This window comes from Haliotis asinina, chromosome 7 (assembly GCF_037392515.1).
Source record: "Haliotis asinina isolate JCU_RB_2024 chromosome 7, JCU_Hal_asi_v2, whole genome shotgun sequence".
In the NCBI taxonomy this organism is placed as follows: domain Eukaryota; kingdom Metazoa; phylum Mollusca; class Gastropoda; order Lepetellida; family Haliotidae; genus Haliotis; species Haliotis asinina.
The window spans coordinates 50,311,205-50,368,251 of NC_090286.1; the positions used below are offsets into that span (position 1 = coordinate 50,311,205).

General features: G+C 41.1%; 3 protein-coding genes across 3 annotated transcripts; 1 reads left to right on the forward strand and 2 right to left on the reverse strand.

Moving 5' to 3' along the window:
* Positions 1–5,735: 5,735 nt before the first annotated feature.
* Positions 5,736–12,361, reverse strand: LOC137290659 (MRG/MORF4L-binding protein-like). Its single transcript, XM_067821738.1, has 4 exons — positions 12,253–12,361; positions 9,062–9,183; positions 8,512–8,650; positions 5,736–7,113 (listed from the first exon to the last, which is right to left on the reverse strand). Exons 1-4 carry the CDS (start codon positions 12,332–12,334, stop codon positions 6,677–6,679), a joined length of 780 nt encoding a protein of 259 aa, XP_067677839.1. The 5' UTR covers positions 12,335–12,361; the 3' UTR covers positions 5,736–6,676.
* A 2,769-nt stretch (positions 12,362–15,130) lies between these two features.
* On the forward strand, positions 15,131–47,184 carry LOC137291443 (probable ATP-dependent RNA helicase DDX43). Its single transcript, XM_067822792.1, has 25 exons — positions 15,131–15,541; positions 16,331–16,386; positions 16,964–17,075; positions 18,103–18,183; positions 18,472–18,552; positions 19,933–19,988; positions 20,418–20,529; positions 21,618–21,689; positions 21,833–21,919; positions 22,379–22,460; positions 32,089–32,177; positions 32,622–32,677; positions 32,992–33,045; positions 33,491–33,555; positions 34,255–34,365; positions 34,608–34,749; positions 35,138–35,238; positions 35,989–36,076; positions 40,781–40,840; positions 41,626–41,696; positions 42,349–42,414; positions 43,051–43,158; positions 43,648–43,722; positions 45,381–45,468; positions 46,256–47,184. Exons 1-25 carry the CDS (start codon positions 15,334–15,336, stop codon positions 46,508–46,510), a joined length of 2,376 nt encoding a protein of 791 aa, XP_067678893.1. The 5' UTR covers positions 15,131–15,333; the 3' UTR covers positions 46,511–47,184.
* Positions 47,185–50,196: 3,012 nt separating this feature from the next.
* LOC137291445 (uncharacterized) lies at positions 50,197–56,268 on the reverse strand (the record flags this gene model as incomplete). Its single annotated transcript, XM_067822794.1, has 5 exons — positions 50,197–51,994; positions 53,707–53,896; positions 55,058–55,170; positions 55,723–55,900; positions 56,073–56,268. Coding segments are annotated over 5 exons (777 nt in total), but the record flags the coding sequence as incomplete, so codon positions are not given.
* Between the last annotated feature and the right edge of the window lie 779 nt (positions 56,269–57,047).

Below are 57,047 nucleotides of genomic sequence, written 5' to 3' on the forward strand. Positions count from 1 at the left end.
GAACGCAGGAGTGTAAGGGGCTCTGGATAGAGGTAGTACCTTTGCTGCTCGGCAGCCGTTCCTACCTAGTTAGGAGGACGGACATCACTGGTCCTCATCCAACTCCCGAATCTCTCACGTGCTGACTCCAAGCGTCACACCCCGGTTCACCGCTTCAGCTGGCGGGCTAAACCACGTGAGGGGGTGGTGTTGACACTGCACCACTGGGCGAAGGATCTCCTAGAAGCAGATCACCGGCCAGGGCGGAAGGGGTTCAGAAGAGCTTCAGCGGCTAAGTGCCCGTGGCCAGGGCGAACCTCCGTGGCCAGGCCTGGAGAGGGATAGGCTCGGCCAGGCGTCATTGCCTAAGATTCGATAAATACAGTTGTAAAACATAAAATGGTCATATATACATATCGCTTGGTTTCAGACATGAGCCGTATGTACATTCATTTAACCAGTTAATAAACAATTTTACACTCGTGTGTTATCGGTTATCATTTGTGATGGCATTGCTTATAATGAGACATTATTATTTTGCAGAATATTGCTAATTTCCTGATTGTTCCTGTTTTTTTTTAGCAAAATAGCTGGTTCATTTTGTACATGTTTGGGTTTCTGCAGAAATAGCTGTTAATATATTTTTTTTCTTTCTGGGGTCAAAGTAGAGCAGATAAACAAAACGTGAAATTTATCTCCAATATCGTTGGCATTACAGAGAGTACATAATCTTTCATTCCCGGGGTTTTTAATCCATCGTCCGGTTTCAAGTGGCAGATAATGGTTTGAGGTTTTTAAATTAAGTAGCGCCCTCCGATTATTATGATGTAATAAATTCAGATAGGCTTCATATTTGAATTCAGAGTTTTTAAGGATATCACACATAGCGCCTCTTGAAGAATTTTCTGTGTTTGAAATCCAGGTCTGTATATTGATGTCCTGAAGTCTGTTACTACAAGAGCTTTAAGATGATTGTTATTTGGACATGCCCGTGTAGCCCATATATAGCTCATTCCAATTTTGTCAAAATTGTCCTTAATACAGGCAATCCGTTTATAGCTACATATATTACGGTTGTACCCATTATATAGTAATTTTTAAACTTGGAGGGAAAATTTAGAGGCCTTTCCTGAAACGAGTGTTCCCAAAAAGAGAAGCATTCGCGATTTAATTTCAATTTCCGTCGGGTATCTCCCCAGTTCTCCATAAATCATGAATGAGGGGGTGCTTTTCTTTAATGAGAGAAGTTCCTTTAGAAAGTTTATGTGAATATTTTCTACCCACGAATTATTACCAAAGCCCCACAATTCACAGCCATAAAGGAGAAGAGGGGCAACTAAACAATCGAATAATCGTAACTGACAATCACAAGACAACTTAAGTAATCTGCCTTTGCTTAAAACAAAATACATAGCTTTGGTGGCCTTCTCAGCTAGATTCTTTTTAATTAAGGGGAACGTATTGTTTTCTTGCATTGTGATTCCTAGGTATTTATAAGACGGCACGTACAGTGTTATGTGATTTCCAATTTTGAAACAGGATTTATAATCTTTTTTGATCCACCAAATATAAGTATATTTCTTTTGGATGTGTTTATATTAAGTCTCCATGTTTTACAGCATTTGTCGAAGCAATCAAACATATGTTGTTAATCATTTGGGTCTGACGCTAGTAGAACGGTGTCGTCGGCATACAACAGAACAAATAGATTTATCATAGTTTCTAATCAGTTGTTAAAATCATCTGGATGTCACTCGATTTCTTTACAGTTATCAGTTTTTAGGTCATATTCGAGATCGTTTAGGAATATTGTGAATAGTATTGGTGATAAATTTTCACCTTGACGGACGCCAGATGTACATGGAAAAACTGGTCTTCACTCCATCACATGATACACAAGATTTGATATTTTGGTACATGTTATGAATAACTTTGAAGCATTTTCCGGTTATGTTGTTTGATATCAATTTTTGCCATAGACCTACCCGCCAAACGGTATCAAAGGCTTTCCTGAATTCTATGAAAGCACGATATAATTTTTTTTCTTCTTTTTAGCAGTTCCGAAAGGTGGTAAATTGTAAAAATATGGAATACCTTTTTCTAAATCCAGCTTGTGCTTCAGATAAAATTGTATTACAGTTTAGGAATTTTGTAAGGCGATTTTTTTAAATAGATGTAAATAATTTACCGAGGCAGCTCAAACGTGTAATAGGCATTTCATGTCAGATGAGTCGACTTTCCGTCGTCTTACCTGGCTGAGCGACCTAACGGCCATCTATAGTCTGATCTGTTGTTTTCAGCAGCTATTTGCTTTTAACCTTTGCCCGATTTTACCAGTAAACATGTTTTTTTGTGGATATCCTCTCACGCATCCCACTGAATGCCCAGTTTGGCAAAAGTGAGTTATTTCGACATATCCCATTTGCAGGTGTGTAAATTTGAGGGATACAGAGTAACGGCCGAAAAACATTTTTTTTCTGTTTTCGACAGTACTTTAGATTTGCAAAGCTCTCTTAGCGCAAAGATAATCGTAAATTACTGTTAATGTATGGGACTTTAATGGCACGACTATCAACAGACTGAACATAATAATTGTATATGATATGCGGATCCAGAGGGGGCCGCAGGGGTGCTCACGAACCCCTATATCTGGGGTATGAATACATGTATATTAACACATGCTTATGAACGTGCCAAGCGATTAAAACGATTAAGGAGGCTCAGGTTGTCAGGCTCAGAGACGTCCATCGTGTCATTGACAAGACAGCCCCCATTGGTGCTACAAGATGTTTTCCCTGTGAACTAAATTACATATAGCTGACGGGTGTCGCTGACGAGTGTATGGGTACTCAGAAATTCAGCACATGGGAAAACCATGGTTGTTGCGATGAATGCAAGGAGAGAAACTGATGATTATTTCCGTCGCCAACCTGTCGTCCACAATTTGAATAAATCCAAAATATCCTGTCCTTGAGCAGGACGAAATTATGCATTCAAAGTCAGTCACGAACATTGATATAAAAGGTATGGAATATAGCCCAGAAACTCAAAGGTAGGGGCTCTAAATCTAGCACTAAACATCATAAAGACATGGACCAGTTGCTAGCTAATACTGCTCATGTACGTCTGGACAAAAAAAAACCCCAAAACATTATTCCTCCTGAAAATCACTAAGAAAAGAAAACTTCAAAATTTCAGTTCAGACAACGGAAAAAATGACAATGAAATATTTGGTATTCTATCCATATGCTACTCTCGAACAAACTCACAATACTACTAAGTGTGCTGAAACATATGAGCTCCAAAAACATTTACCAGAATGATTTTTGGAGGCCACTTTAATGTATTGTTGGTTACGTTTTTGACATCAAGCTAGGAAATTCCATTCTTCAAGACGCGATGCTGTAATAAATTGTTACGGTACCTATGTCTAGACGTGATCATACCCACCCTTCAAATCATCACTAAAAGGCCCCGAGGCGGTATTCTGTCTGTCACAATATTTGAATAAAAACATCGAGCGTTTATCAAAAGTGTTAAACAATTCAGTTGATCGGTTTCTGTTGCTGGATGACGTCAAAATGTATGTCGTGGAACATATGCAAACCATTGAAAGACAACTGCAGTTATGTTGAAATAAAATTCACAAGTGGTATTAAGAAAATGGATCCACTTGTGTCCAATTGTATCCACTTGTGTCCAAAACATTAACATTACAAGGGCCTGGGGTTAATTTTAGAGTGTACTCCTGTTACAATTGTGAAGGAGGCCACGTTTTTGGTAATAATTTTCGATCTCCATTTGACCCTTCGGCAACATTTGAAATAGAGTGAATGCTCGTCTAATAAATTCAAGTAGTTTCCATCTCCAAGTGGAGAAGTAACCAATCTGAATCTACCCTTCTTCATTTATATAGATTGAGTGAGTGAGTTTAGTTTTACACAGCTTTTAGCAACATTCCTGCAAGATCACAGCTGGAGACAATAGAAATGGGCTTCACACATGGTACCCACGAGGGGAATTGGAACGAGATCTTCAGCTTGACCAACGAAAGCTTCAACCGCAAGGCTATCCCACCGCCCCTCCCCGTATGTGAACACCCATTCCTTCTAAGCTTGCCTATGGCACCATCGCCTATGGTGGATACAGCAAACGTTACCTTAAACCTCTTGATTCTGTCCATCATCAAGATCAAAGACTTACTCTTGGATCCTTTCGAACTTCTCTTGGTGATATTGTTTGTCTCTAGGCCAATGCCCCATCTTTAAAAGATCACCATATCACACCATCAGCAACGGAAACGGCGGCAACGGCTCTAGGACATATCATCAGTCTAAGTACTGTGCTACGACGTCCACGCACAGCAGGTATCAGAGCTCGACGTCCTCTGCATGGTAACGACGAACATCGTGGTGACCCAGGAACATAGTCGCCGTAGGTTGCACTGGGCAAAGACTATAAGTCCCTGGCTGGTACGAAATTGTGTGAGTGAGTTTAGTTTTACGCCGCACTAAGCAATATTCCAGCTCTATGGCGGCGGTCTGTAAATAATCGAGTCTGGACCAGACAATCCAGTGATCAACAACATAAGCATCGATCTGCGCAATTCGGAACCGATGACATGTCAGCGAGCCTGACCACCCGATCTTGTTAGTCGCCTCTTACGACAAGCATAGTAGCCTTTTTACGGCAAGCATGGGTTGCTGAAGGCCTGTTCTACCCCGGGACCTTCACGGGTGGTACGAAATTGGCAGCGAGTGTTTTTTTCACAGTCCAAATCACAATGTTCCATAATGATTTAATGCTTTGCTTTGAATTTATCGAATAAGGGTGTTCACATTCTCTAGCCCACAGTTTATATTCTGAGAAGTCTAACCCTGACTACAATTGTATTTAATCCGTTTTATCAATATCTGTCCAATAAGAAATCTGCAACAGAATTCATATCACCAAATTAGTGAGTTAGTTTAGTTTTGCACCGAACTCGGCAATGTTCCAGCTCTATGTCTGCAAATAATCGAGTCTGGACCAGAAAAGCCAGTGATAAACAGCATGAGCATCGACCTGTGCAATTGGGAACCGAAGACGTGTCAACCATGTCAGCGAGCCTGACCACCCGATCACGTTAGTCACTTCTTAAGACAAACATACTCGCCTTTTGTGGCAAGCATGGGTTACTGAAGATCTGTTTAACCCCAGATCTTCACGGGTCTATCACCAAATGAAAAAATTATTTCTGATATGTTTAACTGGATAAATGAGTCATGTTGACCTTCCATGGCTGCCAGTTTCTAAACATCTCTCTCTAATAAACCATGAATTGGAAGAGAAGGAACATCACCTACTACAGGAACAGAAACGGTAATGCAGTACATGCCAGTCTTTGGTTGACATTTGGAAAACTAACTGGTCCCTTTTCACCCATCTGGTGTCTAATCTATGCTACTGTTGCCTCATCCCCATCAAGGTAAATAGTGATTGTACCTGTATTTTTGCTACACTACCCCTCCTCTATGGCTGGTCATTTGGTCTCCTGTCATGAGTGGCATGCTAGCGTCATTCTCATGAATGTATCTCATTACTTCTTCGTGTCCTTGAAGCTCTAAACAATTACCAGTTCCATCAGACTGAGGATACAAATAGTCATCACCTTAATATTTCTGACCATGGGGATTTGTTCCCATATCTGTATTTGTCTCTGAGTGTTTTCAGCCCATGGTCATAATTAAGAGTGCTATGTACAACACAGACAATCATTCCAAATGACAAAATATTTCTTTATTCCATACCAGTTGTTCAAACATTTCGATCATACATGAAAGTTTTAAGCATATTGAGACTTAAGGTTATCTGAAAGATACATGACTGACAAGACTGCTATACCCATGTAATGCATCATCCTTTTTTTTGTTTGCCAGCATATTTTCTCTGGAGGTGTTCAATGGTGGAAATTTAACGATTAAGTCCAGTAAAGACAATACAGTGACCTTTCACACTCCAAGTAGAAGCTTTATCCACTATACCACCAAAGTGGACTAAGTGACCAAAACCCTGATATTGGTACAAAACAGTCAAGTAATACAATGAAACAATTAACAACATGGAATAATGTAAGCATGGTTCATCTTTCACAAAGTGAGGTGAGGTGCGTATCTTGGGATCAATATTCCCTTGTAATGAAGCAACATATGGTACCTTGGTCCAGTATAAAAAAAGTGAGTGAGTTTAGTTTTACACCACACTCAGCAATATCCCAGCTATATGGCGGTGGTCTGTAAATAATCGAGTCTGGACCAGACAATCCAGTGATCAATAACATGAGCATCAATCTGCACAACTGGGAACCGATGACATGTGTCATCCAAGTCAGTGAGCCTGACCACCCGATCTTGTCAGTCGCCTCTTACGACAAGCATAGTAGCCTTTTTACGGCAAGCATGGGTTGCTGAAGGCCTATTCTACCCCGAGACCTTCACAGGTCAGTTTCAAACAAAGAATACCCAGAAGTGTGTCAGTCATAAGACCCCTTCTTCACTATGGACATACAAACTTGATAAGGAGATCAAGAGGACCCTTTCTACCCATCAAACCCACAAAGGGAACTGTGTTCTGATGTTTTGGGTCCTGTTGCTTCAGATGCCCTCTGAGTGTTATTTGAATATTTACAATCATTGTCTCCAACATGAGCTTCCAGATATCACCTTCTGCCTCTCTTGGTGGGCTGTGAATCTGATGGCGTGGCTGGACTTGCGTTAGTAGAATTAGCTTGTCGTGTCCGTTTCCTCTTGGGTGTCGATTCGGGAGTGCTGGATGCAGATGTGCCGCCTGACCCAGACACCCCAGACTTACTTCCCTTTGTACTATGGGGGGTGGAGGAGGCTTTTCCCTCCCCCTTGCCTTCTTTACCATGAGGTGTTGAGGAACCTTTAGAGTCACTTTTAGAATCTTTTCCTGATTTATTGTCACCTTTGCCATCTTTCCCATGAGGAGTTGATGTGCCTTTACTATCACTTTTACTCTCTTTAGAATGTGGGGTTGAGGAGCCTTTTGTTTCACCTCTGTTTGTGGATTTGTCATATTTATTTTTATCATTCGAGGAGCTGCTTCCTTTCCCATCAGACTTTGATCCTTTACCTAGAATGTAACAAAACATGTCAACACTGTGCTACATTTTCCATGCTTATGCACAAAAACAGGATTAAAGATGAAGCTAATGCTAAGGTAAAGGGAGATAACTCAAATGGTATTCAGCAAATGACTTTAAGTCAGAATCCTATCTATTACCCCAGCTGAATTTTGTGAAATAAAGCTTTCTAATCTGAATAATCCCCTCCTGTGTAAAATTTTTTGCACACCCATAAACAGAACAGTTAAACTTAATTTTACTTCAGCTGTTTGTATTTAGAATTTGTTTCTACAACAAAGCAACTCAGTCTACCGTGTAAATTATATTAAAAAGACAGTGTTCTAATGAAGTTGCTACAGTGCATCTTTGCTATATTTGTTTAAGTTAAAACAATAGACTTTGGATAAGTGGACACTTCCTTCCTGCAAACAAGAACTGACTGTGACCACTGAATCTGCCTTATCTATTTCAAATCCATCCTCAATAATTTTCAGAGCATATGTGACGATAGAAATGTTCACTATACCCTTGATGCATCTATGACCCAATGATTTTATTCTCTCCCTTGGCTGGCATTTTATCCAATCAGGTGTCTGCCCTGGGAAGTTGAGCGTACCAATCACAACTCACTTTCACTTGTTAAATTATCTCACCGATTAAATAATAGATGCAGAGGTAGAATTTTTTAAAGTTTCATATCTGTCATTTTGTGGTAACTGGCAAACTTGGTTGTAACAGTGACTTGGCTGTTCGGTTACAGTGAGAATGCAGAGCCATCGAAGGGAGGTAATAAAAATATTGAGCCACAGATGCATCCAGGGTAGTTGTGGAGATTTATGGGAATTTATACCCTGGAGATTATGGAGGATATTTCAAACCTTGGTGCATGCATAAAGTGGAATGACAGTTGGTGACTTTTGATTGTTATGAACAATTGGGACTGTTTGTATGGTGGTCATAGTTTGGGGCATTTAGCTGCTCAGTTGTAAGTCTCGTGTCTGTCCATCATATGTTAGATGTTCAAAATGTTTACATATCACAAGGGGAAATAACTCTGTAGACAGTTACCCTGTCACTGCACAATGTTAGCATGAGTTGTATCAAAGACACTAATGAAGTCGGCAACAATGGGGATGCAACAATGTGATACTTGTATCTAGAGAGGTCACTGTGAGTAAGTGAGTGAGTCGAGTTTTATGTCGCCTTTAATAACATTCCAGTAAAATCACAATGAGGACACCAGAAATGGGCTTCAAAGGTTGTACCCATGTGGGGAATAGATCCCAGGCCATCAGTGTGATGAGTGAACACCTTAACCACTAGGCTACCCCTACACTCCCAGAGGCCACACAGTATACTACTCATTGAATTGCTACATTCTAAAGACAAATGAGATGGCAGTGTACCTTCAGTTTTTTCTCCCTCAGCATTGATGGATGCCTGTTCAATCCTAGGGTAGGGCTTATCCATCAGAGAATGGTAGTCGACTTCAGGTAGCAGGAACTCTACCTCCTTGTTTGGGAAGGGAATGATCTCTGATTCATTCTGCAAAAAAACAAATCAGGGAAAGTGAAAAGGTGGTATCATAAATACATTAACGATGTTTGTGGCAACGTGGGCACCCATAACTAACATTCCATGCATCTTGGGTTTACAATAAGAGACTTTCCATAGCCACTGGGAATTCTTGCCACAGAATATCAGCCAACAGTCAAACATTGCAAAATTTACTTTAGTTTAGTTTTAACAGCTAGGGTCATTAAGTTTCAAAGGTTAGTCACTGTCAGCACATGTCAAAGTTTGAGGTTATGTAAAATCATTATTTTACCCAAACATTTCTAAAGAACATGTAAATATGAAACTTACAATTCAAGCAAAACTACTGAAATAGGATTAAATAGCATTCCATGAATCAAGCACTATTTTTCTTGAAAGTGTAAGTAATGCAGTACTGACCAATGCCTGTAAATCATACATCTCAGTAAGGTGTTTCCATATGTGCTTGGAGGAGATCTTCCGACTGCTGGCATTGTTCAGCTTATCGTGGATGAACATCATTTGGAAATACCTATTTACACCTGTAATAAAGACAGAAGAAAGTTCATTATTAGTAACACAGTGTTTTGAAAGGATGTATGGGACTGTAGGACCCTTGTAAAGTCTGTATTTCCTTCGGCTGCTCCTCTGGAAATACGGACTTTACAAGGGTCTTTCTAAACACCGTGTTAATCTGTTATTCTTAAGTAAGGTCTTTTCCTTTCGCTTATCCTTACACAACATTCGGCATTCAGCAGAATGAGACGCAAAATGTTTCGTCATGATATTTCCTGAACGGTCATAAAGGGAGATAACTCGGGATGGCTTAGTTTATGATGAAAATGATCAAATTTGAGGTTTTGTTAAACGACAAGTGAAATACAGTGAGTGAGTGAGTTTAGTTTTATGCAACACTCAGCAACATTCCAGCTGTATGGCGGTGGTCTGTAAATAATCGAGTCTGGACCAGACAATCCAGTGATCAACGAACCGCTTGGGAACCAGTGACATGCGCCAACCAAGTCAGTGAGTCTGACTACCCAATCTCATTAGTCGCCACTTACAAGTTGAGTTGCCTTTTACAGCAAGCATGGGTTGCTGAAGACCTATTCTACCCCCTGCCTTCATGGATCCAAGTGAAATACGAGAACATTGTAGTTTTGCTTACATTTTTTGAAACAAACAAATAAGAATTTATGGCAACAATTTTATTACTCTGTTAATATATTCAAAATTGTTAACGTCAACTCTAAAATTTCGAAGCAATCAGCCATTTGGTAATCAGAATTTCACAAATTTATCATAAGGGTAATAACTATCTATACATAATTGTAAACCAAAAGACACTGTGTTCTTTAATCTGACTGGTTGAAAAACATGATTGAATTGTATTCAATTCCTGGTAATTGCAAGACTTTTCACTGCATATTAATATGTACAAATAACATTGGTTCCAAATGTATTCCCCTGCTTCAAATACTCAACACATGATTTTTGTCTCCTAATTGTTTTACACATTGTTTGTTCGTGTATCTGGTATCATCAAAAGATTGTAAATATATGAGAAAAACACAAACTGTTTCATTTCATCCTTCAACATGTTACTTTATATCAGACTATCATGAAAATTTTGGCGCTCCATTATTCCTAAATTATTTAACATGTCAAAAACAACAAATAATACATATCGTTTGAACTTGGTACTTTTTCACAAAGCTGTTACAGACCTTGGCTGATCACAATACTGCACTGTAATGTTCACTTATGACAGTCATTTTACTTTGACAACTTTGAGGGTCACATGCAACAAAAAAATCAAACCTAATTAAAACACAATTATCACTTATTCATGACATATAATATACACTGCTGCTTGTAAAAAAACAAATAAACAAACAATTATAAGTGTACAATCGCGATTCAAAAGTGCAATATTTTGTACTTGGGCTTACTGCCCTCGAAACAAAGCCCCCGGGAGACCGTACTCAGCAGTAGTGGGTGGCTGTGCACTTAAGTGTAACGACGGCTTCGGAAGGTTCCTTTGCTGATACGCTGAGAGCTCATTGTGTGTACAGAAAGATGATCTGTTTGATGGGCATTTATGGCGAGTTACAACAAAACAGGGAACCTACATAGAGATTAGTTGTGGGTTATCCCTGCAAGAAAGTAAGATTCTTTTATGGATAACATATGGATAACGTCTTTTATTGTATTTGATGCGTCGTTCCAGTATGGATTCACATGCTGTTGTCAAACAAACTCATATACACTTGAAGAAGTTGTTATCCATAAAGATAGTATATAGAGATGTTTGGTTTTGTAAATACATATTCACTGAATTTGCGTTCGATCCAGTCAAAAAGAGATGGTGAACTACCGCGTGAATGGAAACTGTCATTCGTCCTAGTACAAAGCAGGACTTAAAACTGACAAGAGTTTGCACCAGTTTCTGTCAGATCCAGTCATCCGAGAAAAATGAATGTAGTTTGTTTGCAACCCACAGAAATAAAAACATGTCACATGTACAAGTATCACATCTGCCTAAATTCATAATGCGGAAGAGACAGGACTCGGGTGCACGAGTCGTAAATCAATTTATTCTGTTTATGGCATATAGCCTGATAGGTGATAAGTTCAAATTGCATGTGGTCAATGACTGAAGCTGTGTATTGCATAGTGTCTTTAACAGACAGGCAGGCAGACATATAGGTGTCAGTAAACCAGAGATTAAGTTTTCTCTGTGACTGAGGCTGATAACCACAATCAACAAGTTTTTTTATGTAACGAGTAGATTATTTACTTGTTTGTGTACACAACCAAGATTATACTACTGCTTATGACCTCATACTTCGGGCAGGCTGTTTCAAGCTCCGCGAACCTATTCACTGTGCATGCATTATGGGAGCGCAGCACAGCTGTTGAAACCACTTTTTCCCCAGTGCTGAGGGAAATTTAGTGAATCGTTTGAACTCAAATATTCTCAAATATAAAAGGCTTCTTTTTCATCGCGTTTTTTTTCAACTTTGATTTTTGAGCAGGAGGATTTCTTACCTTCTTACCCCCTCCTTTTCCATAGTACATTTGCTCCTTCCCATGTGTCATATTCCAACACTGACATCAGTTCATTGATTGCTGTTTTTTATAAATACCTGTTCTAGTTTATTGAAAGTATATTTACCGAGAGTTATTCATGTCAGTTTGTAATCTTGGGTTTTTTATTTTGTTTGGGCGGGGGATAGGGTCCGGGCGAAGCTCTTACCAATGTCTTCCGCTTCCTCTGTTGGAAAATTCGCCGGACAGGTTGGACAGAATTTGTGTTTTATTGTAGTTTCAAGGCAGACTGTACCCATATGTACATGGATGGCTGTTGAAGGTCTGCATATGTGTTTTCTAAAATATATAGGGTTACTGTAGAAGCCTATAGAAGTCTGTGGGAAAACATTGGGTCCGGTGTAACACGGTATAAGTCTGGATAATGGGAGATGATTTCCCGGGACTATCCTAACGATGAAAACAAAGAATCGCAAATGAAAAACCTTCAGAGAAATTGTAGGCATTCAGTTGTGTCGAAGGAAACACACACACTCTTTCATCTTGTCACAAATACGTACCAGCTGGTTTATGTCGTCTCATTGCGTGAAATAGATTCACTTCCATGTCCACATTCCAGTTCGTGCTTTCAGAGTCAGCCATCTTTGATAACCTTCACCTTTGTGTAACATGCTCTATTCGATTGGAGCATTGCAGACTGTAATATGGTTGCGCCCCTTCAGAAAGCACACAAATATAAGAATTCGCGTCTAGCTTCTTTACAAAAACACGTAAAACACTTTCGCTAAACAACTTTAGCAAACAGTATACATGTTAGGTTGTAGTATTTCAGCTGGACTGCATAATCGATCCATGAAAGTTGCCACTTTAATTAGGATATCATTAATGGAAAGTTCTGATTGCAGACACACCAATTTAACTTTAGACACTGACGTTCAACACGCACATGTCAACGAAACAGTATCGATTACGCATTCATAATGTACCATACTCGAGTGTGTGAAGCATAAACGTACTTCATCAAAACTTTTTAAATTTATTTTTATTCACAAGGCGTGAAGACCATTTGAAAAAAAAGATGTCTAACAATCCCAGAGAATTTCGGTTATAACGAAATAGAATTCGTGGTGCCTTTTGAGTTCGGAACATCCGTATTTAAGTATAGCCGTACATATTGTATTTCCTCTAGAATGCGCCGGTACTCTAATAAGCGTCGGGTATGGACCTTTGCATTTTTTCGGAAATGTTTTCTCCCTTGGTCTAAAATTAAATGTTTTAAGGAATGGTCCCTTGAATCACAACTTCCTGTGGCATAGGCGCTCGACTCTGATACATACTTGAAAGTCGAGCGCCTGTGGCACGCTGTCAATCAATATTCTCCAGTTACAGAGTCAACAATCGCTGTTAAATACTTCAATTTTGAAAAAAAGTATTTATAGGGTGACCCCTAGTTTTCTATGTCTAGCTTATATTATTCACAGAGAAGGATAGGGGCGGTGGGGTAGCCTAGTGGTTAAAGCGTTCGCTCGTCACGCCAAAGACCCGGGTTCGATTCCCCACATGGGTACGTGTGAGGCCCATTTTCTGGTGTCCCCCGCCGTGATACCGCTGGCATATTGCTAAAAGCAGCGTAAAACCAAAGTCACTCACTTACAGAGAAGGATAATGGTTGACTCTTGGTCGATTGATTGTTTGACTGACTGACTGCGACTGACTGTGTGAGACAAGTGATGGGCATGAAGGACAAATGGACAGAATCAGGCCCCCAAAGTAATTGAAGGTATTACAACAAATTTGAAGGAATTGCATCTCAAATGGAAACAAACGCAGTCCACTCGCGGAATAATTGCAGCCATATCTGTAATTTAGCGGTAAAAGCAGAAACACGTCCCCCCAATCGGAAGCAATGTCAGTAATATTGCTCGGCCATCTTCGGAGATTTCTCGGCTCCGTTACGTGATTTGTCGGTCGCTTGAAGGCATTGTACTCATCACCGCTTTAAAAAATACAGGGTACCGCTATTTTAATAAGCGCCAGACCTCAATTAAGTGCCGGATCAGGAGGTCCGTTGAAATAATCATCGCGGGCAGCGCTTATTAGAGGAAATACGGTATGTATAATGCAATGTTCAGTGTCTGCTTAAGTGCCTCCATGGGATATACACAATATGTCCTGCCCCTGAACCTCCACAGAGCCCTGACAGTAATGTTACAAATATAAAAGGACCAAGTCCATAATATTCCCGGATTCTAAAACTCCCTAATCTGCGAAAATATAGACCAGCCGCGACCAATATGGTTCTAATATTATCGGAATATTAGAATGTTTAACGTACCCCGACCCAAACTGAACTGCGCTTAAAAAGGAAGCAAAAAGAAAACAAAAACCACCCGCAAAAGCACTGCAGCAAAAATGAAAATTTTCCTTAAACCATTCAGTGGAAATGTTCATTAAGTCTTTCAGTGAATTCATAAACCCACAAGAGCAACACTACGTACTATACAACATGGTGCCACATGAACTGATATAAACATAAACATAGACTAACGTTTAGTGACTGAGTAATTATGATGGTAACAAATAAACCCATTTAACTCGAAAAAGACGCCCCAGTGGCTTCATTTAATTAGGGCTTTAGCATTAGAAAGAGGGCTTGGCAGTTGGGAAAAATGTGGTTCAGGGACTGTGAGACAGACTAACATAACCCCTTCTATGGTAGCTGTTTTTCTTTTTCATGCAACATATTATTCTCAGTGTATAAAATAGCATCTGCATGGCGGCCCTCTGCTTGCTAGTTTCATGGCGGGCGTATTTATTTTATCTAATTTTTTTAATAGCAGGCCCTGTGTGCCAATACATTTTCCAAGGGTATATATTTGACAATGTCATTGACTACGGGAAATATTTCGAAAATAGTTTATAATTGTGACACCTAAATGATGTCTGTATAGTTCATACAGAACTTCCACAGATTACTCTACCCATTTATCAAACACTAAATGTGACTGGTTTAGAGAATGTCTTCAGCCAATGAATAATGTCGTTCTTTTAGGCTTTTCTGATTCAGATGGCAGTGACTTCAAACGAATCAATAGTGACCACCAATTTATGATTTCATTGAATTTGCTTTTGCACGTGCTTACGTTTACCTCACTATAAGTAATTCATTAATTACTTTATTTTCAAGCCATATCTCAATAATTTTTATTTTCAATACAGGGCTAGTTACATGTTATCAGGACCGGCAACATTTTTAGTTATCAGCCCTGTGGGATTCCTGGCTTCTTTAGGAGTTTCATACGCTGTTATTCTCCATATTGTTAAACAGTAAACGGTACTTGGTTAGCACGAATCTAAACTAGTAAGCATGGTAGGTTGCTCTAATCGAAGACACACCTTAAAACTCACCACATTGAAACTCTGCATGGAGCTCTCTATATTCCTTGCGGGCATGTAGAAGAGATGGGGTGAAAATTTCAGTTTCGGTATCTTATAAACAATAACTGCTATTTCTCATGCCGCTGGACATGGTGTACCAGAACGTGTAACTACATCACACATTAGATCACGACTTGTTTCAGACGAAGTCTGACAGTGTGGAACCACGTGAGAATCTTGCCTCTTCTTAACGTAGCGGGAAAATGGAGTTTGGTCAACGGGGCAGAAGAGGATGGGGAAGGCGGGGAGGGGGAGGTGGGTTCAGAAGAGACGGCCGGTTTGATGACAAAAAGGACAGGTCAGATTCCTCCAACTGGCGTTCTCAGAGTCAGAGTTCTGAGCACGAGTCAAGCTTCGAGAATGAGACCACTAAAATGTATGTGGAGGAAAGTTTTGTTGGAAGAATTATTGGTAAGAGCTTTTTTTTCTATCCAGATCTATCTATCTATACTATATAGTGCGAAGTCGTCTAGTTATATGCTGGACTACCATTTCTTATGCTTTTAAGCGTGCAATCTTAATGTTTTCCAACTTTACATATTAACTGGTTTGACACAAAAGAGTACTTATGGCATAAGTTTGTCATGGTGGATTCATGTGATAATAATGTCAAGAACGATGCTATGAGTCGCTGCTGTAACCAATGTCGATGAATTCAGTTTACAACAGGCACCCCAGGCATAACCATTGGAAACAATATGAAGAACATTTTCAAGAGTAAAGAATTTGTCACAATGTGAATGAATTTATTTCTGTACTGTTATACTGTTAGAGTGTGGGTGTGTGAGTATTGATGTATTTATGTATACAAAACCCCATAAAATACAGATGTGTCAAGTCACTAGACATCTCTATTTATATTGTACATGTCTTCAGTTCTGAAAAAGATATTACTGAAGATCAGGATTAGAATTTTCCTTCAGCAAGTGTCAGTGTATCCCAGTTGTGTTGGATAAGTGGTCATGCAGTTGATTACTGGATTGGCTGGTTCAGACTTGATTATTTACAGACCACGGTCATATAGCTGGAATATTGCGGAGTGTGTCATTAAACAATTAACAACCTTGAACATTTCAAAGTTTTGTGTCTGCCTCTTTTTGGTCATTGAAATAGTACTGATTCAGATTCTGTTTGCCTTTAATAGTAGGTAGTATGTACATGTTCTTTTTCAAGCCTTATTCTATTTGTTCATTATCCAAGGGAAAGGTGGATCAAAAATCCGAGAGTTGCAAGATTCAAGTGGAGCAAACATCAAGGTAGAGGAATTGTTTAATGTATTTGATATCTTTTTAGGTGTAAACTGAGTTTATTTCATCATCTGATGCATGTATACATGACCTAATTGTTATGCACTTAGAATCAATACTGTACCAAATACATGAGAGAACCCTTGATTTAAAACCGACACATGCTTAGTAACTTGCAAGCAGCTCATTGTTCTAGGTGCTGATAGTATTGGTAGACAGTAAAAACACATGTAGATTTTCTACATCAAATGAGACACTAATGTGGGGGAAAATGTTGCCAGCATTGGCGGAATGTTGGTGAGTGAGTGAGTTGAGTTTTCCCCCCGATTTTAGCAGTATATCCTGCTACAAATGGCAGTGGGGGATGCCAGAAATGGGCTTCGCACACATTACCCATTTGGGGAATCAGACCTGGGTGTAACAAGCAAACGCTTTAACCACTAGGCAACTCCATGTGGGTAGTTTTTAGGGTTTTTTCTTTGTAGAGGGTTATCCATGAATGAAAGGACTACAACAAAATACTGAAATCTTGTTATGCATACCTCACACAGATAGCATTGTGCAGCTTTAATTTTGTTGAACTCAGGTAAACAGAAATTTGACGGAAGATGGGCAGGTACTTGTGGTCCTGTCTGGCAGTGATGAAGCTCGCACACAGGCTGAGGACATGATAAAGGAACTCACAGAATCATTTAATGGTAAATAAAGAATAATACACAAGGTCTCATTACATATGAATTATACAAAACGAGTGTCCTTCCTATGGTATCTGACCAAGGGAAAGCATAATTATTATGTATTGAGACCGAGTGTGTTAGTTTATTTATTACCCACATTTTACATGCATTAAACTGGCAAAATAGCGTATTTTTGTTATTTTTATGGTTTCAAACCAAAACTGATTTCAGAAAGACGTTGGAGAAGAATGTTGTACTGTTGTACACGTTTTGCATGACGTCACACTGTAATGATGTCACAGCTGTCATTGCCTTGAACAGCTTCCCACATAAACTACTCCATAGCGTCCTGTTTCTTGGTTCGCAGTTGTTTCACTCCGTCAACATCACAGGCGGAAACGTTGCGTTTATGTTTTGTGACATAAAATGCCTCAGTTCGACTCACAGTTAAACAGTGAGACAACTTTTTTCGCGGTGTTTACATTCACAATGCATATTAATTGTAGAATAAATGAATTCATGTGTTTATAAATGGAAAAGTAGTTCCGTCACAATGTGATATAATTGAGAGGTCATCATAGAATCATCAGATCATTAGAATCTTGGGTCAAGTCGTTATGACACAGTTCAATGTGACACCACAGTCGTGCGAAGTAGGAGATAAGTATGCAACTGTCCATATGTTGACCAATTGGGTAATAAAAGACTGTTTTGCAGGTTTATATTTTTACCACCAATACTGGGTAACTGTTGAAGCATTACTGGAATGTGACAGTAGGCATGTATTATTGGGTCTATGATGCTGAACATGCTCTAAGTGTTTTTAATTGCCTCTGGACCTGATTGACTGACTGTGGGGATTCTAAGTCAGAGTAGAACCTTAATATGCAGTAGAGTTACATGCCCCAAATCTGAGAATTATGGGTATATATCAAGTGCCCACCATGATTATGATTTTCAGTTTGATTCTTGCCTGATCACAGGTGTCGGCAATGTTGTAGATGTGTAAGAATGACTTTAAGCAACAGACAGTCCACATATTCCACAGGTTTGTCGGCTGGCAACAACCGAGGGAGCAGAGGACGCTCAGGCTGGGGCCGCAGTGAGGACAGTTGGGGTTCTTCAGCAGGTCAGATAGTTGATGTTTTGTTCATTTTGTCGTGAAGGTATTTCATTCAGTTGATGCAAAATAGTTTTTGGATAAGTATCATTTCAATGAATGGCGAGATTATCAGAATTTTTAACAGGGAAATTTCTTGTCAGAACCATGCCACCATGGTTGAAAATAAGTTTCAGCTGACCTTGAAGAAATAAATAATGGAAAACAGTCTTGGCTACTGTCCTTTGAATATAGCTTGTTGGTATTTATTCTTCACTTTATGCAAATACATTTGAACTGTACATCTTGTTTTTCCAGACAATGGAAACAAGTCGTGGGGCACAAGCTCTGAAAAGACGGAAATTTATGTGGACCAGAGCTGTGTAGGAAGAATTATTGGTATGATTTTGTCCCAGATTCCTGTATGTCTTCACTGTGGTAGAAATCATGTTTTTCTGCTAAGATCATTTAACTGGAGCAGGTAAACTCATTCGCAACTTGCAACAGTGAATTCCTGGTCTGAATTAGTCCGCTTCCACTTCATGCTTGTCGTAGGAGGTAGCCACATGGGAATTCTGAATCAGCAGCAGGTGCCCTTAACCCCAGTCTGAGGCAATTTCATGGTAAGGGTGGTTATGGTTGGTGACATGGCTGATGTTTTACTCTAATCACAGGGGTCAGTGAGGTGCCTCAGTCATCAAATTTGTTGCAATTTATTTTGCATTTAATTTGCTTGCCAGATACTGATGATTGTGTGTTTGAATCCCATTCCTGCCAGGTTATGTCTTTATCTGTTGTCTTTGTAGCCATGCTTGTGTGTTTTACCAGAGGGTTAAACACATGAGACATTCATCACAATACTGGAATGTTCTAGAGTTGTTTTGGGTTTGTTTTTTTGGTAGCATTTGTGTAGGCCTATGCTCATGCTGTTGCTCACTGTTGTCTGGACCAGACTCGATTATTTACGGACTGTCATTATATAGCTGGGATATTGCTGAGTGTTGTGTTAACCAACAAAGCAACCAATCTCTATAGGCTGCCATCACTGTACTGGAATATCCCACAGTTGGTTATTTTTCGTCTGCCATCACAGTACTGAATATTCCTGAGTTAAGACTTTGAAGTTTTTCTCATTCAAAAGTCTTTACAACAGCTTCAGAGTAGCTACAGAAAATCAACAATATATATATCATCAGTATTGGCTAGCAATATTAACTGGAGCGGCACATACCCTAATGGGTTTGAATTCAGGAACCCATGCTTGTCTTTAAAGGCCACTAATGGGATCAGATGTTCATGCTTGCTGACTTGACATATCATTGAATCCCAATTGTGTAGATCGATGCTCATGGTGTTGATCACTGGATTGTCTGGTCCAAACTTGAGTATGTAGCTAGAATCTGGCTGTGTATGGCGTTAAGCAACAAATCAACCAACTAACATACCCTTTTGATGTAGCCTCATCACATTACTTCTGATCTGTATGATGCTGAAATAGCAATTAGCCTGCTGCTGAAATACATTACACAACAAGCATGATCAATTTTACTTGTTTTTGTACATTCTGCTGAATATAATTAAAACAACAAAGACTGTCTCGCTCAACCTGTTATGCTGCCTGTGACATTGAAACAACTAACACTATCTCACTTGTTTCTGTCCATTCTGCTGGCTATGTCTTTGAAACAGCAAACACAGTCTCACCTGTATGTGTCCACTCTACTGACTGTGTCATTAAAACAACAAACACAGTCTTAACTGTGTCTGTACATGTTACAGGAAAAGGTGGATCCAAAATACGAGAGCTTCAAGATGAAAGTGGAGCAGGCATCAAAGTAATTCTTTTCATGCAGCTATCAGATAAATTAACATTTGAGAACAATTACAAAGGATGGTCGATTTCACAATCATATGTAGTATCCTGATATCATTTCTGGAGATTCTAAGCACTTAATTTTATGGCATAAAAAGGTAGAAGTGGTTTTTAAGAGAGTAGTGAGTTCTAACCTTGGATTTGCACCCAACAGTTTTATTTTGCATTAAACAACTCTTGTTGTATATTTTTAAATTTATTAGGCTTTAAGTGTGTTAATATAGCTCTTTAAAGTTCCTTTTAAAATACCTGAAAGAGTTACTACCTCTTTTCAGTCGCGAACATCTCCAACATTCAGTAACTTTAGGGTTCCTTTCTAAATCAAGCCCGCGTGCCATGTTGTTCATGAAATACTGTTCAAAGCAGAGTCAGAGTGTTGTCAAATGTTCAGGTGACGAGAAATGAGACAGATGATGGGAAGGTTGTCGTGGTTCTGACTGGCAGTGACCAGGCTCGAACTCAGGCTGAAGACATGATAAAGGAACTCACGGAATCATTTAATGGTAAGTTTAGATTTTAGTACATCTACTGCTAGTCTGTGTGGTTTGGGTCTTGGGTCTTCAGCAACAAGTGCTTGTTGTTAGAGACAACTGACGGTAGCAAGTCATCCAGATAACTGATTTTGCTGAACATGAAAAGTCTCATGATGTCATTCCCAGGATTTTCTTGTCCAGACTCTGTCATTTCTGAATGATAAGACCCTTGAAGGCCCAGGTTAAAATTTATTTTCAGCACCCCATGCTTGTCATAAGTAGTGACGAAGGGGATCGGGTGATCAGACTCACTGAGTTGACCCATGTCATTGTATCCCAAGTGTTTAGATTGATGTTCTTACTTTTGATCCCAGGATTGTTTTGTCCAGACTGAATTATTTTCAGACTGCCGCCATAGATCTGGAGTATCGTTGGGTGTGGGGTAAAACTAAACTCACTCACTTACACAAGCTGACCCGTGAAGGTCCCGGGGTAGAATAGGCCTTCAGCAACCCATGCTTGCCATAAAAGTCAACTAACGGGATTGGGATCATGTCATTGGTTCCCAATTGCGCAGATTGATGCTCATGTTGTTGACCACTGGATTGTCTGGTCCAGACTCGATTATTTACAGACCACCGCCATATAGCTGGAATATTGCTGAGTGTGGCGTAAAACTAAACTCACTCCAGATGACCATATATCTGGATGACATACTGTAGTATTAAACAACAAATAAGTGTTGTGTTTGCAGGCTGAATTACATAGCACAGGACCATTAACCAAGGACCAGTTTCCTATATTTGTGTAAACATGTGAAGTTATAGTCTTATTTTGATGTTTGAAAATGATGCACTCCTTCCACTTTTCAGACTCAGGTCAGGGTTAGAATAAGCCTTCAGTATTCCATGCTTCTTGTAAGAAGCAACTAAAAGAATGGGTTTTCAGACCTGATGACTTGCTTGGCAAGCATGTCATTGTATCCCAACAGGGTACGTCGATGCTCATGCTGTAGATCACTGGATTGATTATTTACTGACTGTTGCCATATAGCTGGAGCATTTCAGGTAACTATCAAGCATTACTGCTGCCTTATTGTAACACTGTATCATTTTTAGACTCGTCAAGCTACGGAGGAGGTGGTAGTGGTGGAAGATCATCGGGCTGGGGAAGCACAGATGACAATGCAGGTGAAGGAATACTTTTTGTCATTGAAGGATGCTGACATATTAACTCCAGCAAGTTAAACCAGAAATAGACATCTAGTACATAATTGCAAATCATACACTATGTGCAAGGTCAGTTATCACTTGATGTTTTTTGTTTCTTGCAGGCAATGGAGAGCCAGCTGAGAAACCAAAAATCAACTGGGGAATGATTCGGGCTGCTAAGGAAGCTAACGAAGCAAAGAAATTTGAAGGTACAGATGATAAATAATTGCATTTTGGCTTAGGAAAACCTCCCGGATCCACCACTGGCCAATTTAATAATTGGGAGCTCATGTAAGAACTGGGAGCCTTCAGCTAATGTGGTCAGTTCCAATTGAATTTCCATGCTTGAAATACTCAACAACACCCAGAAATTGGCCAGCATGTGATGTTTCTCTGCTAATTTAGATTTAATGTCAGCTTAACATAGGAGGAAAGCCTGATTTGTTGTAGGCCTTACAGTTTCACCAATTGGGCAACACATGAACATGGGTATAGTGCCTATGAACCAAGAAACTTCATCAGACCTTGTGACAGTGGAACTCATTGTGGCTTGAATCATTGCTCATGCTATTGGCAACTAGTATTCAAGATTGATTATTTGTTGGTTGGTAATGTTGCTGACTTGTTCACTCAACATTTTGACACAAATGTGGAAACATTTGTCGCAGGTCTGCCGCCTTTGGAGAAGAATTTCTACTTTGAAGATCCTGAGGTGGCTAACATGCATCCCGGAGAAGTAAAAGAAATCAGGTAGACTGTGTTATCCATTGTGTCATGTTATTGTTTGTCTTGACTAGTGCTGTGACAGTATATCGTAGTATCGAAAATCGTGATACTTAATCGAACGATAAATATATTGATCCTTTTTTATCCCCCAGGCATGTAATGTCCGTAATCATTTTGTTTCCGGAGCACAACTCAGAAACCATTCAATATTTTTAGACCAAACTTGATAGATATAGTAATCTCAGCCTATGGTTGTGCCTTTTGCTATTTACTGATTTTTGGCATTTATATTTTTTTTGTTTTTCCATGGAACATTTTGGTGTTAGTCTTATGGTGGGGTGGGCTTCGTTTCCGGAGCAGAACTCAAAATCCATTCAATATTTTTCTGCAAAAGTTGGTAGATATATCAATCAGAACCTAAAGTGGTGCCTTTTGGTATTTACAGTTCTTTTTCAGAAGAAGTCCTCCTTGGGGTACATATAAGCATTTTTATGTCCATTAAAAATCCCTATGACAGTTGTAACTATTTTGATAATAAAATATTTACAAAACAAAAAACTCGTTTTTGTCTTGTGGGACCACCTTTACAGGGCCCCCCAGGCCCCCTACAGCCAAGAGCAGGTAACTCGCACCTCACTTTTCATGCTGTCGTTCGACTAGAAAGACGTGTGTGGTCCATTTAGATAGTTTTTGTGCTATCTACCTACGGAATTATGAGTGAGAAAGAGTCAGCTACTGTATGTATGGTTCCTTTTCTTTCGCACGGAAATGGAATTTCTTGGCTGCAATTTTCATTCATATATTGTTGTAACTTTGCCGGTCGGGTCCTATCTTCCGGTCATGTGGCAGGCAAGATGGCGGTCTTTATGGCTTCTTTTTAGTGCGGGAAGTGTTTCGCTTGCGTCTCACTTATTCCTACGTGTTTCTTACTAGTATGTTTTACATGCTAAGATGTCTTAACCCATTTGTTCTTGTTTCAGTCAAAATGGGTAGGTTGATTTTTAAGACTTTTAGTCTTTTTCATTGCATTACGCACTTGTGTGTGCACACTTGTTATTGCATTTATCCGCTTATACTTTGTTGTTTAGCTGGGTTAATGTATTTTGGCAATTTATTATCGCCCGTGCGTTTATATTTTGCATATTGTGTATTCAATTGCGTATGTTTTCTGTACATCAGTTACCATTAGTTGGTTCTGATTGTTACAGTTTCGGGGTGCACCCAAGTCTTGGGTCTAGGCTGAGGCACGGGTGCTGGCCCTGTGGGAATGTCAGATCCAAGCTACGGCTCTGGTGTCGTTTTCCCCGCTGGCTCTAGGGGTTTTGCACCGAGCACCGGCTCGGGTGCAATTCCACTTGCCGGCGCCGGTCCATCGGGTCTCGTACCGTTGGTCACCGGCAACCTAACTGGTGGTTCTCGAGCTCCGGCTTTGCCACCTGCCTCGGTTCCGCTCAGTGCATCGGGTGTCCCTGCTTCGGCAGCCGACCCCATGGGGTCTCAGCACCCTGGTTTTTCTGTGAGCCAGAGGTAGGTCGACTCCGACAACTCGGCTCCTCTGGGTCTGTTGTCCTTGTTGACGGGTCCCTTGTGCGTCGGGGTTACCGGCAACCAAACTGGCGGTTCGAGCACCGGCTTTGCCGCCTGCATCGGTTCTGCTCAGTGCATCAGGGTCCCTACTTCGGCGGTCGATCTCACGATGTCTCTACGCCTTCTTTTTTTGACGGCGAACCGACGGAGGCCGATTCAGAGCTTTTCGCTCGGTTCGTCCCCGGGGCAGGTACGCGAATGGATCGCGGTAGCACTAACCCGATTCCACGGAGTTTCGTCTTCCTGGGAAGTGTTTACTCCGTGCAGGGTAGCCGAGACCAAGGGGCTGTGCCGCAGGTGGTCGTCCCTGCGGACGCCCCCGATCCCGCGGAGTTTCGTCTTCTTGGGGAAGCGTTTGCTCCGTGTAGGGTGGCTGAGGCTCAATTGCCTATTTTACCTTCACTCCTCAGTGAGGTAATTAATCCGCTCCTGTAGGGTAGCCGTTCGCGGTTCTATCTCCCGGAGCTTGACCGGCTACTTGATGGGGGAGGATGCGCTGTTTGACCCTCCCGTTGTCGACGAGTGCGTGTACGCCTCGATCGCGCTTGGGGGGTCGTCTGGCCACTGCCAGGCGTCGGCTTGTCAGGGTCGCCGCTTGCCGCTTTTTACCTCATCAAACCAGGTGTTGCGCTCGGTTTCCGCTCCTTTGAGGAGCAATATCGGAACGCCGTGCAGCAACTTAAGGTTGCGGTGCACTCAGCCTACCTCTCTGTCCTGCAGAGGCAGCTGGTGTCACAGGAGGACGGGGACGAGGATTTTTCCTCGTCCACGTTAGAGCGGCAACTTACGGAGGTGCATTCACATTTGACGCGCGACTCAATGCGTTCTTCCACGAGTCAGATGATGTGTGCTGTGATGGGCCTTCGTATGTTATGGCTGTTGCCAGGTATTCACCGGCTACACAGCAGGCACTGCTGTCTCTGCCTTTCCGGCTGGGCTTGACCCTGTTTGACGGGAGTTAGTGAGGCCGCGGAGGCCGTTAGTCAATTCAAGGACTCAAAGTCCTTTCTTGAACAACCCTCCACCTCTCGCGCGCGGCCTTCGGTCCTCAGCTCAAGCTATCCTGCGACTCAGTCTAAGGATGCGCCGGAGTGGACTGCTCCACTACAGGCACGGAAGAGCAAGGACAGGGGTGAAGGGAGTACCTCCGGAGCCCTCAGTTGTCCCGTTGCACGCAGCAATCTCTGCCGTCGGCCGGGACACTTTGCCTTCTACCCGAAATTCCTGTGGGTGGTCGCCTCCCGTTATTACTCAGGGATGGCCACACGCCACAGTGGAAGCGAGAGCTTACTCCTTTTGCCGGGATTCGCTGCACTCCGGTGCCGAAGTCGCCGGAAAAGGTGGCAATCCTCCGTGCCGAAATTCAGTCTTTACTGGACAAGGCAGCTATAGAGATGGTTCCATCAGGACAGGAGACTATGGGGTTTTACTCCACTTATTTCCTGGTAACCAAAAAGAACGGAGGGTTCAGACCCATTCTAAATCTCAAGGGTTTGAACAAGTTGATAGAGGTGCCGTCTTTCAAGATGGAGACACTGAGGTTAGTGATCTCGTCTGTAGAGGCAGGGGATTGGCTTATGTCAATCGACCTCAAAGACGCATACCTCCATGTACCGATGCATCCCGAGTTCAGGAAATACCTTCGGTTTTCCTTCGACGGGGTTTGTTATCAGTTTCGTGTGCTCCCCTTTGGCATCTCCACGGCGCCAAGGGTGTTCACCAAACTCATGCTAGTACCAGTTCAGGTCGCCAGGGCGCAGGGCAACTTTTGTTTCCCGTACCTGGACGACTGGATCCTCAGAGCGCTCTCCCAACACCGAAGTTGAGAATCCACACAGTAGGTGATGGATATTCTCACCAGGCTAGGTTGGGTTATCTATCTTAAAAATCAACTGGTGCCGACGCAGGATCTGGTTTTCTTAGGGGCGAGGTTCGAGACAACCCGAGGGGTGGTTTCTCTGTCCCAAGAGCGCATTTTCAAGGTACAGGGCATAGTGTTAAGGTTCCTTCAGTCCCTTATTGCCTCAGCATGAACGTGGCTTCAGTTGCGTGCACGTCGGAGAATGCGTTCCATTCAGCAGGCGTTAGCACAACAGTGGTCCCACTCGGAGAGCTACGAGAAGAATCTGGCTATTCCCCAGTGGTTGATACGTCACTTGCGGTGGTGGACAGATACCGGGAATCTATTCAAAGGTTTACCTCTGATGACCCCGGTACCGTCGCTCACAGTTCAGACGGATGCGTCCTGGGCGAACTCGCGATGTCGGGACTATTGTCCGACCAAGAGGCGACCTTGCACATCTATGTGTTAGAGTTGAGAGCTGTGACGTTGGTGTTCGAACGCTTCGTGGATCAGGTTCGAAGCCGAGTGGTTTGTCTAGAGATGGACAACCAGACGGCGTTGTCCTACATTCTGAAGCAAGGTGGCACTGTGTCTCCGTCGCTCCTTCAGGAAGCGTGGCAGTTTCTACTATGGTGCGATCAGTTCAGCATACGGGTTATGCCTGTGTATCTCCCAGGGGTCGACAACGTGCGTGCAGATGCGCTCTCACGACGTGTTCTGGCTTCCCACGAGTGGTTGCTCAATGGGAGATATTCGGGATTATCTCCCAGTTGTCTGGGTCAACTTGGTGGATCTGTTTGCCTCTGGAGTGACGAACTAGATTCCGGGGTTTTTGTTTGCGGATTCCTGATCCGAGAGCGATTGCCGCCGACGCCTTCCAGCGGGACTGGACGGACAGGGTGTTGTCGGCGTTTACGCCAATTCCCCTGATTTCCAAAGTTCTGTCTCAGCTTGCCACCCAACCAGCGCGGCTACTAGTGCTTCTCGCACCTCTGTGGCCGTCTCAAAGCTGGTTTCCGGTAATACTCAGGTCGCTAGTGTAGCCGCCGGTACTATTACTGCGGCGACCGAACCTACTATCCCAGGACGGCCAGCCTCACCCCAATCCCAGGATTCAGTGGGTGGCCTGGCCACTGTCCGGAATCGTCTCCAAAAGAGCGGAATTCCTGCATCAGTTGCAGACACAATTCTGGCTTCGTGGGGGGATTCCACGAATGTACAGTGTGAGGATAGATGAGCCTGTTATGCGCGCTGGTGTGGAAATGGAGGTATTCTCGATCCCTTTTCTTCAACTGTAGTTGAGTTCTTACCGTCTCGTTGAGAATCTGGCTTAGCCGCTTCTACGATTCGAGGCTACTCCATGGCTATTTCAGCCTTCCACATACCCGTTGAGGGTGCCTTGTTGGGACAATACCCCAGGGTACAGCGTTTTCTTGCAGGCGTGGACAGACTGCGTCCGGTCATGAAATTTGTCTCGAGTATTGGAATGGTTACCCACTCCTCTCGTCTATGACTTGGCCAACCCGTCGTTACAACTGTTAAGTTGGAAAACGCCTTTTTAGTGGCGGTTACGTCTGGTAGACGTGTTAGCGACTTACACGTCATGTTTTCAGACCCGGATCTTACTATGTTCCATAAGGATCGGGTTAGCATTCGCTTACCGGATTCATACCGTCCAAAAAATTCGATCATTCGCTTCGAATGACCGCGCCTATCGATCTAACTGGGTGCATGCTGCCTGCGTCGTCTGATAATACATACCGTAAGGTTCGTGTATTAGATGTTATGAAACCTCTTAAAGTTATTTTAAGAGAATAGCCTTGCTCCGTACGGAGAAACAGCTATTTTGCTGTTGTGGTGGCGGAATGGCTGGCTATCTGACTGATACACAGACGGCATCCCGATGGATTGTATCGGCATGCTGCAAGGTCTATATACATAAATGCTTATCTCCCCAAAAAGGGGTTGTCAGCTCACTCAGTGAGAGCAGTGGCCACGTCAGAACCGTCATTACCAACTGAACAGACACTCACGAGAGTGTGCTCGGTTCGGTCAGTCAGTTCCCTGCAGTAGACAGAATAGTTCTGCTCAAGCTGATTAAGCTTTGTTAGATAACTATATCTGTTTACACTCGGTGTTGGGTAACTATCCATTCCCATTTTATCGGCGGTGATATTTGGTGATGGTTTCTTAGGTGCCTTACTTTCCTTTCCATTTCCCTGCTTAGCTTGCTAGTGCGGTATGGACAAGGTTCAGTTTGGCGAGTGTCCCGTACGTCCAGGTCTCCAAACTTGGATTTGGGTGGGCGGGGTTTGTCAATTGGGATTTCCCAAATTCTAGCCAATGGGCATGTAAGCTTTGACAAGCGGGTCCTCAGCTTTGTCACGCCCAAGCCTTGATTGACATCAGCGGTCAGGTGACCAGGTCGGTGCCTTTTCTATTTCCGTGTGATTGTAGATTTGCACTTCGATCGAATGGACTGTTGCTGTCAGACAGAATACCACTCCCAATTGCTTCTCTTCGGGAGTCTGTTTAATGCTTATATGTACCCCAAGGAGGACTTCTTCTAAAAAAGAATTATACAAACCTGTAGAGGTTATGAATTCTTTGAAGAATGTCCTCCTTGGGGTACGGCCACCTGCCTCCCCTCATTCTGTCTGATACGTTCAGCATGAAAAGTGAGGTGCGAGGTAGACGGCCAGAGTTACCTGCTCTTGGCTGTAGGTGGCCTGGGGGGCCCTGTAAAGGTGGTCCCACAAGACAAAAACAAGTTTTTTGTTTCGTAAATATTTTATTATCAAAATAGTTACAACTGTCGTAGGCATTTTTAATGGACATAAAAATGCTTATATGTACCCCAAGGAGGACATTCTTCAAAGAATTCATAACCTCTACAGGTTTGTATAAGTTTTTGTGATTTATTATTTTCTCAGTTTCCATGGAAACATTTCGGACATAGTCTTAAAATGGAGGGTTAAGCTTCGTTTCTGGAGCAGAACTCAAAAACCATTCAATGTTTTTTCTGCAAAACTTGGTATATATATATATATCAGTCTGAACCTATCGTGGTGCCTTTTGGTATTGACAGGTTTTTGTGATTTATTATTTTCTCCGTTTCATTGGAAACGTTTCGGACTTAGTCTCAAAATGGAGGGATGGGCTTCGTTTCTGGAGCAGAACTCAAAAACCGTTCAATATTTTTCTTCAAAACTTGGTAGATATATCAGTCGGAACCAAAAGTGGTGCCTTTTGCTACTTACAGGTTTTTGTGATATATTATTTTATTGGTTTCCATGGAAATGTTTCGGACTTACTCTCAAAGGTGAGAGGTGTGTTCTGTTTCTGGAGCAGAACTCAAAAACTTTTTAATATCTATCAGTGTTACTTGGTAGCAGAGTGGTGCCTTTTGCTATTTACAGGTTTTTATGATGTATTATTTTTTTACTTCGTTTCTGGAGCACAAGTCAAAAACTATTTCATATCTTTCAAAAGATCTTGGCAGATATATGAGAGAATTCTTGAAATGGTAACTTTTTCTTATTACAGATATATGGCATATATATTTTTCATGAATTCCATGAGAACAATTCAGACTTGGTCTAAAAACACAATAAGTAACTGTCCGATGATTTGTCCTTTCAAATATGTGGGGGCCGGGGGGATGTGTCATCTTCTGATGACTCTTGTTTCGTATTATGATCCATATCATTGACCTCAAAATCGCTAATTGTCCCTAGAAAGTGACGGTTATGCCAAAATGTACGCTTTTACTTGATATCAAAATATGCGTTTCGAAAGAAAATAACTAAAGATAGTATATCGTGATGTATATCAAATTGTTCCAAGATATTACGATATATATATCGTATCATGAATTTTCGGTATCATCACCTCTTTATAGTCCATTGTGTTATGTTATTGTGTGTCTTGACCATAGTTGCAAAGGTGAAAAGGTAGCCATTTGACAGGAAACTATGTTCCTATGGGTCACTGTCGTGACTTGTTTGATTGTATGTCATCTTGAACTGATGGCTTTGATCATTGTTCATGAAACTAATCATTGGTTGTTGGCGACTTGATTCTTTACATGTTGCCATTGTACAGTTGGATTATTGCCTGAAACGAAGCAAGTCTAAAAAGTCCTTGGTACTCTGCCTCAGTATATCAGCTTGGCCTTCTTGTATTTGGTGGGTGATTGGGTAACCTAGTGGATAAAACTGTTTGCTTGTCATGGAAAAAATCATTCTTTTCTCCACCTTCAGTGAAGCTCATTTCTGGTGTCTCCTGAATGCTAACCTTCTGGTGCCTAAAAGGCAGCTTGTGTTAGCCTGGCTAGTAATGATCAGGTTTTTGCATTGAGAATTATATCTAGTTTGCAAAAGATGCGTTAGGAATATTTTGATTATTTCATTATTATTTTTAGCTTGGCTATCTTCTATTTGCCTTCCGTGTCCGAGTCTGATTGACCATACTTTATTTACCTGTCCATTCCTGTACTGGTTTGATTACATTAACATGATTGTATTGGATGGGCGTAAATGTACTGTCTAGGTCTTCTCTTTTGGCATAACTTATCTATAACAACTTATCCCACCTGTAGCAGCTTGTTTAATGGCCATTCTAGTAGTTGGTGAATCAAAAATATAGCATACAGCTTTATGGATTACAACTTTTTTTTTTTACGTTGAGCAACGTTTCGGTGTAGTTTCTTACCATGTTTTCAAGCTAAAGGTGAATACAACCAAATAGTGAGAAGCTTATACACATGGTATGTTGTGACAAACAGCGAATTAATATTAACAACAGCATGTGATAGAGTAAACAAGTGGTACATATTTGGAGGAGGCCAGTAGGGGATTAAGACAACAAAGAGCACTAGTGATGAAGCCGATGACGAGTGGGATTAAGTAGTAACATCAAACAGACACAGTACTTAGATAGTCAATGGTTTGATTAGTTCTTCATAGGCCGATGGTATGTAGTATCCTTGGTCTCTGTTGATCAAAGGTTTGTGGCGGCGGATTTCAGTGGTTTCCAACAGTTTCCTTTTTGTGAAGTCCTGGCTTTTGGTTGACATGACTTCGAATTTGTCAAACTTCGATGAGTGGGGAATTCTTTAATTCAACTGTATTGCCTTGACCTGCCTGTTTTGCCTTAACCCGCCTGTATTTCCCTGACCTCTCTGTATTGCCATGGCACACCTATATTGCCTTGACTCGCCTGTATTGCCTTGGCCTGCCTGTAATCACTTGACCTGGCTCTATTGCCTTGACCAAACCTCTGTTGCCTTGACCCACCTACCTTCTTGTATTGCCTTGAACCATCTGTATTGTCTTGGCCTACCTGTATTGCCTTGACCCAGTTGTATTGCCTTGGCCAGTCTGTATTGCCTTGACCTGCCTGTGTTACCTTGGCCCACTTGTATTGCCTTGGCCTGCCTGTAATCACTTGACCTGGCTCTATTGCCTTGACCAAACCTCTGTTGCCTTGACCCACCTACCTTCTTGTATTGCCTTGAACCATCTGTATTGTCCTGGCCTACCTGTATTGCCTTGACCCAGTTGTATTACCTTGACCAGTCTGTATTGCCTTGACCTGCCTGTATTACCTTGGCCCACCTGTATTGACTTGACCCACTTGTATTGCTTTGACCCATCGGTATTGCCTTGGCCATGGACTGCCTGTATTGACTTGACCCACTAGTATTGCTTTGACCCATTGGTATTGCCTTGGACTGCCTGTATTAACTTGACCCACTTGTATTGCTTTGACCCATTGGTATTGCCTTGGACTGCCTGTGCTGACTTGACCTACTGGTATTGCTTTGACCCATTGGTATTGCCTTGGACTGCGTGTATTGACTTGACCCACTGGTATTGCTTTGACCCATCGGTATTGCCTTGGACTGCCTGTGTTGACTTGACCCACTTGTATTGCTTTGACCCATTGGTATTGCCTTGGACTGCCTGTGTTGACTTGACCCACTGGTATTGCTTTGACCCATTGGTATTGCCTTGGCCCACCTGTAATGCCATGATCCACCTCTACTGTCTTTGCCCACCTGTATTGCCTTGATCTCTCTGTGTTGACTTGCCCTGCCTGTATTACCTTGGCCCACCTGTATTCCATTGGCCTGTCTGTATTGACCTGCTTGTATAGAATTGTACAGATGTTAAGCACTCATGTTTAAGGCCTATAATGGAAGTGTACTGTTATCAACAGGAAGAAGAACAACAACATCATTGTTGAAGGTGGGGAGAAACGGGTGCCAAATCCTGTGAGGACCTTTGAAGAAGCCTTCCAGCATTATCGTAAGAAACTATTGTCTCATGAAAGCAGTCATTCATCATGACAAAGCCCTGGGTTAGATTCACCACAAGGGTACAGTGGGTGAAGATCAGGGCTAGTGTGTATCAACGTGATGATGTGGGAATATTTTTCACTTGCTCACTCACTCAAAACCCACCCACTCACTCACTCACTCACTCACTCACCCCATCCAGCCACCCAGCCACCCAGCCACCCACCTAGGAAACCAACCAACCAAGGAAACCAGTTTATTCAATAGTGTAGTTCCCCAGTTCCAGCTCTCAAGAGGCTGGCTGAAATCAATTTTTCATACACGTTCACTTAAAATGAATCAGTGTTCTTGTAACTACTAAGAACTGAATTATGATTTGTCATGTAAACAGTGTGTTAAGTATTTATTTGAAGTTACACAAGCTAGTTTAGGTAACACTTCTATTTATTTACAGCTGAGATTCTAGATCAGATCTACAAACAGAAGTTTGTTGAGCCATCACCAATACAGGTCAGTATATGACTCACAATATTAATCACCTGATTGTCTGATCCCAACTCAAGTTTGTTCAGACTGTCACAGTATTGCTGGAACATTTATGTGTACAGCTTTCAGAAACACATTCACTTTTTGTGTCTGGTCCCACCTGCAGAAATTCTTCAGCTATTGATTAAGGTTTCTCTCATTATGCCGAAAACCAGGGTTCAGTTCCCCGCATGGGTGGAATGTGTTAAGGTCATTGCTAGTGTCCCCTGCTGCAATATTGCTCAAAGCCATGTAAAACCATACTCACTCTTTAGCTATCATGTTTTCTTTCTCTACAGAAACAAGCTTGGCCCATTCTGTTACAAGGACAAGATCTTATTGGAATAGCACAGGTAGATTTCCAGTTCTGATCTCTTTTGATTGTGATTCGAGAAGGTCCCGGGGTAGAATAGGCCTTCAGTAACCCATGTGTGCCATAAAAGGCAACTAAGCTTGTTGTAAGAGGCGACTAACGAGATTGGTTGTTGGCTTGCTGAGTTGGTTGGCGCATGTAATCGTATCCCAATTGCGCAGACCGATGCTCATGTTGTTGATCACTTTAATGTCTGGTCCAGACTCAATTATTTACAGACCGCCATCATATAGCTGGAATACTGCTGAGCGCGACATAAAACTAAACTCACTCACTCACTCTTATGGTTGTTGGATTTTCTTTTTCAAAGTCTTGAGGACATGATTTAATGTAGTATTATTCCAGCCTGTTGATCTGTTATCTGGAAGTATCTCGTTTTCAGTCGTTCTTTAAGTTGACTTTTAGTGCCCACTGTTTCTATTCAGACAGGTACTGGGAAAACCTTGGCTTTTCTTCTTCCTGCTTTAATCCACATTGACAACCAGCCTGTGTGAGTTGTGAATCTTGTAACTGGATAATTGTAATGTTTGATTTTGTCAATTATGAATAGCTACATTGACAAGGAAAATATTATCATAATACCAGTGTGATGTCTTTCTTGATATCTCCAGAGTATACTTTCCGATAAATCTCCACTATACCCTGGATTCAGAGCAATGGCTTGAAACAAATATTTTATTACCATCCTTTGCTGGTTCTGCATTCTCACATAAGCCAGTCATCGTTACAACTGAGCTTACCAGTGTCAACAAAGATAGTGGTTGAAGCCTGGAATTTTGTTTTGACTCAGATTTTGGAGAAATTGTACAGACAAATTGACAGGTCTGAATCTTCTAAGAAATTTGCCAGAACTCCTTCTAACTCTTTTAGAGTACCTCTGCGTCATTTGTATTGCCAGGTTGGAGCTATGAACCTATGATCATTGTTTTGAATTCTCTTTTCCCTGGTTATGTTCCTAGGTCACCAGGGTAGTAAATATCTATGACCTAGATCATTTTAGACTTTCTTTCACCATTTTGCTGACACATTTTGATAAATTCAGTTCATTGTAGTGTAGCTGAGTGTAGCATTACACAATAGATGAAAAAAAACCCCAACATCCAACCTTCTGCACACGATATGACGTTAAATTTCCTGACTGCATTAATGAATGAACACTCTTGATTCACTCCCTCTGCCTACTCCACAGGCCAAGGGATCAGCGTGGTGGTCCCAATGTGTTGGTGTTGTCTCCAACCCGAGAACTGGCCCAACAGATTGAGGTGGAGGTGAAAAAGATCAACTACAGGGGTATACGCAGGTGAATGTTTACATGCTTATATATCTCCCATATGTCTTCAGCCATCGACCATGTACAGTCATTCCTCGCAGTAATATGAATCACGGTTTCCATGGTTGACCCCCTGCGTTATGAGTCTTTTAATTTCCTGTGGTACACCTGTATTTAGCCTGGTGTTGTTAGTACAAGGGTGTTCCTGCTGCAGGAGTGGTTCCCATAAGTTACATCCCAGTCTGATGAATTGTTGTCATTCATTGTTCCAGTGTGGTCGTGTATGGTGGTGGGAACCGAAGAAATCAGATCAGTGTGGTCACAAAAGGTGTGGAGATCATTGTAGCCACACCAGGACGACTCAATGATCTCATCATGAACGGCATCATAGACGTGAAGTCTGTCACATATCTGGTCAGTTGAAAATCCTAGCTTTGCCAAACAACTGACATATTCTCGACTTGTACCCACATGGATAATGACCTGTGCTATTGCTAACACAATACAGATACAAAATATTGTCATGTTAAGTGTAAATGTTAAGTCATTCCTAATTGCTTCAGTGATTTATCCTATTTATGTGGTCTAATCATACATGAATAGAGGTAAAGATCAGCTGCATGTCTTTGTAAGTTCGGCAATTTCTATTATTGCTCACAAGTATGCTTGAAGTTTTGTAAATAAATTTGATATTACATGCATACAAGCAACAATAGTTCCTCTGACAAAATGTAAACCTTGACTGTTGTGTGCAAAACAAACCAGTGCATACCCAGTTTTACCATGTTTCTGTTTATCGCAGGTTCTGGATGAAGCAGACAGGATGCTGGACATGGGATTTGAACCTGAGATCCGAAAGATTTTGTTGGACATCCGACGAGACAGACAGACGGTAATGACAAGGTAATAATGCCCACAAGAAGTTTTCTAAGCCTCGTCCAAAATATCATTGTTTTCCATCTCAGTGGAACCTGGCCATGGCTTAATTGGCTTGTTGAATCTGCTGACACCAAACGTTTGAAAATTGAGAAGAAACTTTTTTATTCCCCCAGCAAAACATAATCATAACAAGCACATTTACTGTCACAGGTTTAACAATACTCTGATTAGAACACTTTGAAATTTGATCAAAGAATCCTCCAAATTGGAAGTATGATTTGCCAGAGGAACTGCCAAAAAATATTTAAAACTGGATTTATTTTACAAACATTTTTTTGAGTATGAAGGCTAAAATATGTGCACAAAAACAAAATGAAGAATGAAGTCTTCCATAAATATCCCTTCACCATTCCAGTTCATATGTATTCATGAGTGATAGACAAGCTAACATCAGTATAATATGGAGTGTTTGCTACTTTTTATGATGTCAGTGGTACAGTGGGGTAGTCTAATAGTTAAAGTGTCCACCCATCATGCTGAAGACCCAAGTTTGATTCCACACATGGGTACAATGTGTGAAGCCCATCTCTGGTGTTCCTCTTAGTGATAATGTGGGAACATCATTCAAACTCATCCTCACTTACACTTGGTGACTTGACCTGCTAGTTATGGAACGATCTCTTCATGCAAAACATCAGTCCTGAGACAGGCATTATGTAAATATCTGTGATATTGATGGGAAGAAATCAATGGGAATGTTGCTTCTGTTCGCAGCGCCACCTGGCCACAAGAAGTTCAGCGCCTTGCAGATATGTACATGTCTAACCCTATCAACATCTTTGTTGGGACTCTTGATCTGGCTGTAAGTCTCTTAATCCATCAAATGGAATCAGTGTTCGATAACCTTACTTGTTCATAAGGGTTTGAAAATTTAACATAATCCATATTTACATGTTGAGTATGCTGTCCCGTTACTTACTTTGTGCTAATTTTGCATCTCTTTGTATTACAAAGGGCACTTGCAGTGTTAACTCCTCCAAATGAAAGTCCAGTGTGCTTGTCTTGTGGTGCTTTGACTTTCATTCCTCCGTCCAGTTGTCTGTGGTTAATGTGTCTTAGCTTCATTAATTTTTCCTTATCCGGACTCATGCTTAATTGCTTACTCTCCTCTTCCTGGCGAAGGTAGTGGAACACCTGAAATCCCTTAAAGTTCCCTGCTAAAAGAAGCGGACGTAAAACTCACACTCACACATGTATTACCTCCCTTCCCAGCACATGGTCAGCTGACCGCCATGACACTTCACTCTCTCCTTATTGCCCGACACATCTACCTGGAAGACAATTTGTCTATGTCAGCTTCAAGCGGCCAAAGTTTTTTGGCGCTTTTTACTCATCTAGACACATGCTCGCCAAACAGCATGGTTGCGGACAAACCCAAATGCCTAAATGCAAGCAAGGATATCACCGTTTGAACAAGATTTCACGATGATCAGTTGTCTGCTACACTGGTGACGTCATGTCTACAATCTTATTGGTCCCGAGAGACAACACCCACCTAAGAAAGCCAGTGACGTCACATCTGCAATCTGATTGGTCTTTGAGAGACAGCGCCCTGCACAGAATGTGGTGTTATTGTTCCAGTATCAGGAAGTTGTCGGTGACTTTCAATGCTGGAAAGATAACGATTACACACTAGATTAACAGTATACAGCGTCATTTGATTCGTCAAGCAGCATAGAGGTCTTCTAACAGCAGACTCAACGTGGCCTATCACGAGGATTGCAGCAATAAATGACACCTCCTGATCGGACAGGCAGCCAGCTATAAATAGACTTCCGGCAAATGTCAACATGCTCATAATGAATGGTATTGACGATCTGGAAATGAAGAATGATGTATCTTCACGGCATGCAAGTTCTTTATGAGAGAAGTGAACTCAGTCTACAGTTGGACTTCATTATCAGGTACTAACTCAGCTCGGATGGAATGTGATTTGATTCATCACTGCATGGAAATACACCGCTGTCCTAGAATCGGTGGGTCAGAGTTCAAGTAGATGTCAGAACACGTTCTACTCTCTCCGCTACCATAACGACAGTGTCACCGTCTACTCAGTCTGCTCACATCTACTCAGGATATAACCAGTAGACGCCTACAACTATGTCTATGACAGTGATTCCTTAGTCACGGTTTCACGCCTTGACTGGTTTACTTGCTAGACAACTTGAAACCACACCCGCTATGGGGAACTCGCCAGTCAAAAGTCTGCACAAGAACTTATATGTTACAGTCGGCATTCAACAACCATCTCTATGTCGACACCTCTCTCCAAGGATGAGGTGCCCATCTAAACAACAAGTTGCAGCAGGAATCTGGAAGATGGAGGATCGAACTCGTCCCATCAACCAGTTGGAAATGAAAGTGCTGATTCATGCTATCCATCACTGGTCGGCAACACTGAGAGACAAGCTACTGATGATCCACACAGACAACTCAACTCAAACAAGCAAGGGTCAATGAGATCGCCATCTCTACTACACCTGTTGTTTCAACTTTTTGACATGGTTGACAGTCTGAATCTCCAAATGAAAGCATGTCACATACCAGGAGTCTGCAAAATCATGGCATACGCCTTATCTCGTCCTCTTTGTCCATCACCAACAGAGTGGATACAGCTTCAAGAGGTGTTATAATTAATCAGCCAGACGTTTTGATCACCACATTAAACTTGTTTGCAACAAGGTTCCACAAACAGACTACAGACTTTGTATCACTGGTACCAGATCCATTAGCCTGGGCAACAGACGTTTTCAGCATCACATGGGAAGGACTAAAACGCATTCACGTTTCCCCTACCAGTTCTGCTACCAAAAGTCATCGAGAAAATAAAACAGACCAAGAGGCTACAACCGACTTTGGTCATGCCTTACTTGCTAACGAGCCATTGGTTTCCAACACTCTTAGAGGAGTTAGAACAACCATCACTACAACTACCAGATTGGGAAAATCTTCTTGTCCATCCCCACACGAAACTGGCACACAGCAACCCATCTGCATTCCGATTTATCGTGTGGAACGTATCAAAATCTGTTTAAAACACAGCCTTATGCCTTATGGAAATCCACTCGCACCCTTTATGATGACAAGTGGAAGCGGTTTGAGACGTACGAAAAAGAAAGCCTTCACGGCGATGAAACATATGTGCAGATAGCAGAATATATATGTCACCTACGACATTCCAGAGGTCTGAAAGATTCTACATTATCTTCATACTTGACAGCTCTCAGCTCAATTGTCACCATGGAACCGGGGACCACTCTGACTAAAGTACACAAGTTATTTGCCTTGCTACGCTCCTTCAAGTTGGAAGATCAACAACATAGATTTAGAGCTCCAGCATGGGATCTAAACATCGTACTCTAACATCTCACAAGTGATGTGTACGAGCCGCTTGACTGGACCTCATTTGAACTGCTAACTCAGAAGACGCTGTTTTTACTTGCCTTGGCTACAGCTGCATGAATGTCAGAAATTCATGCTCTAGACTTCAACCTCACGAGCTTTGATGCAAGTCATCAGGAGACAGCTCATCTGGGTCTACGATGGGATTTTATTGCGAAAAATCAACTACCAGGTCAACCAGATAGACAATTCCACATACCGGCACTATCTTCAATCCCAGGACACCATGATACTCAAGATTTATCATTATGTCCAGTCAGAGCATAGAAGATAAACATCGCAAATACCAAGTCTAGAAGGCAAAGTTTCAAGCACCTGTTTATCTCTACATCTACTGAGACACTTACAGAAATATCCCACAACACTATCTCAGTGTGGATCAGAGCTAATATATTGAGAGCCTTTTAAAGCAACAGGTTTGGAACCTCCGCGAGCCTCTAACCCACATGAAGTCAGAGCCTTGGCCTCTACACTAGCGCTACATGGGAATTGCTCGCTTTCAATTATAATGGAAGGCTGCTTTTGGAACTCAAACACTGTTTGCCAACCACTACCTACGAGACATAACCACAAAGGACGTCTCTGGCATTCATCAGTTTGGGGATCTTGTCATTGCTCAGCAACTAACAGTTCCCCGAAGGCGCTGAGTTCACTCACCCCGTTTTATCACATGACTTGTGGAAGCCAGATGTTCTGTGGAGTATTTTAGTGGAACGTCCATGCACACGTCTTAAACAGACTAGCATGAGTGATTATGACTCTGTACTTGTAATGAAAATACTTGTACACGAAGAGGAGTCGAAACTGGTCTTGATTGCTTTATCTTGACATTTAGTTGCATGAGAAACTAGCAGGACGCTAGTTACTTTTAATGTCATCACGTGCCAGTCAAAAAATGGAAGACAAGTTCGACTGGATGTGATTCCCCACAAAATCTACTATGAATATGAAAAAAATACGACCTATTTATCGCCATTACAGGTTCCCGTTGGTGGGGTGGGAATTATTGGACATAATTTGGAACAGAGAGCAGAATCCAGCGTGGTCTGACCCACCGGGGGACATTGCCATGTTAGTGGCGAACACTTGTTTTCATGTGTCCCTGTAGTAGTCTTCTGTGATTGCTATCAAAATACGACACATATTTCTATGTCTAGAATTTCATTTCATTTCTGTTGTATCAAGGCAACCCATGAAGATCCAGGTTCGAACTGATCTGCAGTAACCAATGCTTGTTGTAAGTGATGACTATTGGAATCAGGTGGTCACTAGTGATGACACTAGTGGTGTGGCAATTCATTGATACACATTGATAATGCAGAGGATCGGTGCAAAGTTTTACGTTGCCCTGTGTCCTGATGCAATACTTCAAAGGGGCCCCGATACATTGATGTTTAATATTCCTGAATTGCGACACACTTTTGGTAGATGATTAAAATATAAGCTTACTATTTTTCACTTCACAAAAAAGTATTCTTGGAATGTCCTTCATAAAGAACTGTTTCGCACATAGCGCTTGCATGTTATCAACACTGTTATCACTAAGTCTGTGTATAAACTTAATTGTCTTGTTTCCGAATGAACATTGAACAATGCTAGCAGAAGTTGACGAAACACTTTAGAATTTGTTTGGTTTTGATCTTAAGGTGTTTTATAGCCGGTGTTAGAATTAAGGATTTTAGTATCATGATACATATCGTAGTGCCAGCCTTGTGTCGGGGTTTGTATCGTGCAGTGCACAATACTTTGGCAATATATCGTTGTAACTAAAAGTTTGGTATCGTGATGTGTCGTGTTGTAGGTTGTATACTAGTTTGTCACACAGACCCTGAAGCAAATATATCCAAGAAAGCCCATTCAAGTCTAGAAAATGTGGCAAGTCTAAATGTCATTAGCTTCTGTAAATTAAGAAAATCTCAGGACTAGTTGTATACCAATACCAGCTGTAGTTGACACATGTCAGTTACATAGATTGATGCTCATGTCTGGTCCAGAATCGATTATTTACAGACCACCACCAGATAGCTGGAATATTGTTGAGTGTGGCGTAAAACTTAACTCACTCGCTCTCTCTCTCGAGCTTCACTCACTCATTTTGTTGTAGGCTTGCCACAGTGTTACACAGTTGGTGGAAGTGTTGGATGATGAGGAAAAAAAGCCTCGGGTAAGAAACTGTATATGTTTATAATGAACAAGGGACCTTATTGATTTTCTGGTATTGTCTGACATCTTTAAATACCTGTAGTATTACTGACTGGTGTAAAACATTATGGAAGCTAGATACTACATAATTGTTTTTACCTGATTTTTCTATTTGATCATTCACAATTTGACAATGTTGAAGGCAGTCATTTTGTGGTAATCTAATTAAGTGAAATCCTCGAAGATTGGTCACAATGACTAAATGACCACGCAGATTATTATGTTTTCTCATAAGCAAACACAAACAGTTTTTGAAACACTTGTTTTCATTAACAATATTTACCTCAAGGTTGGTTGGACAGTTACATTTCATAAGCACTACAAGCTCGTTCGAATTCATGATAGGAAATTTATGTTCCTAACATACTAGTTTTCCTTTAAAGATGTGACATGTGCAAGTGCAATTTGAAAAAAAGACAAAATAAAAACTTTTTTTTTTTTTCTTCTTTATTTTTTGTGTATTAACAAGCATAACCATTAAAATTTGATAAATTATGCCAACTACATGTAATTATTTTCAATGATTGATCGGTTGCAATTAACCGGTTATCAATTATTAAAATTTCACCAGTTCCCAACACTAGTATCATTATTGTTTCAGATTATCTATTGCCATGATCAATTACCGAGGTCTTATGTCTAAGTGTTAACTTATAAGTATAGATCCATCAAAGGAAGTCTTCATGAGCTTGTAAAGTAGTTGATATCTGTAATTTGTATAGTACTATTGTTACATTTTACTTTCAGTTGTTTGACTTCCTCACGTATGAGCTTCAGCCCATGGACAAAGTCATCGTGTTTGTGGGGAAGAAGGTCTTGTGAGTACCAGCAGCTAAAATCACTTCTTGTATTTGTCACAAAGTCATTGTGTTTGTGGGGAAGGTCTTTTGAGTATGTTTGTGGGGAAGAAGGTCTTGTGAGTACCAGCAGCTAAAATCACTACTTGTTTTTGTCACAAAGTCATCGTGTTTGTTGGGAAGAAGGTCTTGTGAGTACCAGTAGCTAAAATCACTGCTTGTTTTTGTCACAAAGTCTTTGTGTTTGTGGGGAAGAAAGTCTTGCGAGTACCAGTAGCAAAAGTCAAGGTTTGTGTTGTCAAAAGTGGTTGAAGTGACAGGTTGTCATAGTAACAACTGTTGTCACTTGATGTTACTCTATTTGTAACATACACCCTTATGCCTTCACTATTGTGTCAGACAGATCTTGGTTTGGGAGTATTTGCATTAACACAAGAGAACAGGTCACCATTGGGAAGGGCAGTGAAAATGCCCACCGTAGCTCTTCAATGAAATTCTCCATGTTTTATGTAGAAATTTTAAGATTATTGGGTAGGTTGTAATAATCTTTAATCATACATTATTCTTAAATTAAATGTACATGTGGTGTCGGGAAGCATTTGTTCAAGGTAACATGGTGTCATTATTGATGTTGTGACATGATCTTTTGACCTACATGCCATGGTATTTCCAGAGCTGATGACCTGTCCAGTGACTTGGCCATGGAGGGAGTGGAGTGTCAGTGTATCCATGGAGACAGGTGAGTAATGTGGTTGATATGAATATATCAGAAGCTAGCACTAATTCTTCCTTGACAACCTGATATGTTAAAGACATTTTGTGACGTTTTGTGCAAGATACTGTTGGGACACCAGAGTTTATGTCTCTGACCCCCTAAAGGTCTCAGATACCTGAGATATGGTGGGGAAGGGAGAAGTACTGATCTGTAAAGAAGCAGCAAAGAGATCTATAGAATGCCAGAATCCACTAGTCATTACCTTGACACATGTATGATCATCACTGGGATTGCAGCTCCATGCCTGTGTTTCACCAGTGGTACAAATTTCAAGTCTGAACCAGACAATCTAGTGATTCATATCATACATCAACCTATGCAGTTAGGGAGCCTGACCACCCGATCTCATTAGCTGCCCCTTACAACAAACATGGGTTGCTAGAGACCAATTCACACCCTGGTCTTCAGTGGTCACAAAAAGGCTAAAGGGGACTGATGAGGAAATTGCTTTTGATATCAGTCATTGTCTCATGTAACTGGACTTAATTACATTAAGACCTCAGAGGTAATGACTGAATACTGCTTAGTACATTAAGCATATTAACTATCTATTTCTTCACGTTGTGTAAATGTGAAGACAGGTAGATATTTCTTCACCAGGGAGCAGTGTGACCGTGAAGCTGCACTGAGTGACTTCAAGTCTGGAGCCGTCCGCATTCTCATTGCTACTGATGTCGCTTCAAGGGGCCTTGATGTCAAAGACATCACGTATGTTGCTTACATCTGATATCTATGATTTAAAACCATGTGGAGGGTTGGGTATGAAAGGTGTTCTCAAAGAAAGGTCAGAAGCCAGAGTAGATGATGCCTTCACATACTTTACTTCTTGTTTATCTGACATTGTTGATACAGGCTTTTGATAGCTTTAAGTGCTAGTATTCCTTGTGAAAAGCCTTTAAAATCATCCATATTGTTTTAAAAGCCTTGAATTTGTACACACTTACAGGTTTTGAGAAAAAATGACTTTGCCAAGGCTCTTGAGAAACTGACATGAGGGAGTCCTATCTCAGTTGATGCAGTATTCTTTGCAGAGTTGTCTCTCTAGTGCATACCGGCAGTCTATGTTCATGGTTTTGAATCAGATTCACTGATTGTTTCAGTAAGGCAGTTTGATGATAGGCTGTCACCCATATGTGTTTGTGTTGATACATGTTTGGGTCATCACTATTTTAATTTGGGACCAACCATCTTTTTCAGACATGTATTGAATTATGACTTCCCGAGGAACATTGAAGAATATGTACATAGAATCGGCAGAACGGGCAGAGCAGGGTAGGTAACTTGTAAAGGGATGTTTAAAAAATTAAATTTCTTATCTTTACATTAATGGAGGTTTAACATTCTGCAGACTGCATGAATAGTCAATGTACACAAAGTATGTGCATCAGGGTGTTTTTCAACACTGGAATATTTTAAAGTCAGTTGGTATAAATGAATGTGTCGACAATATTAACCTCCCAGACTGTCTCATAAGTTATTCACACCAAGAACTGAAGACAGAGATACTAAATTAGCGACATCTTTCTGCACAACACATTTTTGATTGAAAATGGGACTGTTCAGACTTATGCAGCCTGACTGTATATTGATCATCATCTTAAAGCAAAACTCTTCTGGCACACATGCACCTACGAGTTACTTCCCTTGTACATCACACTTAACATGTGTTTCTATAGGCACTTAAGACTAGGTATGAAACTTTAGTAGAAGCGCAATATTTGGCCTTCGGTTGGGTATACTGTAATGGATTAAAAAAATGGTATTTTCGGTTTTAGTACTGTTGTTTTAAAAACCTTTTTGTACCTTTTCTAAAATGATTAGAAATTGAATCATTTTGCCCTAGTCTATGCATTCCTAGGTGAACACCATTTTGACGGAAGTAAGTTTGGAATTGCCTTGAATGTGGTCTGCTGAGATCTACAAGTCGGCGAGACATCAGTACCTGGGTTCCTTTTTCAGTTATTGCAAATAAAAATATTTGTCTAATCTTATTATACTTTTTGTAGCTGTGTACATTATGTAAGCATATCATTTGCATTAAAGACAAGTTGTTATATGTTGTAGGTATGAAATTCCCACTGGGTTATCCTGATACGACTGGTAGAATACGTCAGACTTTACAATCTATGCAAAAAATTATATCATGCATAAATAAACTAATTTCTTTGGTTTCTAACAACCACATACGTTTTATGAATAAGTATCAAATAGATCATGAACACTGGATATACTGCGAAATTGTTATTTCGAGAAGTAAATTTTGTCACGTGACATGGCAAAACTTATCTCTCGTATGTTCTCAGTAAATCTACCTTAGAATCTCGAAAATTAGTATTGCAGATATTCAAAATCAACACATGTCGCTGATTTCATACTTTGTATTGAATTAATGTTTAACAGATAATCTCATTAGAATTAAGCTCGAAAGACTTCTAAGTTTTATGCAAATGTAATAACAATTCGATATACTGAATAATCAGTGTCATTTTTTAATAAAGTCAGTTAAAAACTGGATTCATTCATACTAATACAACAAAACTATCTACATGATACACATCATATTGCACCTCGATGACTTGACCTGGAAGTAGGTGTTATTTATAGACGTGATCATTCGGCAAGACTGTCGTCAACCTTTGTGATCTCACAGGAGATCTGGAATGTATGCTATTACGAACAATGCCCGAAGGATGACTTGCCAACTGCTATTCAGTTCTTATGTATTGTGTTAATTTATCTAACTTATTTAACATAAATTTATTTATTTATTTATCTTGTACCACAATACGTACTGTACCATGGTGAAAGTGTACCGTTTCAACCCTACTTAAGACTTGATTGGCCCATAGAAAGGCCCTAAGAGGCTATCAATTTGATGGCTGATAATCTGTACCAACACTGTTTTACATCGTACTGTATTCTTTGTCCAGGAACACGGGTACGTCAATTACATTCGTCACCAGGGGAGATTGGCGACAGGCACAGAAACTCATCGACATCATGGCAGAAGCTGACCAGGTGAGATGACAAGGCAATGTATTTTTTTATTCAGGACAGTTATTTTGGAAACAATTTCTTACCATCAGAAAATGTCATATGCTTCTATTTTCACAGTAGATCAAGAAATGAATAAATAAAGGGTACATAAACATGCATGGTGGAGCCCATCATCCAAACTGCTTTAATTAGGTTCTTTAGTCCTATTTGGCATAAAGAGTCAGTGTAGAATCAACTGTATTGCTTAATCATTAATTCATTGACAAAAGTCTCTATGTGTTTTATTGTACTGTTACTGTATTTTTTCATTTGCAAACACATAATGGCAACAACTTGAACTAATGTAGCCCAAAAGTAATAATGGACATTTGTTTTTTAGATAAAAACCCACTTTAAAAAACAATAATAATAATAATTCCCCCAATCCCAGTCAACATTTGATGGCGACGTCTCCCTCTCCAAGTAACAGCTGGTTGTTCATTTGTTGTTTTGTGCCACACTCAGAAACACTGCAGATATATATGATGGATTTCTGTAAATAATTGAGTCTGGGCCAGACAATCCAGTGACATGATTAGCATCAGTGTAGGCAAGTAGGATATAATGAGACACATCAACTGTGATGGCAAGTCTGAAAACCCAAAATCATCACCTGCGCATCTTACAACAAGCAACTGTAGCTGTACTGAAGGCCGATTCTCACCAAAATCTTTGTAGGTCCAAAGTATTGTACATACCATGATACATGTATTACTCACATTCTCTTTAAATCTGTGTAAGAACAAACTCCCTCACTTGCTCATTCCAGGAAATCCCTGACAACCTGATAAAAATGGCAGAACGATATCAGGCACATCGAGAGCGCATGGCTCAGGAAGGTGAAGGATTCGGTGGCAGGGGAGGACGGGGTGGACGTGGACGAGGAGGTGGCTTTGGTGGGGGTAGAAGAGGAGGGGGAGACGATGATGGCTTCTTCAGTGGAGGGTTTGGGAGGGGGGCTTTCCGTGGAGGGGGTGGAAGGGGTCGTCGTGACAAGGAATACGACATCCATATTGGCTGGTGATGCTGGATGATTATGTAGTTGATGGAGGGGACTACATGTGTTGAATACATTTTCAACAGTGTGTTTCAGACTATCAGTCAAATCTCATTTCAGGCAAGAATACAGGTCGGTCATATTTCATGGCTTTTTCATACAGAATATTACAAAAGCAAGTGCCAAAGCTTTTGTCACTTACGTATTTTCATCACAACGGACATGTTTATTTAATAGTATTCATTGATAGACAATGGACCACTTACTTTTTCATGGACAAGAAAGGAACGTTGATATATTTTGATAAGAAGATCTGAGTTAATTTTGTGAAGAACGAATGTTGAAGTTTTGTGTTCTTGAACTGAGAAGTATGGACAATCTGGTGTAAATTGCTGTCAATATGAATAGGAGCTGACCAAAGCAAATGATTGTCTGTTTTTCCTTACTTCCCACCGATTGTAACATTAGTGTATGTGAGATGATCCCAGAGTTGTATCCATCTGTTTTTCATTTACAGAACAGAAGTAATAAACTGATGAATACTTGAGAAAAACCAGATTTATAGATGTCAACTTCTTTATTGTGGAAAACACATCGTTTCGAAGTGAATGCTTGCTCCTTTAGGTACGTTGTGTTTTCCACAATAAAGAGGTTGACATCCATAAATCTGTCTTTTCTCATACTTTCCACTTATAAATGCCCTTCAGAGATTTGATGAATATTTGGTTTTGAAACTTGCTGTACAGGTCAACCTTGTGATGATGTGTGATTTCATTTTCATCCCCCCGGCATGAAATGCAGGGGATATAGTCGACGCCTCGTCTTTTCATGCCGGGGATATAGTCGACGCCTTGTCCGTCCGTCCGTAATCATTTCGTTTCCGGAGCATAACTCAGAAACCGTTTAATATTTTTAGACAAACGTGACAAATATAATAATCCCAACCTATAGTTGTGCCTTTTGCTGTGTACGGAGTTTTGGCATTTTTATTTTTTTTGTTTTTCCATGGAACATTTTGGTGTTAGCCTAATGGTGGGATGGGCTTCGTTTCTGGATCAGAACTCAAAAACCGTTCAATATTTTTCAGCAAAACTTGGTAGATATATCAATCAGAACCTAAAGTGCTGCCTTTTGCTGTTTACAGGTTTTTGTGACTTATTATTTTCTCGGTTTCCATGCAAAATATTTTGGACTTTGTCTCAAAACGGAGGGATGGGCTTCATTTCCGGAGCAGAACTCAAGAACCGTTCAATATTTTCCTGCAAAACTTGTTACATACATCAGTCAGAATCTAAAGTGGTGCCTTTTGGTACTTACAGGTTTTTGTGATATATTATTTTCTCGGTTTCGATGGAAACATTTCGGACATAGTCTCTAAATGGAGGGATGGGCTTCGTTTCCGGTGCAGATCTCAAAATCTGTTCTTTATTTTTCTGCAAAACTTAATAGATATCCCAATCAGATGCTTCAATGATGCCTTTTGCTATTTACAGGTTTTTATAGTTTCTCAGTTTTCATGGAAACGATTCGGACTTTGGAGGGATGGGTTTTGTTTCCTGAGCACAACTCCAAAATTATTCAATACCTTACAGTAGAACTTGGCAGATATTTGAGGCAGACCACAAAGTTGTGTCTTTTGTTATTTAGAATGTTTTGGCATTTTTATTTTTCCTGGTTTGCGTGGAAACAATTCTGACTTAGTCTCAAAATGGAGGGATAGACTTCGTTTCCAGACCACAACTTGAAAACCATTCAATATCTTTCAACAGATCTTGGCAGATATATGAGACAGATCTTGAAGTGGTGCCTTTTGCTGTTTACAGATATATGGCATTTATAATATTCATGACTTCCACGGAAATGATTCACACTTCATCTAAGAAAACATCAAGTAACTGTCAGATGATTTGTCCTTCCAAAGATGTGGGGGCCGGGGGGATATGTCATCTTCTGATGACTCTTGTTCAAAATATTTTTTACTTATTTATTCATTTGTATATTTTTTTCAATTAATTTGTTTCCATGATGACGAGTTGGATCGCAATATAGAAAATGAATTTCTAGAGCATACCTCCATAACAGTTAAATATGTGACACTTGTATTGCAGCCTAGTCTGTTGGTTAACTGGTGCTTTTTAGTCATTTCAGAGACTGAAACATGTGGAGGATTATTTCCTTCCTCACTGTCGTGGGACTTTGGGTAGCCTAGTTGTAAATGTGTTTGCTGGTCACACTGAAGACCCAGGTTCAATTCCCAACATGGGTACCGCCTGTTTCTGGTGTCCCCTGCTGTGTTATTGTTGAAGGTTCTACCCTGATTTCAATCTGGTATGAAACAATAGTCACTTTACTCACTGAAGTGAAGGTATCCAATGGTAATGCATCAAAAGAAAGGTATATGTGGCGATATGTCACCTCTCAATGACTTGTTTATTATCGTTTTTATGTAACTACTACCACACAGTCATGAAGTTTCATAATTTCCAACAAGGGTGATCATTGCATTGTAGAGGGGTTGGGGTAGCCTGCTATTAATGGTATAAGCATCTGCCTGTCAATATTTCTGAAAGCAGCAACTCACACTCACTTCATTTCATTGCAGACTAATGTACTGTTTTACCCCTGTTACAGATTTTATGGAGGGTATTAAAATGTGCTCTGTCCCTCCATCCATACACATTTATCTTTTCCAGAGCAGAACTTTAAAGCCGTTGAATATTTCTTTACCAAACTAGGCACATAGATAGCTCTGCTGGTGTACTGGTGCCTTTTGGTAGTTTTGGAATTCAACATTGTATTTTTGACATTTCCATGGGAACAAGTTTGACTTGAACTGAAGTTGATGGAAGTCCTTTCTTCTGGAGCAGAACTCTAAAACCATTCATTATCCCTTATCTAAACTTGGCACATAGCTTAGTCTAGTCGAGTACTGGACAATGGAAGATTTGAAATAAGAACTTGGTGAAAAAACGTCAATAGTGCATGTTCAAAGAATTGACATCCGGTGATTATGCAGGCTAATTGAAACTGCACCATCTGGACGACTCAAAGTTTGTCAGGTCTGGATTTCTTTACAGACAGCGGCTGGGATATTGCTGAGTGCAATGCATCAGACCAACCTGTGTGAATAAAGCTATATCAGATGCTATGGCCTTGAGTGCAAACTAAGGCCTCAGCAGCAAGTTAGAATACGTGTTTGTAGCAACAAGAAACAAAGGGCAGGCCAGGTGGCATCTTCAGATAACAAAGATTAGTTTAGGTCATTTGAGTTTGTTATCTCGATTTAATCATATGTTGACAGTTAGAAAGGTCTGTTCTTGAGGTTAGTCATTATTTGTCATTTTTTATCCAAATGGCAAATTAAAGAATTAAATTTGGACATAATCTGTTGTTCTTTTTCTTAAATGTGTTTATTTTTGTGTTTTTTTCTGCTTATTGGCAGTGTAACAACATGATGTTATTCTCACACATTTGAGGTCTTGTTTAAGCCCTAGGAATCAGTGAGATCTAGTTGCTCCAACTGAAGTTCATGGGTACATGCATCCTTATGCAATATGAGCCCTAAACCTTAGAATTGCCCCTGTTATCGGTTTAGAACCTAGGGGTAGCCAGGTGGTTAAAGCAGTAGTTCGTCACGCTGAAGACGAAGGTTTGATTCCCCACATAAATAGACTATGTGAAGCCTATTTCTAGTGTCCCCGTCAAAATATTGCTGGAATATGTTTATTGCCACTTTATTTGAAAGATGTCTGTCATCTTGGCAGTCAACAAATCTTACCAGTTAGAGTAGGAACATCTAGGCATGTAGATATGTAGGTAATAATGTAAGTATCTGTACCAACGAACAGCACTGGTAGTCGATGCACAAACCATTGGAAATGTCCATATTTCATTTGTTGGTGTGAAGAGACATGTTACAAATTAAATACTCACTGGACTGATTTACAGCTGACAACACTTGATGCTTTTGAAATACTGACTAAAGTGGATTAAAACAAAATTGACATGAATAAATTGTGTTGTTCTTTTTTACAAGACAGTAAGAGCACATATCAAATATGTCCTCTGAATACAATGTACATGTAGGAACATTTTACCAGAATTTGTTTACAATCATACAAATTTTTTTAGTCTTTTTTGGGCTCATGGTCAGTGAATATACTTGTGACAATATCTCAGAAGCTGACTAGCGATTCTTGAAACGTTCATTGTCCATTATTAACACATTGGCTGCAAGTAAAGAATTCTTTAGGCTGGAGATCTGTAAACAGTTGAGTCTGGACCAGACAATCCGGTGATCAACAGCATGAGTATCGATCTGCGCAAATGGGAACCGATGACGTGTCCGCGAGTCCTACCACCCCATCCCGTTAGAAGGCTTCTTACGATAAGCACAGTCGCTTTTCAAACTACTAAGGACCGTTATTTGGTTTTTCTCTTGTTAAAAATGGACTGAAATGTACGTTTGTAGTCGACACGTTCCCATGTTTTCGTGATATTTTAAATTTTTCACGTCAGCGTTTGGGACAAAATCTTAATATAATACTTGCTTCCAAAACATTTCCTCGAGATCAGTCCAGCTTGAATAAATAGCATCTCTCGAGATCCACTTCCATCAAAGGTACCAGAACTACTGAAACAACCCCCCTCCGTGGTTTAGCGAATGGAGCGTTTGTCCACATAGCTGAAGAGTCGGCTGTGCCCTCTTGCGTCCATATGTCACGTGGTTTATTTTTGACGCGGCATTTTTCATGCTATGGGCGGTGGTCTGTAGAAGATCGAGCCTGCACCAGAAAGTCCAGTGATAACAGTTTGAGCATCCATCTACTCAATTGGGATACGGTGACACCCCGTGTGTCGCCTCTTACGGCAACCATGGGTTGCTGAGGAACTATTTTAACCCGGAACTTCACGTGTCATATGGGTGTGGTACGTTTAACATTAAACCCCATTTTGCCTCATCCCACGTTCTCAAAAAGTGTTTGCTTAACAGTTCTTTGTACTGTGTGTGTGTGGTAAGAAATGTATACAACGCTCCCGATATTTGACAAGAATAATATCTATTTTTCGGTTACTCAATGAATACTCTGTTTAACATACATTACATTAAAGCGTTGGTGATATGTATCAAAGTGTTTCAAAGAAATTTAGTAAGAATACAGGACACGTCACAATGACCAGACTCTTGCCAGAATGTAAACACAATTTCAGTGTCCCGGTATAAATACTCATGATTCGAACATCCCTTTAAATATCCCTAACACAGTTATGTCTAATTCACCGGCACATCAATCCGCAAATAACTGAATTGGAAAAGTAAAATAAAGGAAATGTTTCTGTATCGTTAATTGTGTACAGTGTATTGGGCCATGCTCCTGCATCAGCCAGGAACCTTCCTTGACGTTCGACAGTTACACGAGCGTGATGGAAGTAATGGTGCTGCCAGTGTCGAAGACGTTGGTCATCTGGGGTACACCGGTGTCTCCATCAAGGAGGGTCACAAACACGTGACTGAAAGAAAGAACGGGGTTTTTAAATCATTAATATTTAATTGATAGTGGGTTGTGGGTGACCCAATTATGCAGTCCCAGCAAGTCTCAACACCCCTGCCTGCTGAGCCACATTTAACGAGGAACAGAGCCTAGATTTTTCAAAGCTCTCTTAGCGCTAAGGTCAATCTAAGTAAACTCAGTCTTAGTGTATTTCGTTACACTCCACCACTGAATCTAAATTAATCGTAAGTTAATGTTAATGGATGGCACTTATGAGTACGCGCTAATAGAGGTCCGAAAATCTAGGCCCTGCTTTTTACGCTGTCGACCTGTGAAAATCCCAGGTAGGCTTGGCCTACAGCAACCCATGCTCACCATGCCTACAGCAACCCATGCTCACCATTAAAGGCGACTATGCTTGCCGTAAAGGCGACTAACGGGATCGGGTGGTCAGACTCGCTGACTCCGTTGGCACATGTCATCGGTTCCCAATTGCGCAGATTGATGCTCTTGTTGGTGATTACTGGATTGTTTGGTCCAGACACTATTATTTAACAGACCGCCGCCATATAGCTGGAATATTGCTCAGTGCGGCGTAAAACTAAACTCACTCATTTTCCGCTGCTTTTATCGTTATCCCAGTCATACAATGATGGATGTCACTAAGTTACACAGGTGTGATGCGATGAAAGCGTAGGAATATACAGGGGTGGCTTGATGAAGAAGAATATTCAGGTGTCACGAAGGAGTAAGAATATACAAGTGTTACGTAATGAATGAGTGAGAATACACAGGTGTGACGTTACGAAGGAGTAAGGATTTATAGATGTGATGAAGAAGTAAGGATATGCGGGAATGATGTGATGTAGGAGTAAGGATGTACACATATGACGTGATGTAGACGTAAGGCTATAAAGGTGCAACGTGATGAAGGAGTAAGGCTTTATAGATGTGATGAAGGAGAAAGGATATGCGGGAATGATGTGATGGAGTAAGGATTTATGGGTGTGATAAAGGAGAAAGGATATGTGGGAATGAGGTGATGGAGTGAAAGCGTAAGACTATACAGGTGGGACGCGATGAAGGAGTAGGAATACATAGGTGTGACGTTACGAAGAAGTAAGGATTTATGGGTGTGATGAAGGAATAAGGATATGCGGGAATGGTGTGATGGAGTAAGGATATACAGGAGTGACGTGATGAAGGAGTAAGGATATACATAAGTGACTTGGTGAAGGAGTAAGGATATACAGGAGTGACGTGATGAGGGAGTAAGGATTTATAGATGTGATGGAGAAAGGATATACAGGAGTGACGCGATGAAGGAGTAAGGATATACAGGAGTGACGCGATGAAGGAGTAAGGATATACAGGAGTGACGCGATGAAGGAGTAAGAATACACAGGTGTGACGTTACGAAGGAGTAAGGATTTATGGATGTGATGAAGGAGAAAGGATAAAGTCAGCATGCGACGGCTGACCCTGGTGGCCAACTGGGAAGTTAAAGTATGACAAACACTGTGACTATATTCAGCAATAACAATACTATGTGTCTGCCCGAATACCCTGTGTTAACTAGTGTGACCTATGCAAAGTCATATGTCCAGTTCCCCATTGTGTCCACCAGTTAGGATCTATATGTATCATCCCGGATGTTTAAAATGGTGGTCTTAGTTACCTTTAGGTGTGAAGCAGCGCTTGATGACCAGCTTGAACTCAAATTTGACTTACTTTTCGTCGTTTGCGGTGGTGTAGACAAAGACGTTGCTTACACCAGCGATCTGGGCATCTGGGACTGAAGAGCTTAAAGCGAGGTCGGAACAGCCGGATCCGCCATGTGATGCCGTACTGGATGTCTGATCTGCCGGGTTGTAGACAGCGAGCTCATCACTGTTGCTGAAGCAGTACACTGCTTTGTTGTCTGCAACACGTGAAGAATAGTGCAAGGTTCACTGCATGGTCAAAGGGTCAGTACAGTAAGGATATGGACCAATGAATGATTTTAGTCTGAATAGCAATCTATATTCCTCCATTCATCAAAGTATTAAAGGTTAAAAAAACTAGCATCACTTCAAGTGCCAAAATTATAATGCTGATGTTATTAAAATGTCAGTGAGCTGAAAATAGTCGCCGAAAGTCTGCAAAACGAATAAGGTCCAAAACAAAGCCGAGATATAGGTATTAAACACATCACTGACAGTAAGATTTCACACTGCAAAACAGAGATACTGGAGGGAAGAAACAATATTAGTTTGGAGGCACTGTGCATATTTTGCACGTTATGGCTACTGAGTGAGTGAGTGAGTGAGTGAGTGAGTGAGTTTAGTTTTACGCCGCTCTCAGCAATATTCCAGCTATATGGCGGCGGTCTGTAGATAATCGAGTCTGGACCATACAATCCAGTGATCAACAACATGAGCATCGATCTGCGAAATTGGGAACCGATGACATATGTCAACCAAGTCAGCGAGGCTGACCACCCGATCCCGTTAGTCGCCTCTTACGACAAGCACAGTCACCTTTTATGGCAAGCATGGGTTGCTGAAGGCCTATTCTACCCCGGGACCTTCACGGGTCTGTGGCTACTGAGAAAATAGTGGACAGTCTACATAAACTGCTTCTTGAACATCATTATTTTCTGTTAAGAAGAGACAGATGCCAACTCTATTGTGGATAACACAACGTTTCGGAGCGTACGCTTACTCCTTTATCAGGTGAACAGTAGAGAGTACCAAGAGGGGTGTATATACAGAGGCGCTACAAAGAAAACATGTTTAACAACGTTGGAGACTAAAAAATACATTACAGACATGAGGCCAGTAATGTACTAAAACTACATGGTAACCGGTTTGATGGAATACACGATAAAGAAGTTGACATTCATAAATCTGACTTCTCATGCTTTCCACGTCTAAATGTTCTTAAAGGTCAGTTTCTGTTAATTTCGCATGCTTTTACATCAGTACAAGTTGTATTGTACTAAGTCGTATGTATTGCGGTTCAGGATTTGTAATCGAAGTGTTTTATCGTGAGTTACGCAATAGCATACATTTACCAGCCAGTAATAACAATCGGAACTTACCCGTGGCGTCATATCCGATGCCGAAAGCATTATTGGCGTCGCTGATCTCGGTGTGTGTGGTAGCGCTGATGTCATATACGCTGACGCCCGCAGACGAGGTGTAGTATATTAACCTTCAATGGATTACAAGTAAAGTAAACGCTTTGTACCTTCATTGTAGTGTGTTTAGTTGTCTCGTGTTCCCTCTTGTCTTATTATGGCTGTCTTGCCCTTTTGTCTTAAAAAGATGCCGCTATTCGCGGTGAAAAACGGTGACTCGAGAGTTCCTATTCACCCCGATTATGGTTCCAGGTTTGTTAGCAAACACTTACACCTGCGTTTTGCCCAAATGCTATACGCCTGATACATGCATTGCTTCAGATGTTACACTGACATTCCATGACGTAGACGGAATACAGCAAGCATTTCATTCACACAATCACCAAACTGTGTTATCTTTCCTCTCCTAATATCTTTACACCACCGGATACCACAGCTCATTAAACCGGAGTCACCAACAATGTAATATAACCGCTATCGCCATTTTAATTTATCTGACTAACCTCAGTACAAAAACAAAAGTTGGTATAACCTTCACTCATTCACTCACCCATCCACCCACCCACTCACTCACTCACGTAATACCCAGTGGTCAACATTCACCAAGATGGGCACTCCCTAATTACCTATTGGCGGAATCAACGGACAGACGTCTGCCATGACCGAGGGAAGGGCCCATTTTCGTAACGACGGGAGAAGTTGTGATATTTTCGATCTGTTCGAAGTAGGTGGTTATTTCATCGGTGAGAAGCACGTACATCACGCCATTGTTGTCAAACGTCAGGTCAGCTGGGGCGTGTTGAGCTTTAACACACAGGGTCAAGGGCAAGCATTAGCTACATGCGTACCTGTACCGACAATACATCGATGTCTCTCTCCCCCTCCCAACGAGTGATAACACACATATCTATAAGTTACAGACGCCACATTGATGTCTCTGTCCCCGCCCATCTCCGCGCTAACACTCATAACTTACCAGTGTAGGTTCTTACAACTGCCTGGAAACTACCATCTACATCTCTGCGGACAATTGTAACGGAGTTATCATCATCATCCTCAACAGAATACAAGCTGTTGGACACGCGGTCGTAGGAGATAGCGAGAAGGGTTTTGTCGACATGGACTTCGAAGGCTGGTGAAGCACGGTAGATGTGCCCATTGGTGGCAACCACGACTGAAGGAGAAACACCAGCAGCGTTTGCACCAGCAGCGTTTGCACCAGCAATTTCGGGTGACGAAACATGGCTTGGTGTATTCGATATTGCCCCTGGAGGTAAAATAAAACATGGAAAATCATATTTTTTTTATTTTTATGTATATATCAGCTACGACAACGATGTGCGTGCGAGCGTGTATGCACTCAACCTCTCCTACTACAGCTTCTACTACTGATTATACAATTATTACTGTCTACAGCTTCTACTGGTGCACCGGATGGTCCCACTGGTAGAAGCACACGTTACATAACTGTTACCTGGCCAAACTATGAATAACAAACTAGAGAACAATATTCGAAACTCACTTTAAACGGTCATACTGAATCTCGGTTTTATCGAAAATATAGTGATACAACCCACCATGTCACTGTGCCAGTTGGGAGCGAATCACCTTTTCACCTGATTACCTTTCGCCGAAATATTCACAATGTGACTCTTTTAAACTGGACCTCATCTCGTATTTTACAAGATGGCGATGCATATAGAATCAAAGAAACTCTCTCTCTCTCTCTCTCTCTCTCTCTCTCTCTCTCTCTCTCTCTCTCTCTCTCTCTCTCTCTCTCTCTCTCTCTCTCTCTCTCTCTCTCTCTCTCTCTCTCTCTCTCTCTCTCTCTCTCTCTCTCTCTCTCTCTCTCTGGTCTACCAACGTCTCTTGACAACTCTGTGTCTAGGTTTGTTTATGGCGGTATAACGTACCTTCAGGGGTAATCTGTGGTCCGTCTGTCCAGAATTTT

Coding starts and splice junctions, on each gene's coding strand:
- LOC137290659 (XM_067821738.1), bottom strand. CDS start 12,334: ATGGCTGACTCTGAAAGCACGAACTGGAATGTGGACATGGAAGTGAAT. Junction 8,651..9,061: donor TGTATGATTTACAGGCATTG/GTCAGTACTGCA, acceptor GTTTTTTTGCAG/AATGAATCAGAGATCATTCC. Junction 7,114..8,511: donor TGAGGGAGAAAAAACTGAAG/GTACACTGCCAT, acceptor GTTACATTCTAG/GTAAAGGATCAAAGTCTGAT.
- LOC137291443 (XM_067822792.1), top strand. CDS start 15,334: ATGGAGTTTGGTCAACGGGGCAGAAGAGGATGGGGAAGGCGGGGAGGG. Junction 32,678..32,991: donor TTGAGCCATCACCAATACAG/GTCAGTATATGA, acceptor CTTTCTCTACAG/AAACAAGCTTGGCCCATTCT. Junction 33,046..33,490: donor ATCTTATTGGAATAGCACAG/GTAGATTTCCAG, acceptor GTTTCTATTCAG/ACAGGTACTGGGAAAACCTT.